Source organism: Nicotiana attenuata, chromosome 1 (assembly GCF_001879085.1).
Source record: "Nicotiana attenuata strain UT chromosome 1, NIATTr2, whole genome shotgun sequence".
NCBI classification, from domain to species: domain Eukaryota; kingdom Viridiplantae; phylum Streptophyta; class Magnoliopsida; order Solanales; family Solanaceae; genus Nicotiana; species Nicotiana attenuata.
Genome location: NC_031989.1, coordinates 19,904,734 through 19,976,822, shown reverse-complemented (window position 1 = coordinate 19,976,822; position 72,089 = coordinate 19,904,734). Strand labels below are relative to the sequence as shown.

Below are 72,089 nucleotides of genomic sequence, written 5' to 3'. Positions count from 1 at the left end.
AAGAATTAGGATAACCATCCCAATGGCCACCTTGACCACCACACATATTACAAATATTCCACCCATAAGATTGAGATTCACAATTTTGCCATAAGTGTGGTCCTCCACAATATGGACAAGGATCACCATAAAAAGAATAACCAATATTCGACAAATTATCATTCCAAGATGCCATATCAACAAAGATAATAAAATATTAAACTAAGTTAAAAATAAAAAATAAAAACATGAATAGGCAATAAGTAAAAATCCAATCTGGTAGAATAGTTAATTTCTAAGTCCCCGGCAACGGTGCCAAAAACTTGTTGCTCCCTAACGCACACGCAAGTATACGTGGTCGACAAGTAATATAGGATTATAAGTCCAGATATCGTACCCACAGGGACTTGTGATTAACTATCAACTAAATTAAACCAAACAATTAATCTATTCAAGAGATTCCTAAAGTATGAATATTTAACTAAAATTAATCTAGAGTAACAAATTAATAGATTAAAGAAAACAAGTTGGCGAATTATAGAGACGAATTCAATGTGAGTGAATATTCTAGAGCTATGGGTTGACTAACAATCCCGTTGAGTTTTCTACCTAAATTGTCTAATTAATTTATCTAGTTTATTGATTGACGGGGTTAATATTGCTCGTAGCCTTCTCCCGAAGTACAACTCGCCTATTCAAGCTAACCTAACCCCTATATTCCTATGGAATTAGGATTAACAAGAACGCATTTATAATTCCCGTATAATAACCAAGCAAGGTGATTAGGTATATTCCTATCCTAACCGCAAATTCGCTCCCCCTAAGAGTTAAGATCTTGCTCTACTCAATCTTATATGCAATCTAGAATTCCCTCTCCCGAGTTCAATCCTAGATTCGTAGATAGTATTCAATTGGTGATCAAGCAATCAAATAAATAAGCGCAAGATTGAATAAATAAACCAATATGATAAAATAATAAGAACAATTCAAGCTTCAAACTACAACGTTCATGTAGCACCCAACAACTCTAGAACAAATAAACTATGAAACTAGTTGCTCCCGAATCATTCCTACACATAAAAACACTTCAAATTAATATAAATCATAGCATTTAACATCCCAAATTGATGAAACAAAATTAAAATATGAGGCGATATACATAGAAATATATATGCTTAAGCTAAACATCATGCAACTTTAACCGCTGCAGCTATTCCAGTAACTTGAGGGGCAGCCATGGATGTGCCTAATTCAAGATTGTAATCAGTTGCCAATTCTATATTGGTACCAATTTCTGCTACTGCAATATTAGATGGGTAGGCGGCTATAATTAACACTCCTGGTGCTAATATGTCTGGCTTTGCCGCTCCCAGGTAGCTTCCTAAGGGGCTTCCAGCTGAGAATGCAGAAACAACTGGAGCAGGCTTTGAGTCCAAATATGTCTCCAGGAAACTAATGCTGGCCTTGGGTTCAGGAGTCTTTGTGACATAATTCAAAACCTGTTTCCCTTCCTCAGGGGTTATAACTGCTCCAGGATTTGGAAATTCAGTGGACCTTAATATTGCTAGATCATCGGTAATAAAGATGGCTGCTCCAACTCTAGCCTCTGCAACATAGTTCATTTGCTCTGTAACAACTTCTGCATCTCTGCTCCTCTGACAAATGATGATGATGATACGTCCAGCATCCGGTACTTGGGTTAATAATTGCTCTTGCTGGAAACAGGCTCCATCCCCTAATCTTTAAACCACTTCCCAGTGTCAGAGTTCCTGAAAACCAACGGTCAGTATAGCCTGATGCCATTGCAAATCCATGGTACCCTATTGTTTAAACTTCCCATATTAGGACCACTATTTCCTGCTGAAGCAGAAACTAGCACATCCTTCGTCATAGCACCGAAAGCAGCTGTTGCAATAGTATCTTCATATAAACGAATAGAGCGCAATCCGTAGGAAATGCATATCATGTCAACATCATCTGCAACTTCTTGGTCCATAGCCCCGATCAAATCAGAAGCAACGTTCCCTTCATCAAAGCTAAACTTATACACAACAAGTCTAGCTCGCGGTGCAACCCCTTTTGTTGTTCCTGGAGCATATCTGAAATATGAAGCTCCTTTGACGAAATTACCAGCAGGATAGAGGCAACATGGGTGCTGTTAGAACTCCACCAATTGAGCTCGACTTGAAAACAAGAGTGTTGTCATGAGGCAGCAAGAGTGTTGCAAAGATAGGTGCACGAGTAGCACCAAAGTCAAAAAGGGAAACGGGCAAGCTATGGCTAAGGCTTTGACGGAGACGAGGCAGCTTGGCAAGGGCTTGACAATGAGTTGCGGGCTAAGGGTGACACTTGATGATGGCATAGGCATCAAGGCATGAGGCAGTGATGCCAAGGCAAGGGCAAAACGGATAGGCAAAGGCAAGCAAATGTGCAACGGGAAGGCAGTGCGCGGGCAGATTTGTCATGGCAATGAGTTGTGGCAAACGGGCCAAGTTCGTGGGCGATGGCAAGGTAGTTTGTGGCACAATGCAGCTGGAATACAATGGCATTGGAGCTGGTCCAAGCCAAGGCACGAAATTGGGCAGCAACATTGGAATTGACCAAGTCAATGGCGGTTACCGGCACATGCTGTGCACATGGGCAGCAGTTGTGTTTGTCTAAAATGCTGGCAGGAGTTAGCTACGTTTTTGGAGGCCATGATCTCACTATCTTTAGCATGATTACATGATCCTAGTAGTTGGGGGTGTCAACTACACTAAAGTAAAGTAGTGGGCTTAGTGGGCAAGTGTTAATGCCTAAAATGGGGCAACTATTGTGTAAATGGGGCTGTTTCATATATTATAAATGGGCAGCACCCTTTCCTTTTGTGGCATAAGGAAAAAAATGTGTAAGAGTGCATGTTTTGAGTTAGGAAGGAGTCCTAAGTCCTGTTTTCAAGAGTGAAAACAACCTAAGGCTAAGAGTAGTCTTGTGAGGGTCAAGAGTGATCTTCATTTTTGTACACGGATGTACTTCAGTTGAGTTTCTTTGTATGCTCGAGTTAAATACAAAGTTGGGAAAAGAGTTTCATGTAATATTGTGTCTTTTGTTCATGTTTAAATTCTGTCCCTTCACTTATATTTTCGTTTCCTAAGTTCATTCTAAGCTTACTACGTTGAACACTGCCTAAATTTATCTAAAGTCCAAAGTTGCTGAAATTTTGGCCGATTGTTGGAGCAGGCGAAGTCAAGGCGAGTCTTGGTTGCCGCGCGGGCTATTTTAGAGTGACATAAAATGCGCCCGTGACAACTGGTATCAGAGCCAGGCAGGTTCGTGGCGGAGACACGACGTGCAGTGGCAGATTTTGTGGTCTTGTTCGAGAACATGGCCGGTGGTAACAATGAACTGCGGGAAAGGCTAACGAAACTGGAAGCATTGGTGGGAAATGTTCCTGAAGGTGAAGAACTTCAGTCTCTTGTGACAAGAATTGCATTTCTTGAGGCAGAAATGGCAAGGCTTAGTCGTGAGAACGCAAATCTGAAGGCCGAGACAGTGGTGCTGCGACGTGCTGTGGGCGAGGATGCTCCTCAACGTGGTGCTGAACGTCTCAAAGTGAGAATTCCTGAACCTAAGGCATTCGGAGGTGCAAGGAGTGCACGTGAATTGGAGAATTTTCTTTGGGATATGGAGCAGTACTTTCATGCTATTCGTGTGCAAGACGAAGAGGAGAAAGTAACCTTGACTAGCATGTATTTGAGTGATGATGCTAAGTTATGGTGGTGCACTCGTGTGGCTGAAGATGAAAGTCTTGGTAGGCCAAAGATTGGGTCGTGGGAGCGGCTTAAAAAGGAATTGAAGGATCAGTTCCTTCCTAGTAATACATCTTGGATTGCTAGGGATAAACTGAAAAAGTTGAAACACACCGGATCAGTTAGAGCTTATGTGAAAGAGTTCACATCTTTGATGCTTAGCATCAGCAACATGTCGGAAGAAGACAAGTTGCACAACTTCATGAGCGGGCTGCAACAGTGGGCACAACTTGAGTTGCGAAGGCAGAATATTCAAAACCTCGCAAGTGCTGTGGCTGCGGCGGATGCATTGGGCGATTTTCACATGAGTGAGGAGATTTCTGCTTCTAAGTCCAACGACGGAAAGAAGGACAAGGCAAAGGAGTGGAAGAAATGTGAAAGTGGCAATGCACATGAAGATAAGGGGAAGGGAAAGCAGGAAGCTGGAACTTCAAAGAGCAAGGAGAAGGGCAGCAAATTCAGTGGTTGTTTCCTTTGTGATGGACCACATCGAGCGAGGGACTGCCCGAACAAGGCAGTGTTAAATGCTATGACTGCCGCGGAGAAGAGGGCTGCATTGGAGGCGTTGAACAGTGACAAACAAGTTGTTGGTGTCAATGCAATTGTAGCTGATGAGAAAAGGGGCCAAGGGGCATTGCTTGTCAACCCCTTAGGGCTTATAAATTGAGTTGACCTCGACGAGGACGTCGAGTTTCAAAGGGTGTGGGTGGTTTGTTAGACCTCCGCCAATTGAGCTCGACTTGACAACAAGAGTGTTGTCATGAGGCAGCAAGAGTGTTGCAAAGATAGGTACACGAGTAGCACCAAAGTCAAAAAGGGAAACGGGCAAGCTATGGCTAAGGCTTTGACGGAGGCGAGGCAGCTTGGCAAGGGCTTGACAATGAGTTGCGGGCTAAGGGTGGCACTTGATGATGGCATAGGCATCAAGGCATGAGGCAGTGATGCCAAGGCAAGGCAAAAACGGATAGGCAAAGGCAAGCAAATGTGCAACAGGAAGGCAGCGCGCGGGCAGATTTGTCATGGCAATGAGTTGTGGCAAACGGGCCAAGTTCGTGGGCGATGGCAAGGTAATTTGTGGCACAATGCAGCTGGAATACAATGGCATTGGATCTGGTCTAAGCCAAGGCACGAAATTGGGCAGCAACATTGGAATTGACCAAGTCAATGGCGGTTACCGGCACATGCTGTGCACATGGGCAGCAGTTGTGTTTGTCTAAAATGCTGGCAGGAGTTAGATACATTTTTGGAGGCCATGATCTCACTATCTTTAGCATGATTTACATGATCCTAGTAGTTGGGGGTGTCAACTACACTAAAGTAAAGTAGTGGTCTGTGTGGGCAAGTGTTAAGGCCTAAAATGGGGCAACTATTGTGTAAATGGGGCTGATAACGTGAAGAGTGCATGTTTTCTGATTTAGGAAGAGTCCTAAGTCTTGTTTTCAAGAGTGGAAACACTAAGACTAAGAGTAGTCTTGTGAGGGTCAAGAGTGATCTTCATTTTTGTACACGGATGTACTTCAGTTGAGTTTCTTTGTATGCTCGAGTTAAATACAAAGTTGGGAAAGAGTTCCTGTAATCTTGTGTCTTTTGTTCATGTTTAAATTCTGTCCCTTCACTTATATTTTCGTTGCCTAAGTTCATTCTAAGCTTACTACGTTGAACGCTGCCTAAATTAATCGAAGTCCAAAGTTGCTGAAATTATGCCGAGTGTTGGAGCAGGCTGAAGTCACGACGAGTCTTGGCTGCCGCGCGGGCTGTTTTAGAGTGACATAAAACACGCCCGTGACAGGTGCCATGGCCAATAGTATCCCTTGCAGAATTCATGGAAATGTTCCAATCAGGATTTTCAGCCATTAGTCCCTTATTGATGTAATTGGCCCCAATTAGTTTTGTCACAACCCGAATTCCCTCCGTAAGATGTCGTGACGGCACCTAGTCTCTAAAACTAGGTAAGCTTAATAAATATGCGGAATAACTGAAATAATAACTTAAATAGCAAACATCAACAGCTATATAAATGAAAATTGCCGCTCAACATGTACAAATCCCAAAACCCGGTGAAATATAAGTCACAAGCTCTAGATACAGTGTGGAGTGCTCCTACACATCACTGTCTATCATAATGTAAAGAATTAAGAAAAGAACGGGATAGAAGGGAACTCCGAGGCCTGCGGACGCGGGCAGGTGTACCTTGAAGTGTAACAGCCCAGCCCGCTAGTGATATTGTCCACTCTGGGCCTAGGCCCTCACGGGTTTAAAACGAGTCAGGGTCTAGCCCTAAAGCGGACAATATCTCTATCGAGTTGGGCTGTTACAGATGGTATGAGAGCCACTCTTGTGTCAGCCTTGCCGATGGTGGGTCAAAATTCAACTGAGTTTAGGCAAATCCCGGTTAGGCGGGGCAAACCTCAGTGCTGAGTCTAGGCAAATCCCATGTGGTTGGGCAAACCTCAGCAAGGACGCTAAGTCCATAAGAGGGGGTGTATGTAACACCCTAGACTTTAGATAGAATCCCACATCGGCAAAACACAAGAGAGATGCTGGGTATATAAGTTAATAAGCCTTAGACCCTAGTGACGCGTTTAAAAACCCGTGAGGGCCTAGGCCCAGAGCGGACAATATCACTAGCGGGCTGGGCCGTTACAGATTGTATCAGCCACTCTTGTGTCAGTCTTGCCGACGGTGGGTCAGAGTTCAACTTAGTTTAGGCAATTCCCGCTTAGGCAGGGCAAACCTCAGTGCTGAGTCTAGGCAAATCCCATGCGGTGAGGCAAACCTCAGCGAGACGCTGAGTCTATAAGAGGGGGTATATGTAACACCCCAGGCTTTAGATAGAGTCCCACATCGGCAAAACACAAGAGGGATGCCCAAAGCGAATAATATCACTAGCGGGCTGGGCTGTTACAGATGGTATCAGAGCCACTCTTGTGTCAGCCTTGCCGATGGTGGGTCAGAGTTTAACTAAGTTTGGGTAAATCCCAGTTAGGCGGGGCAAAACTCAGTGCTGAACCTAGGCAAATCTCATGCGGTGGGGCAAACCTCAGTGAGGATGTTGAGTCCATAAGAGGGATCTTATGCGGTGGGGAAAACCTCAACGAGGACGTTGAGTCCGTAAGAGGGAGTGTATGTAACACCACAGACTTTAGACAGAATCCCACATCGGCAAAACACAAGAGGGATGCTGGCTATATAAGTTAACAAGCCTTAGACCCTAGTGACGCGTTTTAAACCCGTGAGGGCCTAGGCCCAAAGCGGACAATATCACTAGTGGGCTGGGATGTTACATGAAGTCTCAAGCAGCAGCACAACGCTCTAATATCGAGGCTGGTAGGATGCACCTGGATCTGTAAAAAAAATATGTGCAGAAGCATAGTATGAGTACACCACAACAGTACCAGTAAGTGCCAAGCCTAACCTCGTAGAGTAGTGACGAGGTCAGGTCAGGGCCCTATTGGGAATAATAGAAAAGGAGATATAATAATGTAATGAGATGACAGAGAAGTGTAACAATAGGAATTTATAGAAGATAACAACCCGGAATTTCAAGAAGACAACTACAACACGTAAGGAAACCAAAATCTTACAAGTTAAGCAACAACAACAACAACAACAACAACAACAACAATAACGATACAACAAATAGAGGTAAACAACAGGGGCACTCCCGAGGTACTGCCTTGTAGTCCCAAAAGTAAATATCTCACAACGACACGATAGAATCTCGTGCAAACAATAACACTCCGCACGGCAGAAACCTCGCGCCACAGTAGTACTCCGCACGACAGAAACCTCGTGCCACAATAACACTCCGCACGGCAGAAACCTCGTGCCACAATAACACTCCGCACGGCAGAAACCTCGTGCAACAATAACACTATGCATGATAGATACCTCGTGCCACAACCAATCAGTTATCTCAACAAAAATCATAAAAAAAACACATAACAAATGGAACAGTGAAATTACATCAAGGAATCCTACAGTTAAAGAGTGAATATGAAATCAAAGGAAGCAGGTAATTCAACTAAGCATATTGCACAAATTGCAAGTAAGAGATAAGACACATAGACATGTGACATTAGGCTAAGCATGATGAATACACGTACTAGAGTAACTCAATTAAGGGAATAAATAGGAACTATTTATCAAAAATTGGATGTTCAACATTTAGCCCGAGTACGCACTCGTTACCTCGCGTACACCGCCTTCACGTATTGGAATTTACCATAACAGTACCGCCTTCACGTATTGGAATTTACCATAACAGTACCGCCTTCACGTATTGGAATTTACCATAACAGTACCGCCTTCATCTGCGCAAATCGTTCGCTTCTGCAGACAGGCCTCCCCAAGCTCTTTTATGCACCTACAATACACTCAAGGCCATACCAAGTCTCGCTTCTACGCCACTCCAGCCATACCTGCGGCAACCCCCCCTCCCCCAAGGTGCGATCACACCAGTAGGCAAAACCAACATTGGGGCTGTAGTCAAAATAGTCTTGATCTTTTGAAAGCTCTCCTCACACTCCTCGGCCCACCTGAACGGAGCACCCTTCTGGGTAAATCTGGTCATAGGTGCTGCACCTGCTTCAATCTTCTTCGGATCTACCTTGATCCCCTCACTCGATACTACATGACCCAAAAATGCCACTGAATCTAGCCAAAATTCACACTTCGAAAATTTTGCATATAACTTCTTTTCTCTCAAGAACTGAAGCACAGTCCTAAGGTGCTGCTCATGATCCTCCCAGCTCCGGGAGTACACCAGAATGTCGTCAAAAAACACAATGACGAACGAGTCAAGATACGGCTGAAATACACTATTCATCAAGTGCATGAATGATGCTAGGGTGTTGGTCAGCCCAAAAGACATTACAAGGAACTCGTAATGACCATATCGAGTCCTGAAAGTAGTCTTCGAGATATCTGGCTCCCGAATCTTCAACTGATGATAACCTAAACGCAAGTCGATCTTAGAGAACAGTCTGCACCCTGAAGCTGATCAAATATGTCATCACTACGTGGCAATGGATACCTGTCCTTCACTGTAACCTTGTTCAACTGGCGATAATCAATACACATTCACATAGAACCATCCTTCTTCTTTACAAACAAGATAGGAGCACCCCAGGGCGACACACTGGGCCGAATCCTTTATGAAGCAACTCTTGCAACTGTTCCTTTATCTCTTTCAACTCTAGTGGGTCATACGATAGGGTGGAATAGAAATGGGCTGAGTGCCCGGTAACAAATCAATACCAAAGTCGTTATCTCTATCGGGCGGCATGCCTAGAAGATCCGCCGGAAATACGTCTAGATAATCCCTCACTACCAAAACTGACTCGACGGTAGGAGTATCAGCACTAGCATCCCTCACATATGCTAGATACGCATCACACCCCTTCTCAACCATCCGCTGAGCCTTTAGAAATGAGACAACCTTACTTGGAACATAATCTGAGGTACCTCTCCACTCTAGCCGCGGTAGACCTAGCATAGCCAATGTCACTATCTTGGCGTGACAATCAAGGATAGCATGATAGGGCGACAACTAGTCCATGCCCAAAATAACATTGAAATCCAACATATTGAGCAGTAATAAATCAACTCTAGTCTCAAAACCACTGATAACTACCAAACACGACCGATACACACGGTCAACAACAATAGAATCTCCCACGGTTGTAGACACATAGACAGGAGAACTCAAACAATCACGGGATACATCCAAATACGGAGCAAAATAGGATGACACATAAGAATTAGTGGAGTCTGGGTCAAATAAGACTGATGCATCTCTATGACATACCAGAACAATACCTGTGATGACAGAGTCGGATGAAACTGCCTCCATCCTAGTAGGAACGGCATAATATTTGACATGGCCTCCCCCTCTAGGGTGACCTCGACCTGCTTGACCTCCACCTCTAGCTGGTTGTGCATGTGGAGTGGTAGCTGGTGCTGTAAGTATAGCTTGAGGACCCGGTGGAGCACGCGGTGCCTGAGTGGTCTATAGAGGTGCACCGATCCTGAGTCTGGGGCAATCCCTCACCATATGACGAGTGTATCTACACTCAAAACAAGCTCTCAGAGGATGTGTCTGCGGTGGCTGGCTCGGGCCTAATTGACTGGACTGACACCTAAAAGCACCCCGTGCAGAAGGTGCACTAGACAATGGCGGCGCATAATAGGGAACCTGGGGCCTAGGAGTGGCCAGAGTACTGCTGGCGGCTGGAAGTGCTGAATGAACAGGCTGACTCTCATAGCCCCTACCCTAACGAGATGCAGTTGGGGCACGAGTACCACTATATGTTCCAGGCTCTCGAGACCTTTTGGCCTCCCTCTCCTCTCTCTCCTGAGTCAACATACCATCCAATCTCCTAGCGATCCCCACCACCTGCTGGTATGCGATGTCCATCTCCAACTCTCAGGCCATGCTAAATCTGATACTAGGGTGAGCCCCTCAATAAATCAGCGAACCCGCTCTCGAACAGTAGCAACCAAGGCTGGTGCATGCCTAGCCAAATCACTGAACCGAACCGCATACTCTGACATGGTCATAGAACCCTGTCGCAACTACTCAAACTCTGCGCGCCATGCATCTCTAGGACTCTGGGGGACATACTCCCTCAAGAACATATCTGAGAATTGATTCCAAGTGAGTGAAGCTGCCTCTGTGGGACTACCCAACTCGTATGCTCGCCACCACTGATAAGCCACTCCTCTAAGCTGGAACGTAGTGAAAGAAATCCGTCTAGATTACGCAACACCCATAGTACGGAGGATACGATGGCACTCCTCAAGAAAACCTTGGACATCCTTAAACTCCAAGCCACTGAAAGTAGGAGGGTGGTACTTCTTGTACCTCTCAAGCCTGAACTGCTCCTCTTCCGAAACTGCTGCCCTAACCTCGGGCTGAACTGGGGCTACCGGTTGCATTGGTATGACCTCTGGAACATGATCGACCTGGACCTGCTGCTCTAGGGTAGGGTCGGCGGGAGTCTATGCTCCTCCCCTGGCCTGAGATGTGGCAGGAGCAAGTGGTATCAATCCTGCCTAAGCCAAGGTGCCGAATATGCTCAGAAACTGGGCGGGAGACTCCTAGAAGGCTGGTGAAGTAACAGGCGTCTCAGGTGCCTGCCCTCCAACTGGAGCTACTGGTGGCTCCTCTTTAGCAACTCGTGCGGGTGCTCTGGATGCACCACGTGGACGTCCTCGGCCTCCAAATTGGCCCCGGTCTCTCGCGACATTAACAGGGGGCGCGGGTGTCTGGTCATCTTCTCCAGCTGTACGTGTCCTCACCATCTGTGGGAGAATAGAAAGACAAAAATTTAGACTCCGAAGTCAAAAATTTCGCACGATAAGGAATCAAAGAAGTGAAGCTTTACCTAACAGCTCCATAGCCTCCCGAAGATAAGTACATACGTCTCTGTACCGATCCGCGAGACTCTACTAAACCTACTTGTGACTCATAACACCTATGAACCTAGAGCTCCGATACCAACTTGTCACGACCCGAATTCCTCCGTAAGATGTCGTGACGGAACTTAGTCTCTAAGACTAGGTAAGCCTAACAAATATGCGTAATAACTACATAACTTAAATAGCAAACATCAACAGCTATATAAATGAAAACTGCCGCTCAACATGTACAAATCTAGGAACCCGGTGAAATATAAGTCACAAGCTCTAGATACAGTGTGGAACGCTCCTAACATCACTGTCTATCATAATGTAAAGAAATAAGAAAAGAACGGGATAGAAGGGGACTCCGAAGACTGCGGGCGCGGGCAGGTGTACCTTGAAGTCACCATGTAGCAGCACAACGCTCTAATATCGAGGCTAGTAGGATGCACCTGGATCTGCAAAAAAATATGTGCAGAAGCGTAGTATGAGTACACCACAACGGTACCCAGTAAGTGCCAATCCTAACCTCGGTAGAGTAGTGACGAGGTTAGGTCAGGGCCCTATTGGGAATAACAGAAAAAAAACAAGGCAGGAGATATAATAATGTAATGAGATGACAGAGAAGTGTAACAATGGGTATTCATAGAACATAACAACCCGAAATTTCAAGAAGACAACTAGAACACGTAAGGGAAAAAAATTAAGAAACAACAACAACAACGATACAACAAATAAAGGTAAACACCAGGGGCACTCCTGAGGTACCGCATCGTAGTCCCAAAATTAAATATCTCACAACGGCATGGCAGAAACCTCGTGTAAAAAGTAACACTCCGCACGGCAGAAACATCGTGCCACAGTAACACTCCGCATTATAGAAACCTCGTGCCACAATAACACTCAGCATGGCAGAAACATCGTGCCACAATAACACTCCGCACGGCAAAATCCTCTTGCCATAATAACACTCCGCATGGCAAAACCTCGTGCCACAATAACAGTACGCACAGTAAAAACCTCGTGCCACAACCAATCGGTTATCTCAACAAAAATCATGAAAAACCACATAACAAATGGAACAATGAAATTATAGCAAGGAATCCTACAGTTAAAGAGTGAATACGAAATCAAATGAAGCAGGTAATTCTACTAAGCATGTTGCACAAATTGCAAGTAAGAGATAATACACGTAGACATGTGATATTAGGCTAAACATGATGACTACACGTACTAGAGTAACTCAATTAAGGGAATAAAAAGGAACTATTTAGCAAAAACCGGATGTTCAACATTTAGCCCGAGTACGCACTTGCCACCTCGCGTACATCGCCTTCACGTATTATAATTTACCATAACAGTACTAAATCCTAAGGGGAATTTCCTCCACACAAGGTTAGATAAGTCGCTTACCTCAAACCTCGCTAAATCAATCAATAAGAAGGCCTTTCCCTCGATTTTCCAACTCCGATCGGCTCAAATCTAGCCAAAATAATCACACGCTATAAATATAAGTATAAGAAACTAATTTAAATAATGAAACTACAACTTTAGCAAAGAATTGAACAATCGCTTCAAAAAGTCGACCTGGGCCCACGTCTTGGAGCCCGACCAAAACTATAAAATCCGAACACCCATTCGATATCGGGTCCAACCATACAAGAATTACTCAAATACGACCTTAAATCACCTTTCAAATCCCCAAATTAAATTCTCCAAATCCCTAGTCTCAAATTCCCAAATTTCACCTTAAATACACCCAAACTAGGTGGAAAATTCAGTGGGGAAACAAGATTATTGATTAAAAATGAACACAACTGACTTACCTCAATAAACCCCCTCAAAAATCGCCTAATTCCGAGCTTGAAATGTTCAAAATGAAGAAAAATTGAGAACCCTTGAATTTAAATGTTATACCCAGCCTTTTCGCTTATGCGGTTCCTTTAGCCACTTATGCGGCACCGTTTTTGCGGTCAACCATCCGCATCTGCGGAAGTCACTAATGCCGACCAACCGCTTCTGCGGGTGCACATCTGCGCTAATCGTCCTCTTCTGCGGACCGGCCTCCCCAATCTCTCTTCAGCTTCTGCGCCACTCCAGATGCACATGCGGCCAACCCCCCGCAGGTGCGATCACACCAGAAAACTCCCAGCTTCAACAATTCACTAAGTCCAATTTTTGATCCGTTAACTATCTGGAATCAACCTGAGGCCCCCCCGGGACTTTAACCAAACATACCAAAAAGTCCTAAAATACGATACGAACTTAGTCGGGCCCTCAAATCACCTTAAACATTATCAAAAACATGAATCGCACCACAATTCAAGCCTATTGAAACTAAAGAAATTCCAACTTCTACAACCGATGCCGAAATCTATCAAATCATGTCCGATTGACTCCAAAATTTGTACACGTCACAAATGACACCACAGACCCACTCCAACTCCCGAAACTCCAATCCAAGCTCGGTAACCACCAAGTCCACTCTCGGTCAAACTTCCAAATTTCCAATTTTTGCCATTTCAAGCCTAATTCAACTACGAACCTCCAAATCACTATCCGGACACGCTCCTAAGTACAAAATCACCCAACAGAGCCAACGGAACCATCAAAACTCTATTCCGGAGTCATTTACACCTAAGTTCACACCCGGTCAACCTTTTCAACTTAAGCTCCAAACCTTGAGACTAAGTGTCTCAATTCATTTCGAACCCCCCCTCACCAGATCCGACACCAAGCACCCCGGCAAGTCACAAAACTACAAAATTAAATAGAGGGAGCAATAAACAGGGGATCGGGACTAATACTCTCAAAACGAATGGCTAGGTCGTTACATCCCCCCTCTTAAAAAAACGTTCGTCCTCGAACGAGTATAGAGACATACCTAAAGTGGTGAAAAGATGAGGATAACGTCTACGCATATCATGCTCGATCTGTCGCTTCCTCGACCGGATGACCCCTCCACTGAACCTTCACTGAAGTTATGCTCTTCGATCTCAACTTACGAATCCGCCTGTCCAAAATAGCCACTGGCTCCTCAACAAAAGATAGATCCTTGTCCAACTGGACTGAGCTGAAGTCTAACACATGAGACGGATCGCCGTGATACTTCCAGAGGATGGAAACATGGAACACTGGATGAATTGCAGAGAGACTACATGGTAGTGCAAGTCTGTAGGCCACCTCTCAAACCCTAGGACACTACTTTGGAATAGGATGAAATACCTTATCGTAAGAATAGAGAAACTTTGGAACAGGATGGCAGCTATTAAGTGAAGCCGGAGTAGCAATCTTGATGGAATCAATGGTAAAAGAATGCTAGTGATGATGTTAGCAAATATTTTTGGCATTAAAGACATGTCCAAATGATTTGGACAATGTAAGTATATCTCTCTACAACAGCTACTAAACTGAATAAATAAGCAAAATGAAACTAAGGTAACAAGAGAAGAGGTGGGAAACTAGTCATTTGCATTGTTATCAATGTAAATTTTATCTTCCTACTGCAGCTGAGCCTCCTTTTTATAATATAGAGGCTCAAAAAAACATTGGACATTTGCCATTATTTTTATTAGATAGTAATATAATTTGAGCGCATGGTGCAGTAGTTTTTTTCAATATAAAAATCCTGTCAAAGGGAACAATACCTTTGAGGTTTGAGCTAATAGTTGGTTTTATTGGTATAAATGTCACGTCCTTAGTATTTAATTAAGTACATGTGCGACACTTGACAACTCGCTCACGATCTTGCACAACTTGCTCATCTTCTTGCTATGCCAAGTCACCGTTACCGCACTCAAGATCGCTAAGGGAATGTTAGATAAGAAAGACAAGAGAAATTTGCCAAAATGAAGCTTTTTATTGTAGAGAACTCGGTTATTTTTGCTTGATGAATTATAAATGAATGGCCCCCTTTATATACTAGTCTCCTAGGGGCTAGTGATTAAATAATAATTATTACACAAGTCCCTTATTATTTACAAGTAAGACTCCTCTCTAGAACTCTCTACATAGCTAGAATCTTCCAAGGACTTTCCTAGAAAATCCATAGGGTTCTAGGACCTTCCTAGGGAAACCTCTGTATTTCTCTAAAACTTTCCTATTCTAGCCTCTTTCCTATGTAAGCTTTCCATTTAACAAAAATATACGCCAAACGGCACCTACGTGGCATGATGATGTGGCGGGTCATGACACTCTCCCCCACCCAATTTTGTGCCGCCCTCGGCATAAAGTATCGACACATGCGTGTGAACCTCATCTTGGTGTCACTGGAGATCTTTGTCCTTTAGCCATGATGCCTTATGGAGCGGTTATCCTTCCCATGTCACAGGGTACTGGTCAGCTTTCTTCTTGCCCCGTTTGTACTTTGGATGGCTAGCAATGATGGCCTCGATCCTCTGCCCATCGGATGCCTCTCCTTGCTCTTGGCCTGAATCTCCCCATGACTCAACCAAGTCTAGCAGCTTCTCAAGCATCGGGTACATGCTTCCACTTCCTATTTGGTTGTCCTCCGTGGTCACAGCTTTACTGGCAAACTTGACACCTTTGCTTGGTGCTTCGTCTAAGTCCAAGAGCACGCCATCACTTTGTAACTTGCCATCCTCTTCAACTATGTCCGCCCAACTTTTCTTGCTACCACCATGCTCCATTTGCATAGCGCCAAGATAGGCTTTGGAATCCATTACTTTCGGTGTAGATTCCAAGCGCATCCCCCCAATGCAGACGGTTGGTCCTGTATCACCCTTATATGCCTGAGCAAAGTTCCCGATCATTGCAAAAAGCTTCCCCAACCCTGGGCATTGACTTGCCCGATATGATCCTTTATATAATTAGCACCCTCCCTTAGGCATGCACTCACAACCATTTTCTGGCCCCTTGCCGTTTCTGTTGGACCCATGCCTGTTATGGGACGACCCCTTGCCATTGCCCTTGTATACCTTGGCTATGCCTTTCCCGTTGTCCTTGTCATGATCTCACCTAACTCTCTTGGCATTGCCTTCTTTGGACTTGGCAGGCCCCATCTTGAAGTCAACGAGCGACTCGGCTACCCTTATGGCCTCTTCCATGTTGGCTACTTGTGCCTTTTTAACTCCTGCTTTACCAAATTTTGCAACCCATCCATGAAGTAGAAGAGGGAATCTTCCTCAGACATACCATGATTTATAGCATTAAGGTAGTGAACTCGCGCACATACTCCCAAATTGTGGCCATATGTCGGAGCTCCCTTAGCTTCCGCCTAGCCTCGTACACCACATTCATCGGATAGAATTGCTTCTTTAACTCCTTCTTGAAGTGCTCCCACGTCTCAATCTTGCATAGCCCCTTCTCCATGTCAGTACACTTTCGACGCCACCATAATGTGGCAACCTCGGTCAAGCAGATTGAGGCGTTGCGTACCTTAGAAATTTTGCCATCCTCCTTGACTACCTCAAATACTTGTCCATCCTCCAAAGTAAGTCTGCCACCTCGCGTGCGTCCCGTGCACTGCCATACTGCCTTCTCTTAAGACCTTCACATTGGTCCCTTTTGCAAGTACCATGCCCTTGGTAATTCCGAACATGGTTCCCTACAAATCTTCCTTCTAGAAATCTCTTGTATTCTTTCTAACATTCCTTTAGTCATAACCTTTGCTCTGATACCACGTTGTCACGTCCTTAGTATTTAACTAAGTACACATGCAGTACTTGACAACTCACTCACGATCTTGCACAACTTGCTCACGTTCTTGCTATTCCAAGTCAACCTTACCACACCCAAGAGCGCAAAGGGAATGTCATATAAGAAAGACAAGAGACATTTGCCAAATGAAGCTTTTTATTGTATAAAACTTGATTATTTTTGCTTGAAGAATTATAAGTGAATGGCCCCCTTTATATACTAGTCTCCTAGGGGCTAGTGATTAAATAATAATTACTACACAAGTCCCTTATTATGTACAAGTAAGACCCCTCTCTAGAACTCTCTACATAGCTAGAATCTTCCAAGGACCTTCCTAGCAAATTCATAGGGTTCTAGGGTCTTCCTAGGGAAACCTCTATATTTCTATTGAACTTTCCTACAAGTTTAGCATCTTTCCTATGTAAGCTTTCCATATGGAAAAAATATACGTCAAGTTATACCTACGTGGCATGTCGATATGGAGGGTCATGATATAAATCACTGCAAATTGCAAACTAATTCTTCGTGATAGCAGGGTGAATTCGACCTCAAATTTTGGCTCTCCGAATCTCTTCTATGCACACCTAGGACACTGCTTCCAGAGCACGTGGTAGCAGATTAACTCTCTGATTCTTATGTGCACCTTTCTTGGATTTAATAATCATAGGTTATACTGATTTAATTGCAATGGCTAGCCCACGATCAAATACTGCACACACATCCAGTATATCAAATGATGCATAGACTTGGCAATTTGGAAATGAAGCATGTCGGGATCGAAATTACATGGTGCATGCAAAAGCTAACAATGCAAAGCTTGATGGACGATTAATCAAACGACAAATAAAAATATACATAACTAGGCATAATGATTTATTATGGCTTGGTTCATCGACCTAAAATAAAATTTTGAGAGAATAGTCTCCCCTAAACAAAACTTTTTAAAAGACTACATTGTGAATGTTGTTGTTGTTAGAAGCAGAGATCCTCAAGTTATAAATGTCAAAGACTTTTCCTCCAAGAAAAGGATAAGACATCCGAATGAGATTTATTCCTACAGGAGTTTTTTCCACTTAAATTCAGGATAAAATCCTAACAAAGCATACTTATATGGAAGTCAATAGTGTAGCAGATTGTTTGGCAAAGCATAGCAGTAGCATGGATGTTTTTTAAAAGCTTAACGATATGTCATTAAGGGATTTTTTCATATAGATACAAAATTAGGAAAATATTTATCCAGTTTAGCTAGGTTTTCCTATTTATAAAAAATAAGTAGAGTTATTTACAAAACATACATAAATCTAGTCAAAAGCTACGAACTATATACAACTTGTCTACAGTTTTGTTGTACAAAATTCAGTCAAAAGCTATAATTACATAAAGCTTATTTATAAGTTGTATTTAAATTATTCCTATCATGATTAACACCCCTTTTATTAGTAACTTCATTAGGACTGTGTTTCCCAGGACAGTTAAGTCGTGTAATAGTTACAATGTTCTTTTTCATTTTTCCTTTTTAGTTTCACATCCGGTGTTCCGTCCATCTAATACGGATTTGCGTCACGTAAGGTGTTACGACCCAAACGAAGGGTCGCGACAGGCACCCGGTGCCTTACTTAACCGAGTACCAACGTAACATATCTTTCTTATCGTACTATCATGAGTAAATGAGCAAGAAAGGCTGTCATGAGATAACCAGAATAAAACATAAGGGATACTCGATATAGGATGATCCAACGCGATATACAAACTTATATATGTGACATACGGGCCTATAAGGCCGACATGATTATTTGTACACTCAAACCATAGGCCGACAAGGCCATACAAGTATCCACATACATGACGTCTATCTACAAGCCTCTAAGAGTATATAAACGTCATAAAGGTTGGGACAGGGTCCCACCATACCAATCAATACATGTACAAACAACACTGACCAAATAGACAACTCCGAAGCAAGTGGAGTGCACCAACACCTTCCGGTGAGCTAATGGCCTACTAGGAGGATTGCCAACCTGTCTATCGGGATCTGCGGGCATGAAACACAACGTCCCCAGTCAAAAGAGACATTCGTACAAATAAAGTACCAAGTATATAAGGCAGGAAAGCATGAATAAGAATATCAATGTAAAGAGAGATAGAGAAGATACAACCTGTAACATGTGAGTGCCTATGAGGACTATTGACATGAAATGCATGAAACATTATATATATATATATATATATATATATATATATATATATATATATATATATATATATATATATATATATATTATCATATCGTATCGGCCACGGGGAGCTCGGTAAAACCCAATTGATCAATGGTTGCACAATAGGTATCGTACCCGGCCGACTATAGAGCGGCTCGATAGAGTAAAATAAATACATATATATAATGCATGTTACACTCATGCAATCTTGTTATGGGCATCATATCATCAATATGAACCCCAAATGGATTCAAGCATCATACATACTTTCTTAGAATAAATTTATAAGGAAAGAACAACATGTACATCCTTAGTTGCTAGGAATAGATCCGTTATGAAATAGCGTATGGTTTATGTTCATTTAACTACAAATCATGCCAAAATAAAGAATGAAGTGCATTAACTTACCTTTGCAATCTTCTCTCCAATCGTCAACCAAGCTCGATATGATCATCTTACGTCTACAATGAGTAAATCGTCTTCTTCGTCATCATATAAGCGTTTTAACTCTCAAATTTCGAAACCACTATTTAAAAAATGGACAACACCTTCCCTATTTGTACTACATCCCATAAGTTACTAAAAGTCACCAAACATCCCAAACAACAACAATATAATTCACAATAAGCTCTCTGATTACTTCAACAACTATTTTGAGCGGCAAGCTCGAATTACGATTAACAAAATATGGTTTGAATCCAATTCCTTTTCCACGAATCTGCCTATAACATTTGTAATATCATACTTATACTTTCCATATCATTTTTGGCGCAAAACATCATAAGAAAATCTTCAAAAATAGTCCACACGCCTAACCTTAACCTTTATCGTGAACCTCTTGTTTTTCATGTTTTATTCTTCAATCAACTTAATTGGTACATAGATAAGCTTAACAACAACAGCCATAACATAATCAAACTATTTCTAACAATAGCCACAACAACCCATATATATAGCCTCAACACATCCCACAAAAAAATAATACTTATTCCTTATGCCATGTCAATTACTATCTTGTAGATTTTCACTCAAACAACACATGATTAACCTTAAGCACAACCAAGAACACGATTTACTTGCCTTAGGCAATATATACAACTTGAATTTCCCAATTTGTGTAGCTCACAACAACCCTCAATCTCACCACAATACTATTGGAGTTGTACTCTTCTTGAATCAACTTTTGGTGTTCAAGTAGGTGTTTAAACACTTGTATTTTGCCTTGAAACTATAATATATATGAGGGAGGTACTGATTCTTAACTTAATCAACAAGAACAAAACGAAATCTGACGTTACATCACTTTGAAGAATCCTCCAAAATAGCCACAAGATGAAGAACTACGATCTAGCAAGCACCACGGGATTTCTAGCGTTGGATTAATGTTTTTATCTTTGGTTTTCACTCTAGAATCATGGAGACTGCTCTGAGAGTGTTTTGAAAGAGTATAGGGTCTGCTTAGGTTGAAAAATGACCCCAAATGAGCCTTGCCCCGATCTATGAAGGTTGGAGAATCGCTCACCTCCTAAGTGGGTCCTACTGGGAGCTGTTTGCGCTGTCTCGTGAAAATGTGAATATTTTTCTACTGTGATGTCGTATTGACGAACGATTTAATGAGTTAGAAACTAGACTCGTAGATATCTAATTTGGAATGTGGATCATCCCGTAGTTCCAAGTATATTGTGAGAAAACCTCAACTACACTTGACCTAATTTTCAGCACATTATGAATGTAACTTGCGATGACCTTTGCCAACTTTTGTTCCACAACTCGCTTGACTTTAAAACATAACACACGAATATCATACGACTAAAGTAACTCATAACATAAACTCCTTATCGTGTTAAGCACCCTAGTCTCACCCCCAAAGGTTCATATTATAACATTCCAAACTTGTCGACTTTCGACGAAACTTACTTTTTTTTAATTCGTTTAGCTTCTAAGCCTTCCAAATCTCTTGGTACTTGTTGTTCATGATCTTAAATATTTGTAACCTCCAACGTAACATGATTAACTTACTTTATGTACTTTCAAAGATGATCTCAGTTCTGAGCTTACATCAATTGACTTACAACGTACTCTGTCGTAGGAAAACATGGGGTGTAACATCATTCCCCCTTTGGAACATTCGTCCTCGAATGTTTTCTAAGGCGCCTATCATTCTCATAACCTATAGCTTTTATGAATACTTTAATATTGTCCTTTCCATTTAGGCAACTGTTCTGTGAATAAATCAAAAGGCTAGGGCATTTTCCCCTAGAGGCCTCTTTCTCACACCACGACTTGTGGTCGGAATTTTTCTAATATCGTAACTGTTGCTATCCTCTGTCATGCAACATGTACGACTCTAGACTTGTATGTGCGCCTATACGACTGTTCTCTCCTTTTTCCTCCAGCTTTTAGCCAATCTCTAGGCCTCACTTTCTGAACATATACAGAACTATAACAAACTATCCCTTTGGGCATCTATAGGTGTACTGAAGATTTTTGCTTGGTACTTTGTCGAACTTACGACTATTGTTATATCTTGTTTCATCGCCTCGGTTATCTATCCTTATGGCTTTACTGCAGCTAGGTAGGTCATATATATCATAGCTCTTACGTTGGTTTATTATTACTGAGTTCTACTACCCAACTCCAGGTTACTCTCGCTGCTTATCCTGTGCATATAAATCTAAGTCCTTTAATGCTTCATCATTACTGTTCATCTTAAGAATGACGGTCTAATCTTATCTCATACTTTGTAACTTTTATCCATCCATTATTGATTCACCTTAATGTTGATCTGTAATCTACCACTGATAACTTGAAACTTCTTACGTAATACATTGTCACTAAGGCTCACGTCTCATTGGGGAACATCTGAAGTTATTTGCCTGATCCACCTAGGGATGATACTATACATAATTAACCATATTTCACAGCATCCCAACATGATTCATCTTATAAGGGTATTCTAATACTATGCAATTCATGAAATCTCTTCTCTCTGAATCATTGCTCAATCGAAGGCCTAAACATTATACTTTTATCATTTATCACAATTACACCCTTACTTTACTACCAGGGCAGCATTCCAACTCTTCTAAATGCTCCTAGTTTTAAACTCCTTTGATTTTATTCATGCTATAATGAGCTTTCTATAACTTACGGAAACCATCACCTCTCTTGTTTTGATGGGCTTAATTCTGAGGCCTTACTATTCTTGTCACCTTCACACTCACCTTTTCTTATCCTTACTCCTATCTACCTAAAATCTTCTCGCTCTACCATACTATAGCTTGCGACCTACACATATCTATTTATACTACTCGCAATCTTCCTTTAAATTGCTAGCACCATAGATTTCCTTTCGTGCCTTCTCAGTTATCTTTAATTGTAAGCAATTACTTTTTGTAACGAACGGGTCGATCGTTTTAAAAATTTACGCCCCGATACCCTATTAACTGCATTCCCCGTGTTTGTTTCTGCTATTGTGAGTTGCCGGGAGGGTTTATTTGGAAATTCGGAGAGTTTTGGGACACTTAGTCCCTAAATGAGAGTTTAAGTTTTAGAATTTGGACCATAGTCGGAACAGTGTGAAGAGGGCCTCGGAATGGAATTCCGTTGGTTCCGTAGCTCCGTTGGGTGATTTCGGGTTTAGGAGCGTGTTCAGATTGTATTTTGGAGGTCCGTAGCTCATTTAGGCTTGAAGCCGAAAGTTGAATTTTTGAAGTTTCCGGTTCGATAGTGAGATTTTGATGTCGGGGTCGGAGTGGAATTCCGGAAGTTGGAGTAGCTCCGTAAGGTTGAATGTGACGTGTGTGCAAAATTTCAGGTTATTCGGACGAGGTTTGATAGATTTTTTTATCGAAAGCGTATTTTGAGAGTTATGAAGTTCTTAGGCTTGAATTCGATGCTAATTGGTTGATTTGATGTTGTTTGAGGTGTTTTGAAGATTTGTATAAGTTTTTTCAGTGGTATATAACTTATTCGTGCTTTTGGTTGAGGTCCCGGGGGCCTCGAGATGGTTTCGGAGGGTTAACAGAAGAGTTAGGAATTTGGTTTGTCAGCTGAAGCTTTTCCATTGCTGTCATAACCGCACCTGCGGCTAGGGGACCGCAGGTGCGGACTCGCAGAAGCGAGCATGGCCGCAGATGCGGCCACAAGCGAAGGCGGCAGAGATCGTAGAAGCGGAAGAGTTGCCGCACCTGCGGGACCGCAGATGCGAAATCTGGGCCGCAGGTGCGATGTTAGAAATTTTAGTGAAAACCGTAGAAGCGGTTCCTTCAACCGCAGAAACGGTAGCGCAGGAGTGGGTATTCAACCGCATGTGCGGATTTACTGGGCAGAAAATAAGAATTTCAAGGGTTTAGTTTCAAAAGTTGGAAAACTGATTTGGAGCTCGGGAGAGGGCGATTTTGGGAGATTTCTGAAGAGCAAGTCAGTGGGTAACAATTCTTTATCCATTTCTAGTTGTATTCCATTAATCTATTGTTAGTTTTATCGTTTAATTTCGGATTTGAGATGAAAATTGGGGGGAAATTTGAAGAAAGTTCTTAGACCTAAATTTCGAGTTTTGATTGGGAATTTGATGTTGGATTTGGATAATTTTGGTATGGTTAGACTCGTGAGAGTATGAGAATTTTGAAAATGTAAATTTTACCCAATTCCGAGACGTGGGCCCAGAGGGCGTTTTGGTCATTTTACCTAGTTTCGCGTATTAGCTTAGGATTTATGTGTAGAATCAGTTACTTGAAGTGTTATTTACATTATGCAATTGAATTGAATAGATTTGGGCCATTTGTAGTCGAGTACTCGTGGCAAGAACGTGGTTTCGGGTTGATTTTGAGCCGGTTCGAGGTAAGTGGCTTGTCTAACCTTGTGGGGGGGAACTCCCCCTTAGGATTTGGTTTGTTGATAATTGAAATGCCTTGTACGTGAGGTGACGAGTGCATACTTGTGCTAATTATTGAAAATGTGTTTTCTTTAAGTAACTATAAATGTGATTTCCTTTTTCCTGTTCATACCGTGTGTAATTTAAGCCTGCTATTAGCTTAGGGAAGCATGTCTAATTGTCTTAATTGCCTTATTTGCTCAAACTGCCTTATTTGGAGTATGTGTGGCATGCTAGGTTAGAAATACCTGTTTTTACCTTGGTATGGAATTAGAACTGAATTGAGTATTCTTCGTGTTGCTGCTGTGTGTTTACTTTGGGACTACGAGACGGTATCCCGGGAGATCCCCCCTGCTTGTTTACTTTGGGACTACAGATTCGTATTCCGGGAGATCCCCTACACCTGTATTGATTTGGACTGTAGTGCGGGATACCGAGAGATCCCCAGCACGTATATTGAGGATACTAAGAGATCCTTGGGATACCGAGAGATCCCCAGCATATATATTGAGGATACTAGGAGATCATCGGGATACTGAGAGATCCCTAGTACACATATTGAGGATACTAAGAGATCCTCGCGATACTTAGAGATCCCCCGGTTGTTATCTCTGCGTTGAGCTGTATTTATTTCCGTGATTTATATGTCTGTGTTAAAGTTGCTGTTGTTCTTTTATCCTGTGTTACTTTTAGTGTTGCACTTAAGTATATTGTCTTATTCTACACTATTATATCTTGTATTTCATTTAACCTCAGTAGGGCCCTAACCTTCCTCGTCACTACCCGATCGAGGTTAGGCTTGGCACTTACTGAGTACCGCTGTGGTGTACTCATGCCCTTCCTGCACATATTTTTCATGTGCAGATCCAGGTACTTCCACTCAGACTTATCACACTTGAGGCGAGGCATTTTGTAGAGACTCCGAGGTATATCTGCCGCGTCCGCAGATCGAAGAGTCCCTTATCTATTCTCAGTACTAGTATAGTCCTTTCTGTATTTTCCCTTGTTGGTAGACATTCTGGAGTTAGAGCTTATTATGTAATTTGTAGCTTGTGATTCATGGGGTTCCGGATTTTGGGAGTGTTAGATTGAGATTTTGTACTGTTATATGCCAGGCGGCATCTTAAACACTGTTTAACCTTGTTTATCTCGATTTTTAATTACTTTCTTCCGCAATTTTTTTCTTTTTCCGCATTTGTTAGGCTTACCTAGTCGTAGCGACTAGGTGCCGTCACGACGGTTCACGGAGGGTGAACTGGGGTCGTGACAAGTTGGTATCAGAGCTCTAGGTTCATAGGAGTCATGAATCACAAGCCGGTTTATTAGAGTCTCGCTGATCAGTACGGAGACATCTGTACTTATCTACGAGAGGTTATGTAACTGTTAGGAAAGTTCCATTTCATTTGATTTCCTTGTCGTGCGAGATTTTTGATATCACAATTCTAAACCTCTTTCTTCTATTCTCTCACAGATGGTGAGGACACGTGCTACCCGAGATGATTAGGCACTCGCGCCCCCTACTGGAGCCGTCAGAGGCCGGGGCCGGGGTAGAGGCCGAGGACGCGCTCGTGGTGCAGCCAGAGCACCCGTGCAAGCTACCACCGAGGTGCCACCAGCAGTTCCAGCCGGAGTCCAGACACCTGATACGTCTACTACTACTACACCAGCACTCCAGGAGACTCTGGCACAGTTTATGACTATGTACACCACTCTAGCTCAGGCAGGGTTGCTTCCCCTTGCTGCAGCTACATCCCAGGCCGGGGGAGGAGCACAGACTCCTGCCGCCCGCACTCCTGAGTAGCGAGTGCATGTTGATTAGGTCCCAGAGATTATTCCTGTACAGCCGGTAGCCCCAGCTCAGCCCGAGGAGAGGGCAGTAGCTTCCGAGGAGGAGCAGAAGAGGCTTGAGAGGTTCAAGAAGTATCAGCCTCCTACATTCAGCGGACTAGCCTCAGATGATGCTCTTGGATTTCTAGAGGAGTGCTACCGTATCCTCCGTACCATGGGTATATTAGGATCGAGTGTGGTTTCCTTCACTACCTTCCAACTTTGAGGTTCCGCCTATCAGTGGTGGCGTGCTTATGAGTTAGACAGTCCGGATGAGGCAGCTTCCCTGACTTGGGCTCAGTTTTCAGATATGTTCACGAGAGAGTATGTTCCCTAGAGTCTCAGGGACGCTTGGCATCCAGAGTTTGAGCGTTTGCGCCAGGGTACTATAACTGTCTCGGAGTATGCTGTCCGTTTCACCGACTTGGCTAGACATGCGCCAGCTTTAGTTTCTACTGTTCGCGAGAAGGTTCGCCGGTTCATTGAGGGGCTTATTCCCAGCATCAGGTCTAGCATGGCTCGTGAGTTAGAGATAGATATTTCTTATCAGCAGGTGGTGAGCATTGCTAGGAGGATTGAGGGTATGCATGCTAGGGGATAGAGAGGAGAGGGAGGCCAAGAGGTCTCGAGAGTCGGGTCATTATTCTGGTGCCCGTGCCCAGCTGCAGGTCGTCATGGTAGGGGTTATATGAGTCGCCCTGTTCATTCAGCTCTCCCAGTAGCCAGTGGTATTGTAGCTCCTCCTAGACCTTAGGAGCCTTATTATGCACCTCCAGTATCTAGTGCGCCTCCTGCACGGGGTGCTTCTAGTGGCTAGTCTAGTAGACTTGGCCCAAGCCAGTCACAGCCGCCACGTCCTCCCAGAGCTTGTTTTGAGTGTGGTGACACATGCTATGTGGTGAGGGATTGCCCTAAACTTGGGAGGGCTGCACCTCCACAGACTTCTCAGCCACAGCGCGCCCCACAGAGTTCTTAGGCTATGATCACAGCACCAATTGCTACCCCACCTGCTCAGCCAGCTAGAGGTGGAGGTCGGGGAGGTAGAGGTCTCCCTTGAGGGGGAGGCTAGGCCAGATACTACGCCCTTACTGCTCGTAGCGAGGTTGTCGCCTCCGATTCTGTCATCACAGGTACTATCTTGGTCTATCACAGAGATGCATCGGTCCTATCCGATCCAAGCTCCACTTATTCTTATGTGTCCTCTTATTTTGCCCTGCATTTGGGCGTATCTCGGGATTCTTTGAGTTCTCCTGTTTATGTTTCTACTCCTGTTGGAGATTCTCTTGTTGTGGACTGCGTTTATCGGTTGTGTTTGATTTCTCTTAGTGGTTTTGAGACCAGAGCCGATTTGTTATTGCTCAGCATGGTAGACTTTGATGTTATTCTGGGCATGGACTAGTTGTCGCCCCATTATGCTATTCTTGATTGTCAAGCAAAAATCGTGACGCTGGCTATGCCAGGTGTATCGCGAGTAGAGTGGAGGGGTACTTTCCAGTAGAGTTATTTCATTCCTTAAGGCTCAGCGTATGGTTGAGAAGGGGTGTGACGCGTATCTAGCTTATGTGAGAGATGTCAGTATTGATACCCCTACAGTTGATTCAGTCCTAGTAGTTCCAGCTGACCTTCCGGGCATGCCGCCCAATAGAGATATTGATTTTGGCATTGATTTGCTGTCGGGCACTCAACCCATTTCTATTCCTCCGTACCGTATGGCTCCTCCTGAGTTGAAGGAGCAGTTACAGGAATTGCTTGATAAGGGTTTTATTCGGCCCAGTGTATCACCTTGGGGTGCTCCTGTCTTATTTGTGAAAAAAAAGAATGGTTCTATGCGTATGTGTATTGATTATCGCCAGTTGAACAAGGCTACAGTGAAGAACCGTTATCCTTTGCCTCGTATTGATGACCTGTTTGATGAGTTACAGGGTGCTCGTGTGTTATCCAAGATTGACTTGCGTTCAGGCTATCATCGGTTGAAGATTCGCGAGCCAGATATCCCGAAGACTGCCTTCAGGACTCGGTATGGTCATTACCAGTTCCTTGTTATGTCATTTGGGCTGACCAATGCCCCAGCAGCCTTTATACATTTGATGCATAGTGTATTCCGACCATATCTTGACTCATTCGTCATTGTCTTTATTGGTGGCATTCTGGTATTCCCGGAGTCGGGAAGATCATGAGCAACACCTGAGGACAGTGCTTCAGACTTTGAGGGAGAAGAAATTATATGCTAAGTTCTCAAAATGTGAGTTCTGGTTGGATTCCGTGGCACTCTTGGGTCACGTGGTATCTAGTGAGGGGATAAAGGTGGATCCGAAGAAGGTGGAAGCAGTGCAGAGTTGGCCCAGACCATCCTCAGCTATAGAGATCCGCAGTTTTCTTGGCTTGGCGGGCTATTACCGTCGATTTGTTCAGGGGTTTTCATCTATAGCAGCACCTATGACCAGACTGACCCAGAAGGGTGCTCCGTTCCAGGTTGGACGTGAAGAGTGTGAGGAGAGCTTTCAGAAGCTCAAGACAACTTTGACTACAGCCCTAGTTTTGATATTGCCTACAGGTTCAGGGTTTTATATTGTCTATTGTGATGCCTCGAGGGTCGGCCTTGGAGTGGTATTGATGCAGGACGGTAGGGTGATTGCCTACGCGTCCAGATAGTTGAAGGTTCATGAGAAGAATTATGCTGTCCATGATCTCGAGTTAGCTGCTATCGTTCACGCCTTGAAGATCTGGCGTCATTATTTGTACAGTGTGCCTTGTGAGACTTATACCGATCACTGGAGTTTGCAACATCTGTTCAAGCAGAAGGACCTTAATTTGCATCAGAGGAGATGGCTAGAGCTGCTGAAGGACTATGATATCACTATTTTGTATTACCCGGGCAAGGCCAATGTGGTGGCCGATGCTTTGAGCCGTCGGGCAGAGAGTTTGGGGAGTTAGGCTTATTTACCAGCAGCAGAGAGGCCCATAGCGATGGATGTTCAGGCCTTAGCCAGCCAATTTGTGAGATTTGATCTTTCGGAGCCCAGTCGGGTTCTAGCTTGCGTGGTCTCTCGTCTTCTTGTTTGATGCGTATCCGGGAGCGTCAGTTTTGATGACCCTCATTTGCTTGTCCTCAAGGAACAAGGTTTTGCATGGCGATGCCAGAGATTGACTATTGGTTGATGATGGGGTATTGAGGATGCAGGGTCAAGTTTGTGTACCCAATGTTGATGGGCTTCGGGAGTTGATTCTAGTGGAGGCCCATAGTTCGGTATTCCATTCATCCGGGTGCCACGAAGATGTACCAGGATTTGAGACAGCACTATTGGTGGAGGCAGATGAAGAAAGATATAGTTGGGTTTGTAGCTCGGTGCCTTAATTTCAGTAGGTGAAGTATGAGCACCAGAGACCGGGTGGATTGCTTCAGCAGATAGAGATTCCCGGAGTAGAAGTGGGAGCGGATTCACCATGGACTTCGTAACTGGGGCTCCCATACTTGCCATTTGGGTTATTGTGGATCGGCTGACCAAGTCCGCGCATTTCATTCCTGTGTGTACCACCTATTCTTCGCAGCGGTTGGCGAGATTTATATCCGGGAGATTGTTCGTCTGCATGGTATTCCAGTTTCTATCATTTCAGATAGAGGTACTCAGTTCACATCACGGTTCTGGAGGGCCGTTCAGCAGGTGTTGGGTACTCGGGTGGAGTTGAGTATAACATTTCACCCTCAGACGGACGGACAGTCCGAGCGCACTATTCAGATTCTTGAGGATATGCTTCGTGCGTGTGTGATCGAGTTTGGAGGGTCTTGGGATCAGTTCTTGCCATTGGCGGAGTTTGCCTACAACAACAGTTATCAGTCCAGCATTCAAATGGCACCGTATGAGGCTTTGTATGGTAGGCAGTGTAGATCCCCGGTAGGTTGGTTTGAGCCGGGTGAGGCTAGATTATCAGGCACAGACTTGGTTCAGGATGCTTTGGAGAAAGTCAAGGTAATTCAGGATAGACTCCGCACAGCCCAGTCCAGACAGAAGAGTTATGCGGACCGGAAGGTTCGTGATGTTTCCTACATGGTTGGAGAGCGGGTCCTACTTCGGGTTTCGCCTATGAAGGTCGTTATGAGGTTTGGGAAGAAAGGGAAGTTGGGTCCGAGATTAATTGGCCCTTTTGAGATATTGATGCACGTCGGGGAGGTTGCTTATGAGCTTGCTTTACCTCCCAGCTTGGCAGGAGTTCATCCGGTATTTCATGTTTCGATGCTCCGGAGGTATCACGGTGATTCGCCGCACGTGTTGGATTTCAGTTCAGTCCAGTTGGACAAGGATCAATCTTATGTTGAGGAGCCAGTAGCGTTATTGGACAGGCAGATTCGAAAGCTGAGGTCAAAGAACATTGCATCAGTGAAGGTTCAGTGGCGGGGTCAGTCGGTCGAGGAGGCGACTTGGGAGACCGAGCAGGATATGCGCAGCCGTTACCCTCATCTTTTCACTGCTTCAGGTATGTCTCTATGCTCGTTCGAGGACGAACGAATGTTTAAGTGTGGGAGGAAGTAACGACTCGGTCGGTCGTTTTAAGAATTAACGCCCCGATCCCCAATTAACTGTATTCCCCGTGTTTGTTTCTGCTATTGTGAGTTGTTGGGAGGGTTTATTTGGAAATTCGGAGAGTTTTGGCACACTTAGTCCCTAAATGAGAGTTTAAGTTTTAGAATTTGGACCGTGGTCAGAATAGTGTAAAGATGGCCTCGAAATGGAATTCCGTTAGCTCCGTCGGGTGATTTCGGGTGTAGGAGCATGTTCGGATTGTGTCTTGGAGGTCCGTAGCTCATTTAGGCTTGAAATGCCGAAAGTTGAATTTTTGAAGTTTCCTATTCGATAGTGAGATTTTGATATCAGGGTCGGAATGCAATTCCGGAAGTTGGAGTAGCTCCGTAGGGTTGAATGTGACCTGTGTGCAAAATTTCAGGTTATTCGGACGAGGTTTGATAGAATTTTTGATCGAAAGCGTATTTTGAGAGTTTTGAAGTTCTTAGGCTTGAATTCGATGCTAATTGGTTGATTTGATGTTGCTTGAGGTGTTTTGAAGATTTGTATAAGTTTTTTCAGTGGTATATGACTTGTTCGTGCTTTTGGTTGAGGTCCCGGGGGCCTCGGGATGGTTTCGGAGGGTTAACGGAAGAGTTAGGAATTTGGTTTGTCAGCTGAAGCTTTTCCATTGCTGTCATAACCGCACCTGCGGCTAGGGGACCGCAGGTGCGGACTCGCAGAAGCGAGCATGGAGCCGCAGATGCGGCCACAAGCGAAGGCGACAGAGATCGTAGAAGCGGAAGAGTTGCCGCACCTGCGGGACCGCAGATGCGGAATCTAGGTCGCAGGTGCGGAGTTAGAAATTTTAGTGAAAACCGCAGAAGCGGTTCCTTCAACCGCAAAAGCGGTAGCGCAGGAGCGGGTATTCAACCGCAGGTGCGGATTTACTGGGCAGATAATAAGAAATTCGAGGGTTTAGTTTCAAAGTTGGAAAAATGATTTGGAGCTCGGGAGAGGGTGATTTTGGGAGATTTTTGAAGAGGAAGTCAGTGGGTAACAATTCCTTGTCCCTTTCTAGTTGTATTCCATTAATCTATTGTTAGTTTTATCGTTTAATTTCGGATTTGAGATGAAAATTGGGGGAAAATTTGAAGAAAGTTCTTAGACCTAAATTTCGAGTTTTGATTGGGAATTTGACGTTAGATTTGGATAATTTTGGTATGGTTAGACTCGTGAGAGTATGAGAATTTTGAAAATGTAAATTTTACCCGATTCCGAGACGTGGGCCCGGAGGGCGTTTTGGTCATTTTACCTAATTTCGCGTATTAGCTTAGGATTTATTTATAGAATCAGTTACCTGAAGTGTTATTTACATTATGCAATTGAATTGAATAAATTTGGGCCATTTGGAGTCGAGTATTCGTGGCAAAAACGTGGTTTCGGGTTGATTTTGAGCCGGTTCGAGGTAAGTGGCTTGTCTAACCTTGTGTGGGGAACTCCCCCTTAGGATTTGGTTCGTTGATAATTGAAATGCCTTGTACGTGAGGTGACGAGTGCGTACTTGTGCTAATTGTTGAAAATTCGTTTTCTTTAAGTAACTATAAATGTGATTTCCTTTTTCCTGTTCATACCGTGTGTAATTTAAGCCTGCTATTAGCTTAGGGAAGCATGTCTAATTATCTTAATTGCCTTATTTGCTCAAACTGCCTTATTTGGAGTATGTGTGGCATGCTAGGTTAGAAACACCTATTTTTACCTTGGTATGAAATTAGAACTGAATTGAGTATTCTTCGTGTTGTTGCTGTGTGTTTACTTTGGGACTACGGGACGGTATCCTAGGAGATCCCCCCTGCTTGTTTACTTTGGGACTACGGATTCGTATTCCGGGAGATCCCCTGCACCTGTATTGATTTGGACTGTAGTGCGGGATACCGAGAGATCCCCAGCACGTATATTGAGGATACTAAGAGATCCTTGGGATACCGAGAGATCCCCAGCATATATATTAAGGATACTAAGAGATCCTCAGATCCTTGGGATACTAAGAGATCCCCAGTACACATATTGAGGATACTATGAGATCCTCGGGATACTGAGAGATCCCTCGGTTGTTATCTCTGCGTTGAGCTGTATTTATTTCCGTGATTTCTATGTCTCTGTTAAAGTTGTTGTTGTTCTTTTATCCTGTGTTACTTTTACTGTTGCACTTAAGTATACTGTCTTATTCTACACTGTTATATCTTGTATTTCCTTCAACCTCAGTAGGGCCCTGACCTTCCTTGTCACTAACCGGCCGAGGTTAGGCTTGACACTTACTGAGTACCGATGTGGTGTACTCATGCCCTTCCTGCGCATGTTTTTCATGTGCAGATCCAGGTACTTCCACTCAGACTTATCACGCTTGAGGCGAGGCATTTTTTAGAGACTCCGAGGTATATCTGCCGCGTCCGCAGACCGAAGAGTCCCTTTCTATTCTCAGTACTAGTATAGCCCTTTCTGTATTTTCCTTTGTTGGTAGATATTCTGGAGTTAGAGCTTATTATGTAATCTTTTAGCTTGTGATTCATGGGGTTCCGGATTTTGGGAGTGTTAGATTGAGATTTTGTACTGTTATATGCCAGGCGGCATCTTAAACACTGTTTAACCTTGTTTATCTCGGTTTTTAATTACTTTCTTCCGCAATTTATTTCTTTTTCTGCATTTGTTAGGCTTACCTAGTCGTAGCGACTAGGTGCCGTCACGACGGTTCACGGAGGGCGAACTCGGGTCGTGACACTTTTCCTGGTCTTTCTGTCACTTTTTTCCATGAATACTTGGCTTATCTTAGTGCCCACACATATTAGAATTTCATGCAACCCATATGATCTCTAATATTACTTTTGATTTTACTTCCCGTTCATTAGTCACAGTAGGTGCCACTTTCTTATAGAGTGCATACCATGTTGTAGTGAGACTGTTGTTACAGGACTGTTTCTTCTTTAGGTCACTATGCTTAGGTTGAAGTCTTCTTCCTTATTTCCTCAGCTAGTCTTTCGTGGTAGTACTTAGGGGAGACCCTCTGACTCTTGTAAAGCTGTGAGCTTATTACATCGTATACCTGACGGAATCTTCCATCTTCTTACTTGCCTATAAATATCCTTAGTACATACCTCTGTGCCCTTATGCTCGTAAGGTTACTTCTGAACTGTAATTTTTAATGTCTCCTTAGTGGCACTCTCTTTTATTTTCGTAAACCTTAAATGGTACCTTTAACTACCCCAACTCCTATCTGCAAATTTTTCAAGGATTGCAATCTCGTATTTGCGAGACTGAATTCCCTATGCTAGGGTTCACTACGTTTATCTTGCATGATCTGTTGATTTATCTGTGACCTCTTATCTAGCCATAACTAGGCTCTTCCTGAATCAACTGTAGACTACTCGTTGGTCCATTCTCATATCCATATTCTACGTAACCCCTCTTGGGTTATTTTTTTTCCCGTAACTTACCTCTCGCACTGGATCCTTATGTATCAAGTGTCCATTCGCACTTATTTACCAATTAACATCCTTCCCGGGAACCCTTACTGCGTCTTACCAGCGTCATGCTTGCATATCGTTCAGGAGTCGTGACATATCTATAGGATCAGAGTAAATGCAATCTCATTCCTTTTTCCTTTATACCGCATTCTTCCATTACCATTCTATATTTACTTGAACCACTTAAATCCGATTTAATACCATATCACATCATCTTCCTCCCTTTAGGAGAGTACTAACATTTAATGCTATGAAGATTTACCTATAAATATTTTACCTCTTTATCTTTAGCGTCTTTTCACATCTTCACCAACTTTTACTCGCCTGTGGTAACCCTTTTGTATCAAGGATAGCTGAATTTCTTACGCACGAGGTGACACCTAGTGTAACTGGCACACTTAGACCCTTAAGCTTAACTCTAATCACAGTGCTTGTTCTAGGGAAGCGTCTTCCTGAATAACCTTTAAAGGTTATACTTCAGTTGTCACGACCCAAACTGAAGGGCCGCGATGGGCACCGGATGCCTTACTCAACCGAATACCGACATAACATATCTTTCTTATAGTACTGTCATGGGTAAATAAGCTGGAAAATCCGTCATGAGATAAACAGAATAAAACATAAGGGGATACTCGATATAGGACGACCCAACACGATATACAAACTTATACATGTGACATACGGGCGTATAAGAACGACATGATCATTTGTATACTCAAACCATAGGCCGACAATGCCATACAAGTATCCATATACATGACATCTGTCTACAAGCCTCTAAGAGTACATAAATGTTATCAAGGTCGGGACAGGGCTCCGCCATACCAATCAATACATGTCCAAATCATACTGACCAAATAGAAAACTCTCGAGCAAGTTGAGTGCACCAACACCTTCTGCTGAGCTGATAGCCTACTAGGAGGATTGTGAACCTGTCTATCCGGACCTGCGGGCATGAAATGCAGCGTCCCCAGGCAAAAGTGACGTCAGTATGAATAACGTAGCATATAAGGAAGGAAAGCATAAATAAGAATAGTAATGTAAAGAGAGATAGAGAAGATACAACTCGTAACATCTGAGTGTCTCTGAGGGATAGCGACATGAAATGCATGATACATATATATAATACATAAACTTTTAAAAACATACGCCTCTTTGGGTATATCATCATCATATCATACCCGGCCATAATAGTTCGGTAAAAACGTACACGGTCATCATAAGACCACGTGGAGCTCGATAAAACCCAACTGATCATTGGTTGCACAATAGGTTCGTACCCAGCCGACTATAGCGCGACTCGATAGAGTAAAATAGATACATATATATAATGCATGCTGCACTCTTGGAATCACATTATGAACATCATATCATCAATATGAACCTCAATAAGATTCAAGCATCATACATACTTTCTTAGAATAACTTTATATGAAAAGAACAACATGGGCATCCTTAGATGCTAGGAATAGATCTGCTATGAAATAGCGTATGGTTTACATTCATTTCACTTTGGATCATGCCAAAAGAAAGAAGAAAGTGCCTCAACATACCATTGCAATCTCTCTCCAATCGTCAACCGAGCTCGATATGATCTTTTAACGTCTACAATGAGTAAATTGTCTTCTTCCTCGCCATATAAGCATTGTATCTCTCATTTCGAAACCAATATTCTACAAGAAAACGGACAGCACCTCCCCTGTTTGGACTACATCCCATTAGTTACTCACTAAACAGCCTAAACAACAACAATATAATTCACAATAAGCTCTTTGATTACTTCAACAACCATTTTGAGCGGCAAGCTCGATTTACGATTAACAAAATATGGTTTGAATCCAATTTCTTTTCCACGAATCTGCCTAGACATCTGTAATATCATACTTATGCTTACCATATCATTTTAAGCCCAAAACATCATAAGAAAATCTTCAAAAGTAGTCCACACGCCTAACCTTAACTTTATCGTGAACCTCTTATTTTTTATGTTTTCTTCTTCAATCAACTTAATTGGCATATAGATAAGCTTAACAACAGTAGCCATAACATAATCAAACTATTTCTAAGAATTTCCAGCAACAACAAACTATATATATAGCTTCAACACAGCTTACAAAAAAACCGTACTGACCATGTCAATTACTATCTTGTAGATTTTCAATCAAACAACTCAAACAACACATGATTAACCTTAAGCACAACCAAGAACATGATTTACTTAGTAGATGCAACTTGAAATTCCCAGCTGGTGTTGCTCATTACAACCCTCAATCATACCACAACACTATAGGAGTTGTATTCTCTTCTTTAATCAACTTTTGGTGTTCAAGTTAGGGTGTAAACACTTGTTTTTCGCCTTGAAACTCTAATATACATATGAGGGAGAGACTGATTCTTACCTTAATCAACAATAACAAAACAAAATCTGAGGTTACATCACTTTGAAGAATCCTCCAAAACAGCCACAAGATGAAGGACTACGATCTAGCAAGCACCACGGGATTTTTAGCGTTGGATTCATGTTTTATCGTTGGTTTTCACTCTAGAATCACGGAGACTGCTTTGAGAGTGTTACAAGATGAAATCACATGGAGGTTTATGAAAATTTTCATATAGGATTAGTGGAATTAATATCTTAATTTCCGTACCCAGCGAAATAGCATCATACTATAAAATAGTGTAGAAGAACACACGAGCCTATTGATTTATTGAACTCACAGGAACTTTGCACTTGCTATATTGATTATCTTAATCTAAATTTTTCTACAAATAGTCAAAGAATCTTTATTCTCTTTCATCAACAAAAGAAAACATAAGATTTTCAAACCTTTTTACCTTTCCCGTAGCCACGCTCTTGACTTTCTTTCTATATGGATTATTTAATAAAACAAGACCCTCAATTTGTTGTTAATTTTTATTTTTAGGGGCAAAGACCCCAGATTCGTGTCTATTTCTCATTTTATATAAAGATGTAGGCATTATTCCATTTGAATCCTTTAGCTTTTCCAATACATTTGATGCCTATTATGAGGCTTGATTGTTAGAAAATTCACGCTTGCTTCGCTCACAGCAGCCAAGTGACGAAAAGACGACCTCTTTGGTGGTGACATTTTTTATAGGTACAAGTCATGCTCTTATATTTCAGGGAAAATATGTATTTTAACAGTAACATCAAAGAGCATGCTTTGCCGACATGTATCCGGCTATTTCAGACAGAATCCTCTTCCACAGATTAGAAACTTAGAAAATGCAAGAGCTTGTGCCAGTTGCAGAGTTTCACTACCAGACCTCTATTTCTGGAGATATTACAATAGGACTTCTTACTCTATGATTTCCCTTCTCTTCCACCCAGCTGATTGAACCAGATTCGACTATTTGTTCTGCGTTGTCTTTGTAACGAATGGTCAAAGTGTAGCTCTGCTTCTGATTTTTCTTCTTAAAAACCAATGTTTGTGGTGACACAGAAACATTTGAGTTCCTTGGTGATTTCACTTTCACTCTATACTTAGCTGCACCACTCCCAACATTTGTTACCGTCCTCCTGAATTTCTGCTCCAACCAAGTCAAGTCCCCTTGTGGGCTAAAGAATGCAATAAATGATGGGTAATTGATATCCGAGGATGTATTTGAGCAGTTGTGATTGGCTGATGATCTTGCAATTGTTTTGAACTGCTCTTCTGTGAAATTCAAAGAACAAAGAAGATTAACATAATCTTGCGGAGTGGCATCATATATGAGGCCTGGATCAAGAGCCCGGTTAGGATCAACATGCCCAGCTCCCATATCTAGTGGTGTAGCACGTTTGTTATCCTCAGAACTTTTTATGGGTTTTTGAGTATTATCCAAAGGGTTGGCAGTGGTCATCATGGCGGAACGAATAGCTGAAGGACTCCATTCAGGATGTGCACCTTTAACCATTGCAGCTATTCCAGCAATGTGCGGAGCAGCCATGGATGTGCCTGATTCAAGATAGTAATCAGTTGCCAATTCTACATTGGTACCAATTTTCTCAACTGCAATATTAGACGGGTAGGCGGCTAGAATTAACACTCCTGGTGCTAATATGTCTGGCTTTGCCACTCCCAGGTAGCTTCGAGAGGGGCCTCTAGCTGAGGATGCAGAAACAACTGGAGCAGGCTTTGAGTCTAAATACGTCTCCAGGAAACTAATGCTGGCCTTGGGTTCAGGAGTCTTTGTGACATAATTCATAACCTGTTTCCCTTCCTTAGGGGTTATAACAACTCCAGGATTTGGAAATTCAGTGGACCTTAATATTGCTGGATCTTCGGTAATCAAGATGGCTGCTCCAACTCTGGCCTCTGCAACATAGTTCATTTGGTCAGTAACTACTTCTGCATCTCCGCTCCTCTGACAAACGATGATGCTACGTCCAGCATCAGGTACTTGGGCTAATAATTCAGCTGAATCACAAGCAGACAATGTCTTGTTGTAAATTACAGGCCAATTGCTAATGATTGCTCTTGCTGGAAACAAGCTCCATCCCCTAATCGTTAGACCATTTCCCAGTGTCAGAGTCCCAGAAAACCACCTGTCAGTATGACCTGATGCTACTGTAAAGATCCATGGGACTCCATTGTTTAAACTTCCCATATTAGGACCACTATTTCCTGCTGAAGCAGAAACTAGCACACCCTTGATCATGGCACCGAAAGCAGCAATTGCAATAGTATCTTCATACAAAGGAATAAAGCGCCAGCCGTAGGAAATGCATATCATGTCAACACCATCTGCCACAGCTTGGTCCATAGCTGCAATCAAATCAGAAGCGACGTTCCCTTCATCAAAGCTAAACTTATACACAGCAAGTCTAGCTCGCGGTGCAACCCCTTTTGCTGTTCCAGGAGCATATCCGAAATATGAAGCTCCTTTGACAAAGTTACCAGCAGCAATAGAGGCAACATGAGTGCCATGACCAACAGTATCCCTTGCAGAATTCATGGAAATGTTCCAATCAGGATTTTCGGCCATTAGTCCCTTATTGAAGTAATTGGCCCCAATGAGCTTCCTGTTGCACATTGAAGTATTAAACTCCACGCCTGGCCGACAAATTCCCTTCCATTTTTTAGGGATTTCGGGCATCCCGTCATCTCTGAAACTTGCAGACTCCGGCCAGACACCAGAGTCAAGAACACCAATGATCACATCCTGGCCAAAACCAGAAGCTGGCCATAGACCAGAGGAGGGGTTGAGCTTAAGAAACTCAGAGGTATGTGTAGTATGAGCTTCAAGAGACCTATCTTTATAAGCTGAAATGAAACCTTTGGACTTCTTGAGAGCTTCTAGCTCATCTTTAGACAAAACAGCGCTGAAGCCATGAAAGACATTGTCATAAGAATAGAGAAGCTTTGGAACAGGATGGCGGCTATTAAGTGAAGCAGGAGTTGCGATCTTAATGGAATCAATGGTGGAAGAATGCCAGTGATGGTGATTAGCAAAGGAGAAGAATACCTTTGAGGTTTGAGCCATTGGCCTAGGCGGGTTTTGTTAGTATAAATTACTGCAAATTGCAAATATATAACAGCACATTCATCAACAGCTTCTCAGCTTTTAGCTTATTAAACGGACATATTGCATACTTTAATCATTCCTTTTTTTTTAAAAAAAAGAAACTATTCTTCTTCCTCTTTTTGATAGGCTGTTTTGTTTATTCTAATTTTCCCCTTTCTTTGAATATGCATGGTTATAAAGGTTTTTGGCGCTACTATGGGGATGGCATAACAAAGACCTTTGGGAAGACCACTTGATTAAAATACCAATTAATGACATTTTTGAAGATCTGAGGTGAATTCGGTCTTATTTTGTATTTGGAGCCCTAGAGCAATGGTAAAGTTGTCTCTCTGTAGATCACGGGTTTGAGTCGTGGAGGTAGCCAATAATGCTTGCATTAGGGTAGTCGTTTATATCACACCTCTTAGGTGCGGCCCCTCCCTCGACAGTTGACTCGTGTAATCGCTACAGTGTTCTTAATATAATTATCAACAAAAGGCCAGGTTAGTTTGTGACAGAAATAGATTAAAAATAAAACTAGCTATGAATGGCGAACTTGTCCATTTCTATGTTACAAAATACTTTTTTTTTGGGAAAAATAAGAAACAAGAAAAGTTCATATAACGTTTGAAGTCATAGGGGAAGTATGTATTACGAGATGAAATCTCATGGAGGTATATAATTCATTTTCATATAGTATAAGTCAAATTAATATTTTAAATTCCGTAATCAGCGAAATAGATAAAATAGTGTAGAGGCGTAATACCGATGGTAATAAATCCGAAAAATATTCCAGCATAATATATATACTGGAGTTCCAGTATAATATATTGGTCCAACATAATATGCTGGAAATTCATACACATGTGCTCCAATCTCCGGTTTATTATGCTGGAACTTTCCGTGTGTTGGAGTTCTAGCATAATATGCTGGAAGTTCATACACAGGTGCCCTAATCTCCAGTATATTATACTGGAACTTTCCGTGTTGCAGCAAAATAGTGACTATTTTTCAATGACTTTACAAACGCTGGTTATTTTTCAATTACCAGTCCGGAAACTGACTAGCCCGTGCTATTTTCACTATATTGTCTTATATGGACCAGAAAATAGTCCGACTTTTTCTTCTCCTTTGATAAGTAACAAAATACTGAAACTCTCACGTTTATTCAACTGTTGGGACAAACTGAGACATGACCATAAATAAGAATCTTGTAGTGTAGGAAATTTATGAATTTGACTAGCTTCACCTTTTGCGAATTATAGCATGATATACATTAGCACCTACAGAGAATCAAATTGAACATACAATTGGCATTGTCAAACAAGAATACTTCTTTAGCAACTGGGCCTAAGAAAGCTTCCGCAGAAATATTGACAATATGGCATTGAATCTCCTCTCGAATTCCACCTACTCCGTATCCTAACCCTCTCAAATGGAAGCTCAGTTAAGGCGCCAAAGAAGCTAGGTAGATGACAGAAGATGCAATATACATGTGTAGGTCAATTAAGCGTTCGGAAGCTTGTACTCGAGCATCTCCCTTACATTTAACCGAATGGATGGCCCCATTGACGAACATACATGTGCACTCTTCCAGTAAACTCCTTTTGCACCTGATGGTTTGTTTGCTTCTATTGATTTCTGTTATTGAAAAAAATGCAGTTGAATGAATTTTATACATATCAATGGCACATTTCAACCACTCTGGAACAAGAAGTAGAAGGTAAGCATAAAACATACCACTGCAGCGATGAAGTTTATGATAAGATCTTCTTCCGAGAAATTTGCTTTTCCAAATGGTAAGTGAACTATTCCAGTTTTATCTGCTCGGTATTCTACTTTACCCTTTTTGAATTCTTCGATAGCCTGGAAGAAATTAATCATTTTACATGCTTGAAAAATGGTGCAATAAGCAAATCATCAGCCTACTCGCTACTCACATTGTTTTGCATTTCGTAACTCGGAATGACTTCAGCTAGCATATATGAACTTTTCCATTTTTCATTTTATATAAAGATCTAGGCATTATTCCATTTTACAAAGAGAAAGTTGGGACATAAAAATACAGTATTCTGATTAACTTTTTCCACAAGCAGAAAATACTGACACTTCACCTGAGGTATATTTGTAGTGACAGTACCAGCTTTTGGGTTCGGCATGAGTCCCCTAGGTCCCAGAATCCTACCTAAGCTAGCTACCTGTCGCAAATGATAGAGAATGTATTTAATATGAATCCACAAAAAAATAATGCAAAATGAGCCGCAGATATGTTCAGGAGTAAATTTTTAAAAAAAATGTTTCGAGACAAATGTAACTTAAAGAGATGCAACTTTTCACATCAGCTGTCCGGCAGCCTTAAAATGGAAAGAGGGGCTGGGGAGCCTCTATGATTGATTGCTCAGCTTAAGCTAGGGTCACTATGGCCCTCCATCCTGCAGCATTACTAGATCTAAGACAGAACAAGAGGGACCATAAATCATTCAAGCATACTGTGTGAAAAATGTTCGCATGAAGCATAAAGAAGTCGAGTACAATGTAAAAATATGAAATTTTAAAATTAACTTTTTAAAGAAAGAAGGTTTGCTCAGAAAACATGTGCTCTGATAACCAACCAGATTTTGAGTTTGATGAATTTTATGAGCACCAACTTAGCAAAAGGTATGAAAAAAAGGTACACCGAAGGATAGAGAAAGACTGCAAGTATCAGAAGCTTCTATGAAAAGTTAACAAAATTATGTTTCATTCAACCAAAACAACTTAACAGAGAAGTTTTCAGAAGAAAAGGAAACAACAGCTGAGAGCTTTTCACCAAGCCATATGAGTTGGTTCAGGACAGTCACTCTTAGACTGTAGTGGACACTTCAATATTAAATTCTTAAAACCAAGAGACAAGCGTTTGTAGGCTGGTTTTCGAAGAAAGTATAAAGATGAAAAGAGAGATCAAATTGAACACAAAAGGCAAGTCACACCGTTATCTCAGCAAAGACTAGAGAAACACCTTAGGCATCATATCTGGTGTCGCAATCAATTTGTCAAAATCCATAAATCCTCCCTTTATCTGTTCTATCAAATCCTCTCCACCCACTAAATCAGCTCCTGCATTTTTTGCTTCATCGAACTTTTCACCTGTAGAATTTTGGCTGCAACACAATTAGCATACAAAATAGAGACTACAATTCCAAAGAAATATTTCAAGAGCAGAACAGTCTATAACTACCATTTGACCACATCCCAAATGCAAAAAGAGCCTAGCATAGTGCATTCAGTAGGTAGGGTTTAAAACTAGACAAAACAATCACACTGCAAAAGGAAGACCACACGTGATCATCTTTTTTTTAGAATACCTCATTGGAGTCTTTTGTTTCATTTATTTTTACCATGTCTCTCTCTATGATGATCTCGTAGTATCTTGAGGCAGGTGCCTCCTTTTCCAAATAGAGAGGATTTCTACACAGGGTAAGTGACGTAACACAAAATTTCACTGCACTCAAGAGGTGGAAACTACTAAACTGGTTTGCAATTTGAGGAAAGAGCAAAGCTTCAAGATCAAAGAGAGAAGCATGAAAGATAATAGCTTCATCAAGATATCATTGGTCAAAAATATTGTATTACACTTCTTTAAGTAAATAAAGCATGGCCAAACTAAAATCAATGTTTCATTTCAAGCGGATCAAGATTAGTACATTAGGTAATGCATCATATGCAGCTTGAAGCTTCACAAATGAAAACTGTTCATCAGGTGCGCCTTTGAGCACTACTTTTACAGATTGAAACAATCTACAAATTGAAAGAGGAGTGTACAACTATTTGCTGGAGAAAAGAAGTAGTTTCAATGAAAAAGAGAAGACGGATACGATTACTGAGTTGAACAGTTTCACATTGCCTAGGAAAAAGGACAGGAAGAATGGAATAAGAACGTAAAAGTACATTGGAAGATTGTCTTTGATAGTCTAGAGAAGAACCAGAGTTGACGTTTCCTATGGGCAGTGATAGAAGGATAAAGTTCAGACATATGAGAACATATTCACAGTGCAGTATATTCCCTTAAAGATGAGAGATGATGCCAATGACGGCAGGCAATAAATTATAATTCAGATGCCAACTTTTCCTTCTAGCTTTCAAAAAGTATGCCTTGCTTTCGGGGCATTAGTGACACAATCTTTAAAACTGAAGATCAATCTATTGGCTTACTATCATGATAGATTCACACAAAATATATCTTAAGGAAGTACCTTGGGTAAGAACAGCCACTTTAACAGTTTGACCTGTTCCCTTGGGCAAATTAACCTGAAATAAAGAAGTCGCCACAATTGGAGATACTAATCATACCACTAAACACGCGATAGAAACTTTGAAGTATGTATGATGATGAATGAAAACTTACAGTTGCCCTAAGCTGCTGATCATTGTATTTTGGGTCAATATTGAGACGGAAATGGGCTTCAGCTGTTTCAGTAAACTTTGTGCTAGCTGTTGTTTTGAGCAGTTCTATAGCTGTTTTCAAGTCATACTCTTTCTTGATTTCTCTTAATTTTTGAATCTCCAAGAACCTCTTAGACCGTGTCTAATTATCATGACAAAAAAAGAAAGAAAAAAGCAACCAGTTTATGAGAAATAGATGGAGCAATGGGTAAATAAGAGAGAGGGAGAAACAGAGAATTTTGATGCTTAAGGTTACAACCAAGGAAAAGCATATCAGAAATGTAGTTTGAAAATCAATAGAGATGATCTTCCACAACTAGCATCTGAAAAGTGCAAGGTTCTTCACCTGTAGAGCGGCATCCACTACTGGTCGAAAGAAAGAAGTAAATGCAGAAACATGTAAGACATTCAACCTCCAGACTGCATATTTACTTGAGATGTCTTATATTCTAGGACAAGGATCACATGAGAAAGTTTAAATGCTTATTTTAATTCTGCAACTCATAGCCTAGCACTTGCTGCATCAAAAATTTGATTGTTTGTTGTTGGTGATTGATCTTTTCCATCATGATTCCACTTTCTAAAAGAAGATTCTTTTACCACACTTTATTAGTATTACACCAAAAGTAACTTATGATGAAATTGTCCTCCGATACAAACAGGAAAGCATGGGTCATGGAAAAACTTGCTTTATATATTGCCAGTAAGCATACAAAAAACTAGCTTCCTTTGAAATGATACATAGCGTAAGACTGCAAAACTGTGACGTGAAATATAGTCTTCCCTAACCATTATTTCTTTTCCCTTGCTATAAAATTGTAATCTACGTATTATTTAATTCCACTTCATAATCCCGGTATTATATTATGATTTTTCTCGTTTGAGTGAGCTTGTGCATTGCCGATTAATCCACTGGGATGCTACCTACTACTCAGTCCACCAAGGCTTAGGCAGATGCGAAGAAATCACCTACTACATTATAATGAATTACTAAATTAGATAACCATTGCACCAGACAAACCTGTGGGGTTTAAATCACTATTGACCAATTTTACATTAAGCAAAGAAACTCAGACAAGTTCAGCCAAAAAAAATGAACCAAGAAATGCCAAAACATGTCACTTTGACAGTAATATCATCACAAAGATCAACAAATACAAAACTTCAGCAAAACCCATATACCATACAAACAAACAAGGACCAATCTTTCATCTAACATTCATAAAATTAACAAGAAATGGAGAGTTTCTACATACTCTATCCCTCTTCATGAGCAAAGAAAGTCATTTTTATGGCAATATCATCACAAGAATCAACAAAATACAAAAATTAAGCAAACCCCACACATAACACGAAGAAATAAACCTTTCATATCTAAAATCCATAAAATCACAAGAAAAATACAGTTGCTCAACATACTCTATCCCTATACAGGAGCAAGGAAGTCGCTTCTACTGTAATTATTTTTCTGATGACCGAGAAACCAAAAAAAAAAAAAACATGACGGGCCACCCTCTACCCTTCTGCACTTAAATACTAGAGTTAGTTTGCTTGGCACAGGGCTCAAACCTGTGACCTAAATTTCCCAACCTTTGCCAATTGAGCTAACCCCTGGGGGAAGTCATTTTTAAAGTAATACCATCACAAGAATCAACAAAATACAAAAATTAAGCAAAATCCACATATAACACGAAAAGAAACAATCTTTCACATCTAAATCCATAAAATCAACAAGAAAAAGATTAGTAGCTCAACATACTCTATCCCTCTTCATGGGCAAAAGAAGTCACTTTCATAGTAATATCATCACAAGAATCAACAAAATACAAAAATTAAGCAAAACCCACATATAACAACGTAAGAAAACAATCTTTAATATGTGAAATCAACAAGAAAAAGATGAGTTGGTCAACATACTCTATCCCTCTTCAAAGGCAAAGCAGCTTTGCCTTTCTTAGGCTTGGAGGTTGGAATTGCAACAGCAACAGCGGCTTCTCCACCTTCTTCGCCAACAGCCTCATCAACCTCAGCTTCAGCAGCCATAGCAGCAGCAACAACAATAGGTCCATTGGACTTCCTTTCTTTGTAATGGAGGATTAGTGGATGTAGAGAAAAGGACTTGTGGGGTGTGAAAAGGAGAGGCTTTGGTTTGAAAAGCAGAGAATTGGGGTTGAGTTCTTGTGAGAGAAGTGACGATAGAGTGAGAGTAGAGGGTGTAGCTGTAGAAGCCATTGTTGAACGAGAGAGACCTCAGTGTGTTGAAGGGATTGTAATTGTGGTGAAAAATCAATATATATGCATATCCATTTGGTGTATGTTGATAATGAGATAAGAGAGTGTCTCTAGTAAGGTATATTAAATATTTACCATTTTGGCCCAACAAAGTTTGAGAAGGTGTTATTTGAACCCTGTTAGATTTTGAATTATTGTCATATAAGCCCTTTATTGATGCAAGTTTCTTGGGGGAGGATAAAAACAGGTCACTCGTTACGTGGTAGGGTTGTTTGATTTGCCAACATGATATGGAGGTATTATAAATTCATAATACTATTAGGTGTCGTTTGGTTGCAATACGATTTATACCGGTACAAGTTATGCCGGTATAAGTTATATTGGGATAAGTTATGCTGGGATTAGTTATGTTGGGATTGTTGTTTATTCATTGTTTGGTATGTTGTATTAAGAATGACAATTGCATATTTTCTAAGAAGAAGGTATAAGTTATACCGGTGTTAATTACCCCACCTTCTATAAGGTATAAATTATCCCAGTGTTAAAATTAACACCAGGATAACTTATACCTGGTTTGCTAACCAAACAGAATATTAAGGTGGTATTAAATTTTTATACCACCCTTATACCTTCTTATACCTCATACCAAATGACCCCTTAAGGATTATTTGGTTCACACGTTGGTTATGGTAAAAATTGCATGGGGTAGCCACTTTTTAAAGTGGTATTTACTTTTTATCCAGCATTTTTTCATGCTGAGCAAAAGTAGCCACTAATCTACTAAAATTAATATGAAAAGATAGTGTTACCCTTTCTTCCATCTCTTCTCCAGCTCGGCAGGAGGGTTCAACAAGTCGACATAAATACTCTGCAGTCAAGCGCTTATAGATTCCCCAAGCTTGGATTGGAAAAGGAGATGTTACGAATTGACACATCAACACGCTATGCTACCATAATATTTAATAAAAGATTAAGAAGGCATATTAAGAACGACATATTTTTTCCTGGTGGATATTTGACCAAATCTTGAATTTTTAGTGTATATAATTTGCTTTATAATATTCTGAATTAGATATCAAAGGAAGCTATTTTACACTCAAGTCACAGTGTAGTCCTGAACTTAGAGTTACAAGTTCAAAAGTTAAGGACATGTAGTCCTAAACTTAGAGTTACAAGCTCAAAAACTAAGGACAAGTAGTCCTTAACTTAGACTTACAATCTCATAAATTAAGGACAGCTAGTCTTGAACTTACAGTAACAAGCTCATAATTTAAGGACACTTGGTCCTGAACTTCGAGTTCCAAGTTCAAAAGTTAAGGACACTTGGTCCTGAACTTAGAATTACAATTTCAAAAGTTAAGAACACTTGGTCCTGAACTTAGACTAACAAGCTCAAAAGTTAAGGACAATAGATCCTGAACTTACAGTTACAAGTTCAAAAGTTAAGGACAATAGGTCCTGAAGTCCTAAACTTAGACTAACAAGCTCAAAAGCTAGGGACAATAGGTTCTGAACTTAGGCTAAGAAGCCCAAAAGTTAAGGACAATAGGTCCTGAACTTAGACTAACAAGCTCAAAAGTTAAGGACAATAGGTCTTGAACTTAGACTAACAAGCTCAAAAGTTAAGGACACTTGGTCCTGAACTTACAGTTACAAGTTCAAAAGTTAAGGACACTTGGTCTTGAACTTAGACTAACAAGCTAAAAAGTTAAGGACACTTGGTCCTGAACTTACAGTTACAAGTTCAAAAGTTAAGGACACTTGTTCTTGAACTTAGACTAACAAGCTCAAAAGTTAAGGATAATAGGTCCTGAACTTAGATTTACAAGTTCAAAAGTTAAGGACAAGTAATCCATAACTTAGAGTTACAAGCACAGAACTTAAGGACATTTGGTCCTGAATTTTGAGTTCCAAGTTCAAAAGTTAAGGACATGTAGTCCTGAAGTCCTGAACTTAGGGTGTGTTTGGTATGGAGGAAAATATTTTCCGGAAAATGTTTTTCAATTTTCCCATGTTTGGTTAGCTTAAATATTTTGGAAAACATTTTCCTTATCAACTCATTTTCCTCCAATTGGAGGAAAATATTTTCCTTATCAAGAGAAGGGAAAATATTTTGCAAAACTCCTTCTCAACATTCTCCACCCTCACCAACCCACCCCCCTCTCCAATAAAAGCCTTTTTTTTTTTTTAAATTTCACTTTTTTTGTTACCACCCACCCTATTACCCCATCATCCCTCACCCCACCCACACCCCCTCCGCAAAATAAAAAATTTACTTTCTGTTTTTCGTTTTCTGCACCACCCACCCTCACTCTCCCCCTACACCCAGCCAACCCCCCCCCCGTCCCCGAAGTAAAAAATAAAGTTTTTTTACTTTTTTTTTATAATTCAAATTTCTGCTTTTTTCATTTTCTGCATCCCCCCTCCCGAAAAAAATATTTTTTAAATATATTTTTCAGTTTTAGTTTTTTTTTATCGGTTTAAAGGTTCAAAATTTTACAAGTACCAAAGTTATGAGTTCAGAGGTTTATGTGTTTGGAAGTTTACGGGTTTAGAAATTATAAAGTTTACGGGTTCGAAATTTCGCGGTTTCGAAAGTTTAGTTGTTCGAAAGTTTATGAAATTTGTGGATTCAGAAGGTTGTTGGTTTGAAAGTTTATGGCTATATGTTTATTATATCTAAATTATTTATGAATACTCTTGAGAAGTATTTTCCTTAATTTGCGTACCAAACACCGGAAAATGAATAAGATTACTACTTGTTTTTCAAAAAAAATATTTTCTTGAAAAATTATTTCCACGGAAAACATTTTCCGTTATACCAAACACACCCTTAGAGTTGCAAGTTCAAAAGTTAAGAACACTTGGTCCTGAACTTTTATGAGCAGAAGGGTATTTTCGTCCGGGCAGGTAATGTTTATTAAAGCAGTGGCTAAAGACTAAAGACATTTTAAACAGTGGCTTAAAAATAAATACATGTGTTATTAGTGACTAACCGTGCACTTCCCCCTTGGTTATGCGAAGATGGTAGTGTAAGGCCTCATTTGTTTGCACTTAATGAAGATCTGAATCTTAATTATTCAGATCCCAGACATTAAGTGCCTTTGTTTTTAAAGTCTGAATCTTAATTATTCAAATCTTAATTATTAAGTGTGTTTATTTTTTTTACTTCACAACCACTTAATGAGTCTGAATAGGTCTGTATGATTAAGATCTATAACAGAGACTTAATTTCATTAAGATGCTATAATTTATATTCATTATTAATTGCCGCCACCACCTACCATTATCAACTACCACCATGCCGCCACCACCACCATACTCAACCACCACCACCACCACCCACCACCACCACCACCGCCATCCTCAATCCTAGCCGCCGCCATTATCGATTATCACCACCCACCCCCCTCACCACCATCATTCTCAAGCACAATCAACACTCATCCACCTCAACTAACTACCCTATCACCATCAACAACCACAACCAATACTACTTATCATTATAACCTACTACCACCACTCACTACCTTCCTCAATTACAATTACCACCACCACCCGCAATTATTAACTATCACTACCCACCACCACCATCCTCAATCATAATCGCCACCACTACAAATCACCAAAAGCTACTACCCTAAACAACCACCATCAACCAAAACTACTACCAACCACCGCCTCTAGTCGGCATTCGCCTATTAGCCATCACCACCAATAACTATCTTATTTTAAAGAACTATATATTTTATTAGTAGAAAATTAGATTAATTAGTATTAAATTTGAATTTATGTTTTTTAATTTTCGAATAAAGATAAATTTTATACATTCAGATGTTAAAAATCAAATAGTCTTTAGTATTCAGATCTTAATACACATCTTAATAACAACGAGGATATGAATTGTTTACCTAAAAAGGAAATTTTTGTTGATAAATAGTTTAATTATTGTATTTCTAAATGCTAACATATATATTTTTATTCTATATCATATTTTCACATAGAATAGTACAATTTTTTGTATCTGAATGACAATATCATTTAATACTGCCAACTAAAAATAGTATAAGTTATGATGCGGATATTTTTCTTATGTAGCCTATCATACATATATTGTTTTATACGGAATTTTATGTTGAAAATAATTATTATTATACCGTCAACCGGAGGATCCTTAGTTAGATAATTAATCCCTATACATTAGTACTATTCTGTAGGACATCTTTACTGTTACGCGGGGCCTTGCTCAGATTTCTTCAAAGGGCGACGTAAGGTTAAGAAACCAATATCTGTGCGGTTACTATCCATCAACTAGGGTTCCCGCCGTACGCTAGACGAGACTGACAGTGTCGCACAAAAAAATCAATGTCAAGAGCCATTGAGAGAATAGAAAAGAGAATGAGAATGAAAGAAAACTTGATTGCATTAATGAAAGCTATTACAGAAACGCAACACAGCGTCAATGGGGAGATACACCAATACAGAGAATTGTTTGCTTGCTTGAAAGTTTGACTGCTTGATCCCCCCTAATAATACTTAAAAAAATAAATCAAAGTTACAAGACTTGATATAACTAAGATAGAGAGACACAATGAAAATATAGGAAGTAAAACTACTATATATTTACAATAAAAAGGGCTTAGATTCCTACAAGGTAGAAGCTGGTCCATTTGCAGAAACCTTGTCTTTAGCATCAAAGCCTGCACGCGCGGTGCTGTTAGCATCTGCCTGCGGCTAGGCGCTAGCGAGGGCAATCGATGGGGCGACATAGGCACAGGCGCTCTTGTCACTTGGCGCGCCCAAGACCGCGGGGCCGTCCATGGTGCTAGGCGTTAGGAGGCTTTCCAAGATGCGATGGGGCGCGTCCAAGGGTCATGGGGCATGGCTGGAAAATCGCCCATGGCATTCTCCCCCACCTGAGTTGGCAACGTCCTCAACGCCTTACTTGCAAGATAATCATCGATCAAGCTCTTGTAGGCTTTGAGGTTTGTTCCCCTCTCCCAAGTATTCTCCTCTGTATCACAATCCTGTCATTTCACCAAGAACTCTTGGTGATCTTTCCTTGAATCATGAACCACTCGATCATCGATAATAGCTTCTGCACTCTTTTTCCCGGTTGAATTAGGACCTCGAATATTGGGTATTGTGAGTTGGCTCCGCGAAGGATCATCCATATTTTCCCGAAAAGGTTTCAGAAGGCTAACATGAAAGACTGGATGAATCTTCCACCAGGATGGGGTATCCACCTGGGTATGCAACGTTTCCAATGCGCTTCTCAATGGATAAAGTTCCAATGGACTTTTACAATAGGCGAGGGTCATGGACCCTTGCAAACAAGTATCACTTTGGAAATTTGACCATCACTTTGTCTCCTACTTGGTATTCAACAAAGCGACAATTTTGATCAGGATGCTTTTTCATCCGCTTTTGGGCTTTGACAAGATAATTCCGCACTATCTCCAAATTTAGATTCCATTCCTTTGAGAAGCTAGCAGTTCGAGGAGATTTTGACATGTTTGGGGAATTCACAGTGTGTGGGAGTAGCGGTTGGTGTCCGGTAACAGTTTCAAAAGCGCTTCTGTTTGTACTAGAGCTCTTTTGTGAATTGAAACACAGTTGAGCAGCATCCAAAAGCTTCACCCAATTCTTATGCGATTCGATAACAAAATGGCGAAGGTATTTGTTTCACCCTATTTTGCACTAGTCAAAATAAGATTCAGCTTGTGGTTTCCCTGTTGTTGATAAAAGAGAGTCTCCACCTAATATTAATGATATACTAGGGTACTTATTTAAATACTAAAGTCATATTCTATATTAGTCGACTAACTAGTGAGATTATGGGTAAGGGTTCTTATTCTTCCAATGGGAAGGTGTTAGGCACCCCTTAAAATTTACCTGAGGTAGCTCCATAGGACTTAGACTAAATTTAAAGGATTAGTTGTTTATATTGTGCTTAACTTGTGTTTAAAGAGGTACGACTTAATATATATTAGTAAATAATATTTACAAAGAGGGTGCATAGTTTTAAAAGGATATGAGTTAATAGAGGAATCTTAGAAAATAATGCGGGCATATATATGCTTGAAAGAGCTTTTAAGAAAGTGCATATGTTCGTATTTATAAAAATATGTGAAAAGAAGATCTAAGTTATAAAACACTTTGTCTTTTAAGAATGAATGTTCATATTACTCTAATAAGGTAAAGATATTATAAAAGAGCCTAAAATATACCTTGGCTTCTGAATCTTATACTTGAGGAAATTGTTTGAAAATCTTTGTTTGAACGGCAGCACCTTGGTTTTCCGAAAATGGATCGATTTTCTTTTAGAAAGTCAATCTTGCGATTCAATTCTGGTTTTTCTTTTGAAAGAGGGACTGTCGTCTCTTGCTAAGCTATTTTTTGGGCTTCAAAATCATCAGGAAGAGTTAGAAAAACATAGCAGATTAAGGATATAAATAGTTTAGGATTAGCGAATAGAGGATTAGATACTGACTAACACTTCTTTTAATCCTAGGTTCTTTAAAGCTTGCCTAAGTTGTTTACATGATTTAAGATGTAAAGTAAAGCATTCAATCCAATATGATAATTGTTGTATACATGTGTGAGATAAAACAACAAGAACGCAACAAAAGTAATGAGGCAGTAAATCTAAGATAGTGAGGCAGTAGGGACTCTGGTTTTGGGCATCAAAGAGGCAGGCCCAGCAATAGCAAGAACAGGCAACACCTGACTTCGAACTTCCAAAATACAGCGATGCTAGAATTGGGCCTGAGTTCCTTAAGAACTCAGCAGGCCCAACAGTTGTACATATTCAAAAAGAGAAGAGAAATTCATTAGACACAACATTCTGTACATTCAATCATGCATGAAATACACAAGTAAATGACTTGAACAAAATATAACAAATTAACAATACTTAAATATTATGAGAGGTTATACTAATGTGGCGGTTATGTATGATAAATAATTTACATTGAAAACCTTTCCTTGTCATTAAACACTAAACCCAAAGAGAGTAATGAGTGTTAATAAATTAAAGGCTAAGGGCAGAGTTCCACTCAAGGTCGAAGCCTCTTTTTTGAATCCCTCGACACTTCAAAGTTCCCAAAGGTCACAAGGCCTAGGGCAATGCTTGTGCCGGGGAGAGTAGCCCAACCAAGAGTTAAACTCTACTCCCAAATACCCGTAACCACTAACGACTCATTTTTTCCTATACGTTTGAGTGCCAATGAGGATCTTTCAATGTAAATAGATTATCATAGCAATACCACACCACAAAAGTGTATACCTCTCTCAGGAGGGCCAAATAGAACACTATAAGTCTACAAGACAACTAATCTGTATTATCACAACCATATTCCTAAACTAGATGGGTGGTCAACAGGACACACATAGAGGCAATGGTACTAACATGCTACGTTAAAGGACCAAACACTTGAGATCAAGCACCTTAAGGATAGATAAAGAGCACACAGTTCAGATCTGCAACAATTTATGAATATAGATGCCTTTGACCTGGCAGACTAGTCACAAATTGGCTTAACTCAAATATTGTCACTAGCACACATAGGTTGACAATACTACTTGAAACTTTTGAAAGTATCAACAAAGGTTCAGACAAACAATCATAGTTAGAATCTCTGCAGATGTTGTTAGAGATACCAGAATATGATTGTCGCGCCCCATTTTCTCGCGAAAGCGGGTTTCGACGTGTGACAACCATTTTAAAGGAGGTATTAAAGGAGAAGAGTCGTCATCTAACAATTTTTTTTAGGTGCGTTAGGGCACCTATTTGCAAATAACTCTATTTTACCTAATATGTGTCACCAAATATCGGATAAGGGCTCAAATTACCTCAAAGAGAAGGTGTTAGGCACTCTTCGAGGTCCACAACTGTGGGTCCCGACCGAACCTTAGACTATGTGAATTATGTAATTAGGCTAGGTGATCGATAAACAAAAGAAAATATAGAAGTCGAAGAGTCTTATTATAACACATGGGAATTAGTACAAATCCTAATGATTGCAAGGGTACAAATACACTGGTCTATATTAAACGACTAAGTGTGAATAACAAGTATATAAAGAATGGTGGGGGGGGGGGTTTCCTAAGTGTTTTAGCCTAAAGGATCATCCCGTGCAACATAAATAATACTTCACAACTCCCTTTTGTAGGGGTTTCTCATATTATTCAGCAGGAACAGACTATCATCTCCTGCTACCCGATTACTATGTTGAAGTTGTTTACTTAAAAGCATTCTAATTCATTTCTAAGTCGTACTCTATGCGTGCTCTACCTGTCCCATGCCTATGGTCCAGGAGGCTTTGGACCTCTATTTGGATGGTTCTAAACTTACTTAGGTTGCCCAAAAATGATAAAACTAATCGCGCATCCAAAACAAATAGGACTGCACATAATCAACACCAAAAGCTCAGATTCAGCTCCTCATATAGACACGTATGCACGCTATCATTTAGGTGGACAAGTTATAGCTTATACTAGCGAGGTTTAAATTATTTAAACAGACAGCTATAGGCAGGCAGGTTTGGAGTTAAGGTATATTAAATTGTTCAAGACCTATAGACAGGATTTCTACGTGATTCTAATTTCCAGTATTGTGTAAGAGCAGCATTCAGGCGAATTTAAAACATTGCAAATCCTATAGGCATGATATCTAAGTGACTCTGATTTTCAGTAATATTTGGGCATTGCAGTAATTTATGGACTATCTTATAGGCATATTGAATGTTGCAAATCCTACAGACATGATGTCTAAGCGCGTTGCGTAAAAAGTTTGTGAAAGCAATCATAATTCTGAATTACTAATGCTCGTTTTATAGGCACGCTTCTTAGATAGGCGACAATGTAATGAAAGCAATAAGAATAATCGATTAAAGTATTGAAATCCTATAGCCATGATGTCTAGATGAGAAGCGTACTAAAGTTATTGAAGCAATTTGACTAATTGATTATTTGAAGTCCTATAAACATGGTATCTGGATTAGTGAGGCATGTGCTATTGTATCCTATAGGCATGTTGTCTAAGTGTGCAAAGTAGTGGAAACAAGTATAGCAAATACTTGAACTAAATGATGTGTGTGCGCGTGACTCCTATAGGCATGCTTTCTACACATGAAATTAAAGCATGTAAAGAAAATAGCAAATAGACCACATAGATTCTATATGCATGCTTTCTGCCCATTTACGTGAGAATTAGAGTACCCTACCCTTTTTTTTTTTACTAATTTCGCCATCTATTGTGTTTGTAAATTATTACAGGCCCAAATTAATGGATACAAGTGCAAATATTACATACCGAAAGACTACAGGCCTAATAAACAGAGCAGGCCCAAAAGAGAAATAACCCTGTAACACTTGGGCCTTCAGCAAGCTCACTTTTCACACGAATAATAGACCCAAATCAACGCACACCTCAAGCGTGAGAGTGTATCAATTGCACAACTCGGGGCCACACACGAACTCATACTAGGCTTAGAGGGAGGAACCATACATGGCAACCAATTGACAACTCTAAAGTCTATTAATAGTGACACCTCATAGGGACACGATTACATAAACATATTATCTTTTTTTTTGAAGCTAGGGGAACAAGATTGGTCAAGAAAGAGGGCTTGAACATGCCAACTTGGTGGACAAATTTAACATAGCAAGTTTGACATAGAAAACTAACACCATATTGAGCAATCATTCAACAAAGGAAAGTGTACAACATGCTAAACACAGTCACACATTAAGTGGGCTTAAGAAGCAGGTCTAATGAGTCAACAGGATAAACATACACATGCTAAGTTTCCAGAAATTAAGTTTAGCACAAGATATTAACTAGAATTAGTAAAAAAAGACTTTAAACAAGTGAGCCTTATTCAAAATAATTATTGTTAGAGGGATAGCAATTTCACATAAGATTTCTAATGTGGGAGCCTAACATGATCACAAGAAGTATAGCATGGTCTATAACAGACCACAACAGTGCCTAAACTCATTAGAATATATATCACTTAAGAGGAATAGGATAGGCGAGCATAACCACTCATACAACTTACTTAGACATGAGAGAAGCTAACATAGAAATTTGCCATAGAAGCAATTCTAAAGGCATAAGATTAACAAATCAAACATGCATTAGAACTTATATGGCATGGAAACATGCCTTAGCTAATCAATACAACCTCAGAGATTTATCATGTTGGGAAAGAATAACTCAACGAGGTCTGGAACACAGACATAGAAACACAAGACAAGGTAGGGAACACATTAGTTTAGTAGCACTTAAGAAGACTGGAATCCATTCCCATAATGAAAGCATATTACATGTACTGAAGCCTACTTAATTCAACTAATAAAGAACATGGAACTGCAGGGCATTGTTATGATGATATAATTGCAGTAAGGAATACACTAACACAGTATCAGGGATCCATGAATAGCAAGGAAAACTGAATCATGCTTACAAAAAATTTAAACAACATTGGCACATAGGACACACATGTCATAGACAAAAAGAAAGGGAAATAGTTAAAATTGTAAGAGCAAGGACACTAACCAGTAGCAAAGTTAAACGAGTAAAAGAGTGAGCAGTAGCAGAAATTGAAAGAGAACCCCAAATCCCCGATGCTTCAGAGTTCACAATAGCCTCGAGAAGGGCTCCGAGCAGTACTTGTACCAGAGGAGGTCATTTTAACAGTATTATGGACTTGGCTTTCAGCCGGCCAAGAATTCAACGATTTCAGAACATAATCGAGTGTATCAGAATAAGTGAACGAGTGAAAGAAGAGAATAGTGAGAGTAATAGCAATTATGAAGTCCGTCCAAAGGGGAAATCGGGGAGGGGTTTATATAGTAGCCAAAATCAAACATCCAAACAAGGAAACCTAATAAATCAAACACAAATAAGGAAAGAGGATCATGCATAATCGATTGAGAACCAAATTAGGAGAAAAATTAGGCAAACCCTAATTTTGCCTGAAATCACAAATTGGCCGAAGAATCTTGTCAAATCGGACCGGTATGATCTTGTTATGGACGTATAAGGACAAAATATCGTCCAAATCTTGGAGAATAAAGCTGATCTTCTTTGATTCAAAGACTGATATTTGCCAAAAGTGAGGCAAATACTAAGTAATACCATAATCTTGTAAGTAGCGATGAGGTAACGCGTAAAAGATAAGAGAATCACAGAAAGAATCCATGATTTGATCGGATTTAGAACAGATTTGAGTGAGGCGGCTAGGGTTTAGGTTTGAGAGATGAGAGAATAGAGAGGATTCAAGGACGACCGTCTCAGGAAAATGGGCTAGGGTTTCCGGGCTAGGTTAATTAAAAAAGGGATATGGCATATGGATCGTTGATCTTCCCAGATCAACGGCTGGGATTTAATGAGAGCCGGATCAGGTTAGTGGACGGGTATAGGGTAGTGGGTCGTTGGTATTGGGCCAGGGAAGTTGAGCTAGAGACGTGTGGGTGTTTGGGCCTTGATTTTGGTCCGAAATTGACCCAAAATTGGGCTATAATTTAAATACATGAAATTTATCAAAAATAAATTATAAAAAATGATTTAATAAATAATAAAGATGTTATTTATGCAGTAAAATACTTATAAATAATAGCTTTATATTAAAAAAATATAATAAATGATATTTCGATATAGACAATATAATGAATACAATTATGTGTAGAATATAGGTTATTATTGCAAAATCGCGTAAATAGCTCAAAAATACAAATATAATTATTTAAAATAGAGTAAAATATTCTGAACCTTATATATGAATGAAAATTATAAATTTGGACGATTAAGTCATCACAAAATAATTTAAAGGGTAATTAATAAATAATCAAGTAATTAAAATACAAGGAAATCAATTTTAAAGCTCTAAAAATTGCGAAAAATTATAGAAAATACTTGTATAAATCTTGTAAATTAAATAATGATGCGATATGACATTTTTAAAATATATATACTATTTGGAAAAATATGAGGGCAAAATTAGTTATCAACAACTGCCCTCTTTACTTGGGAATGATGAAAGAGTTGTCCGGTAAACAAAATGATGACCAATTTTGGCCGAATTGAGTGGGGAAGATGTGATTTGAAAAAATGGGGGCCGAACCCTGTTTGCTGAGTTGCCTACATATTCCTGGTTGTTACGAAAATCAGGCCTTGTGTAGTTCTGGATCCAACGGCGAATGAAACCGATGGAGTTGTTATAAGAGTGGTTGTATGTTTCAAAAGGTCTTTTGGGTAGGATATTATCGTAAGTAACAGATGAATTTAGGTGGATTCATGAATGCAAATTTGAACGTTACGAGTGTATGAGGTGGATATTTGAGCGGTCATGGAAAAAGGTAATCAATTACCGACTGTCAGTTACGTTTAAAGTAGTCAAAGGATGTGAAAGTTGTGAACGAAAACCGGAGTGCAGATTGCTCCTATTTATAGAACGGTTACCTCCCGGGTTACCTGCAAAACTTAAAACACGGTGCATGCGAATATATATAGGTTATTGCAAAAACATAAACATGATGCAAGTTCCCTTTGGACCATGAAGGTCGTCTTCATACGATGAGGATGATGTCCTTGGACCATGACGTCCTTGGCCATGAAGTGGTGATAAGGGATTCACAGGCCATGAAATGGTGTCGTCGGGCCATAAGGATGGTGCCTCCGGACTATGACGCCTTTGAATAATGATGTGCAGTTTCGAGAGATCCTCAGGCTATGGAATGATGTCTTCAAGCCATGAGGATGGTGCCTTCGAACTATGACGCCTTCGAACAATGTGAAGATGTTTCAGCCCATGAGATGCAAAGATATGATCGTTTGATAGAGGAAACATGTGATGCTTAGTTATATGCGAGGATGAGATAAGATAAGGCTTAGTCTTGTATAAGATGAGGGCAGTGCTTAGACATATTCGAAGAAAGGAGATAGTGCTTAGCCTTATGCTGTGTAGCGGAGACAGTGTTTAGCCTCAAAAGAAGGCAGTGTTTTAGCCTATACAAGGAGTGGGAACAAGGAAAGGAGACAGTGCTTAGTCTCTGGCAACGAAAGACAATACTTAGCCTTATGCAATGATGAGGGCAGTGTATAGCCCTATGCAAAGAGTGGGAACAAGGAAAGGAGATAGTGCTTAGTCTCTGGCAAGGAAAGGAAATGCTTAGCCTTATGCAAAGGTGAGGGCAGTGTTTAGCCCCATGCAAAGAGTGGAGACAATGCTTAGTCTCATGCAAGGAATGGAGATAGTGTTTAGCCTCAAGCAAAGAAAGGCAATGCTTAGCCTTACGCAATGATGGGGGCAATGTTTAGCCCTATGCAAAGAGTGGGAACAAGGAAAGGAGACAATGCTTAGTCTCATGCAAAGAAAGACAGTACTTACCCTTATTCAAGGAATGGAGACAGTGCTTAGTCTCATGCAAAGAAACACAGTACTTAGCCTTATGCAAAGAATGGAGATAATGCTTAGTCTCATTCAAAGAAAGGCAGTTCTTAGCCTTACACAAGGAATGTAGACAGTGCTTAGTCTTATGCAAAGAAGGAAATCTTTATCCTTGTGCGATGATGAGGGCAATGCTTAGCCCTATGCAAGAAAAGCAATGAATAACTGCGAGAGAGTAAAGTATTTCTTAGCTTGATGTGTTTGCGTTTGGCAACTTTGTCATTATGAAGATAGTGATTTTGCTGTGTGTATCTATTTGTGAATGTTCCTGTTATGTTCATTGCGCCTGCATTGAAAGAAAAATTGTGAGGTTCGCGGGGAGACGGTTGGTTGGTGCTCTTGACTCCTTGCTTCGCCTTTACTCCTGTCTTGTGGTCCTGCTTGAGTCACCCTGGGTAACATCTGGCTGCCATAGACACAAAGTTTCCGAAAAATATGCATGCATTTGACAAATTATTTGTAGAAATATAGTTGTTTGAAATATATTATAATGCGTGAGATCAAATAATTTAGATGAACTGGTGACTGTGACGCATTTAGAGACATTGCAGCCTCCTTGCTTTAAGATTTTGAGGGTCCTCCTCAAAATTCTGCCCCAGCTTAAATGCATACTTCTGACAACACATTCCTTGGCTGTCCCAAACGTGATGAAATCAGACAAACTTGAGATCTTGCCCTAGTTTCTGATTATGGGGGAAATGATGATTTTATTAGGATGTGACCGAACCCACAAGGCTGCCTACGTATCCCCTCTTAAACGGGAATTAGGTCAAGCGTAGTTCAGTTATATCAAATAGAAAATGCAAACAATCTTAAATATAGTATCTCTTGACTGCGTCTGAATTGATAGGTTTCGGCCAAATCTCTCCGCCCATTTCTACAAGTATAAGTGCTCATCCTATTAATACCCGATGAACCATGTAAGGACCTTGCCAGTTGGGTGAGAACATCCCCTTGGCTTCATCCTGGTGCGGGAAGATTCGCTTTAGCACCAATTGCCCCAGTGTGAATTGCCTTGACCTGACCTTTTTGTTGAAAGCTCTTACCAATCTGTTCTGGTAGAGTTGACCATGACATACCGCATTCATTCTTTTCCCATCAATGAGAGCTAGTTTTCATATCGGCTTTGTACCCATTCCGCATCGCTGAGCTTAGCTTCTTGCATGATTCTTAAAGAAGGAATTTCCACTTCGGCGGGAATAACGACTTCAGTACCATAAATCAGTAAGTAGGGAGTTGCCCCAGTTGATGTGCGAACTGTGGTAAGATATCGAAGTAAAGCAAATGGCAGCTTCTTGTGCCATTGTTTGTAATTGTCCACCATTTTCCTCAATATCTTCTTGATGTTCTTGTTGGCGGCTTCTACGACTCCATTCATTTATGGCATGTATGTTATGGAGTTCCTATGCTTGATCTTGAATGTTTCACACATGGCTTTCATCAAATCGCTATTGAGATTGGTGGCATTATCAGTAATGATTGACTCCGATACTCTAAATCGACAAATAATGCGGTCCCGAACAAAATCCGCTACAACCTTCTTAGTTACAGATTTGTAAGATGCAACTTCGACCCATTTGGTGAAGTATTCTATGGCCACTAGAATGAACCTATGCCCGTTTAAAGCAGCGGGTCTGATTGGGCCGATACATCTATATCCTGTACGGAGAAAGGCCAGGGTGAACTTGTTGCATTGAGTTCATTGGGTGGCACTCGTATCATGTCAGCATGTATCTGGAATTGGTGACACTTTTGAACATTCTTGATGCAACTGTTTCCATAGTCTGCAGAAATACCCTGCTCTTAGTATCTTCTTGGCTAAGATGAAACCATTCATGTGCGGTCCGCAGGTTCGGCATGTATTTCCTCGAGCAATCTGGATGCCTCCTTGGCATCGACATACCGTAGTAATCCTAGGTCAGGAGTCCTTCTATACAGAATTCCTCCACTTTGAAAGAAATAGTTGGCTAATCTTCGAAGTGTGCGCTTCTGGGTATGGGTAGCAGTCTCTGGGTATCCTCCCTTTTCTAGGTACTTCTTGATATCGCGGAACCACAGATTTCCGTCAATCTCTTCTTAACATGAGCACAATAAGCCGACTGCTTATAAATCCCTATTGGATAGGATGAATGAAATTCTTGTATGGATGTTGTATCATGTAAGACAAAGTGGCTAACGCATCTACGAACTCATTCTGAATCCTTGTAACATGTTTGAACTCTATCTTTGTGAACCTCTTGATCAACTCTTGTACATAGTGCAAATATGGCAATATTTTAGTGTTCTTCGTAGCCCATTCCCCTAGAACCTGGTGCACCAAAAGATCCGAATCTCCGATTACCAGCAGCTCCTGAACATTCATGTCGATGGCCAACCTGAGTCCCAAGATGCAGACCTCATACTCCGCCATATTGTTGGTGCATGGAAACCTGAGTTTTGCGGATACCGGATAGTTTTGACTGATTTCTAATACTAAACCAGATCCGATACCTACTTCCTTGAAGTTTGTTGCTCCGTCGAAGAACATCCTCCAACCATCATATGCCTCGGTGATATCTTCTGCTACAAATGACACCTCCTCATCGGGAAAATATGTTTTCAATGGTTCGTACTCTCCGTCTATGGGATATTCTACCAGATGATCCGCCAATGCTTGCCCTTGACCGCCTTCTGAGTTACATAGACGATGTCGAACTCACTCAACAATATTTGCCACTTTGCTAACTTACCCATAGGCATGGGTTTCTGAAAGATGTATTTTAGCGGATCCATCCTTGATATGAGATATGTAGTGTATGCACAGGATAATGCCTCAACTTCTGAGCTATCCATGTCAAAGCACAGCAGGTGCATTTCAAAAAAGAGTAACGGGCTTCATAAGTAGGGCTGGGCATAATTTGGTAAATACCGAATTACCGTACCGAAACCGAAAATTTTGGTATTTGGTATACGGTATTTTGGTATTTGGTTTTATGTTTTAAAAAAATTGGTATTAGGTATGGTATTTGGTATTTTAAGATAAAATACCAAAATACCGATACCGTACCGAAATATATATTATATTACACAAAACACATATTATCAATTATAACATAAATATAAAAAATCTAAAATCTTACTTTCCTTTATTCTCAAAGTTTATCAATTGACTCTAAACAAGTAACAAGACATTTATAATGATCAAATATTCTTTTATGTACAATTTTTCTTTATTTGGGTCGATATTTGGTAGTTTTGGACAAAACTTTTGTCAACAAACATTTTCAGTTTTGTATTTTTGAGTACTTTAATTAAGAATATTAGAATGTATGGCTCTATGCATTAGTTAGTATTCAAATCGAATAAATCGAAGTTACCGAACCGAATAAATCGAAACCGAAAGGGGAAAAACCAAACCATACCGGATTTAATTAGGTACGGTATTGGTATAGGATTTTAAGAAGCCGAATACCGAAAATACCGAACCGAAATGTCTAAATACCGTGCCGTACCAACCGACGAACACCCCTATTCATAAGGCATGACTTTCTTGCTCAGATAATATATGGCCTGCTCCTTTCTTCCAGTTTCATCATGTTGTCCCAAAATGCAACCAAAAGCCCCATCTAATACGGAAAAATAAAGTAGCAGAGGTCTTTTTGGTCTGGTGGGACCAGAACAGGCAGTTTAGATAAATACTCCTTTGTTTTGTCGAAGGCTTTCTAGCATTCTTCAGTCCAGCTTGTTGCAACATCTTTCCTTAGCATTCTGAAGATTGGCTCACATATCACGGTTGATTGTGCTATGAAGCGGCTGATGTAATTGAGGCGCTCTAAAAAACTCATCACATCTTTCTTATTCTTTGGAGGTAGCAAGTCTTGGATAGCTTTGACTTTCGATGGGTCTAACTCAGTCCCTCGACGACTGATGATTAATCCTAACAGCTTTCCAGCAAGGACTCCGAAGGCACATTTTGCAGGATTCAACTTCAAATTGTATTTTCGAAGCCGGTCGAAAAATTTCTTTAAGTATGTTATGTGATCCTAACTCTTTTTAGATTTGATGATAACATCATCCATGTACACCTCTATTTCCTTGTGTATCATGTCGTGGAAGATGGTTGTCATGGCTCTCATGTAGGTGGATCCAACATTCTTCAGACTAAACGGCATCATTTTGTAATAATATATATCCCCCATGGTGTAATGAAGGTTGTCTTTTCGGCATCTTCTTCATCCATCCATATCTGATGGTATCCTGCGAAGCAATCCACAAAGGATTGGAGCTTATGCTTAGCACAGTTATCAATAAGTATGTGTATGTTGGGCAATGGGAAGTCATCTTTGGGACTTGCTCTGTTCATATCTTGATAATCGACACATACTCTAACTTTCCTATCTTTCTTCGGAACTGGCACAATGTTGGCCAACCAAGTCAGGTATTCGACTACTCGGAGAACCTTGGCTTTGATTTGCTTGGTGACCTTTTCTTTTATCTTCAAACTCATATCCGGTTTGAACTTTCTAAGCTTCTGCTTTACTAGTGGACATATGGGATTAATGGGTAGCTTGTGAGCCTTTATGGATGTGCTCAAACCAGTCATATCGTCGTAGGACCATGCAAAGATATCTTCATACTCTTTTAGGAATCTGATATACTCTTCCTTCTCTGACGGTGATAGATGAATGCTTATACGTGTTTCCTTGACCATTTCGGAATCCCCTAAGTTAACGGCCTCAGTTTCCTCCAAATTAGACTTTGGTTTGTTTTCAAAGTTTTCTACTTTTTTGACAATTTCCTCAGGTATTATATCATCTTCCAGATCCTCTGAATCACTATCCTCATGTTGTGTTGTCTCATTACATGTCACAGTCGTATGTTCATCGGGATAGGTAATAATAATGCTGAAAATAAAATGTAAAAAAATAATAATAAATACAAAAAGCAGTAATGCATTAATAAAATCTTAAAACGTCAACAAGTGTGTCTCGATGGCTCGAGCAATTATTTTAAAACAAAATACTGAAAAATGTCTCAAATGCTCAAAACTATTTTTTAGAGTAATACATGCTAATTTGCCAGGCTATCCAGGAACTCGACGGGCCCGGGATGGTGTAGCGGTCCAATTCTTGAGAACAACTCCTTTCTCCACGGTCTGAATGGTCAGGTCTTCCTCCTCCTCCTCCTCCTCCTCTTCCTCAACTATTGCACTGCAGTCCATGTCTTCTTCATTCAGAAATAGCTTCCTCATGCCAGCTACAACTTCATCTTCCTCTGATCTCCATATTATGTCAGCTTGATGGAATGTCTGGTGCAGAGGTGGTATCAGTTGTTCCAGTGGATAATAAGGACCATGCCATGGTGGTGACGAATTCTAGTATTCCTTCCATGTGTATTCATATCGGAGTACAAAAGTCGTGCCATGACGCTGTGGTTGTACGGGTTTGGTGATCCCTTGAACATTTTTTCCGCGATCCTTGCTGGGTTCATACCCCATCCATAACAGTATGCTTTCTATCTTGTTTCTCCACCATCGGTCCTTTTCAATTGCGTTGACTCGTTCAATGCGATGGTATGTTTCTCCACCCAACTTCTTTATGTTTTTGATGACTAAAACGGTCTGATTGATGTAGATGGGGTTACTTCCATCTCCATGAATGATCACCTCTTGATGATTTCACTAAAACTTCACAGCCTGATGCAGGGTTGAAGCCACTGCACCGGCGGCATGTATTCATGGTCGCCCCAATAATAGGTTGTAAGTAGCAGATATATCTAGCACTTGGAACTCAAGATCAAACCAAGTCGGGCCCATCTGTAGACTGAGGTTGATTTCTCCAATGGTGGATCTCTGAGATCCATCAAACGCCTTCACATTCATGCTTCCCATCCGTATCTCGTGCAGGCCTTTACCCAGTCTCTTCAGAGTAGTCAATGGGCATATGTTGAGACTTGAAACCCCATCTATCAAGACCTTGGCAATGAACTTATCCTCAAATTGCACCGTGATGTGTAGTGCCCTGTTGTGACTCAGTCTTTCTGGTGGTAATTCATATTCATGAAAGGTGATTTTGTGGCTCTCCAATACCGGTCCGACCATGTTAGCCAACTCCCCACTAGTGATGTTGGTGGGTACATAAGCTTCACTCAACACCTTCATCAAAGCATTCCTGTGTGTATCTGAGTTTTGCAGTGGTAATAAGATAGATATCTGAGCAGGAGTTTTGTTCAAGTGGTCAACAACAAAGTACTCTCTTGCTTGTACCTTTCTCCAAAGATCATCAGTGCCACTCTCGACAACATGCGGCTTAGGTGTGCTTCCTTGCTTGTTCTTCCCATGTTCTCAAGTGTGCAAACTCTGCCAGTTCTAGTCATATCTTATGCCGTATCTGTTTCCTCTGTTTTTGCTTTTCCTTTTCTTCTTGCTTCCGCAACATAGTCCCATGGGATGGCATCCGACTTGCAAGATGGTGTGGGAGCTACCATTACAGTGAAGGTTGTAGTTACCTCGACTTCAAACGGCAACCTGAGTCTGTACCACAACTGGTGTGAGGGTGACTAGGGATGTTTTAGGAGCATCCCCACCTCGAATGAGTCCGATAGACCCCTCCTGATCCTATTCTTCGTCAGTCTCTATCACATTTACTCCCTCACCTCTGTGATCCAGGAGAGGATTGTTATGAACATTTGGTGCAACTTTCTTTACCTGTATGACCTTGGCGTCGATCAGCATCTGAATCTTGTCTTTCAATGTGTGGCACTCATCAATAGTATGAACTCATGCCTGAATGATAGGCACATGTTTTGTTGGGGTTGATCCACTGGGAGGAATTCTCCATAACAACGGCAGGAGCGGGAGTAACATGACCAACGGCCTTTAGTCTCTCGTACAGTTGGTTTATGGGCTCAGTAATAGGGTGTATTATTTAGGCGGTCTACGGTTGAAATTTGGTCATAGTTCCTGGTAGTTTTGGCGGGCGAGTGGTGGTGAATGGTAATAAGGGGGTTGAGTATTATAGGTATGGTAGGTGGCAGTAGGCTGTTGGTGTCTGGGGGTGAGGGTTGGTATGTGGGTGGAGGTGTTTGGTATGTGAGAGGAGACTTAGGACCCTGGGCTACCATCACGACACCTACTTCCTTCTTCTTTGAAATTCCCCCTGATTGCAAAGCTTTATTCGTGGCCTGCAGTGCCTCAAAATTGTCCACCAACCCATTCTTAATTCCACCTTCTATTATTTCTCCTAGCTTGATGAGGTCGGAAAATTTGTGATTTTCAATAACCATTAACCTTTCGAAATACTGCAGGCCTTGAGCCATGACAAAGAACTTGTTCATTTTTTCTTCTTCAAGTGCTGGCCTTACTTTTGTGGCTTTTGATCTCCAACGAGTAGCATACTCACGATTTTTTGTCGGCTTCTTCTTGAGGTTTTGAATGTAGAAAATGTCTGGCACATTTTCTGTGTTGAACCTGAATCTATCCATGAAGTCTGATGTCATACTCACCCAACTAACCCACTTCTTTGGGTTTTGACATATACCAAGACAAAGCATCTCTTGTGAGGATTCACATGAATAGTTTCATGCAAATTTGTTCATTCTTTCCTACTCCTACAAGCTTGTCACAATACGCTCTCAGATGCACTTTCGGGTCACCAGTTCTATCGAATATTTTGAACTTGGGAGGTTTGTAACCCTCAGGCAATTCCACATCCGGCTGAATACACAAGTCCTCATAGTTTAGACCTTCAATGCCTTTACCACCTTCAACACTCTAAACTCTACTAGTGAGCTTCTTGAGTTCCTCCGCCATATTCTTAATGAGCAGTAATTTCTTAGTCGATTCGGATATGTATAGGATTTGCTGCGGGGTATGGGGTAAATTTTCCACATATATCGGATTACTTTAATGAACTCCGGGAACTTGGGTATAAGGGTGGTCATTGGTCAAGTTTTAGGGATCAGGAGTAGGTTGTGGTGCATTCTGGGGAGTGTGATAAGTAGTAGTTTGTGGGTATTGAGTTGGATGGTGGTGGTGTTGTTGAGGGGTTGGTACTGGTGGCGGGTTAAGGTTCTGGGGAGGTGCGGGATTCTGGTGTGGTGCAGGAGGATTTGGTGGTGGGTTTTGGTTTTGTGTGCTTTGTGGTGATGATTGGTTCTGGGTAGTCGGATTTTGCTGGTTAATGTCGAGGACATTGAGAGTGAGGGAGAGGTTGTCCAAGTTTTGGACCTGCTCAAGCTCGCCTTTTAGTTTCAGGATTTTCTGTTCCAGACGTAAGACCAACTCATCTTATGCCGGAGTACTTCGTCCATCTGAAGTTTCAACATTTTCCACCACGGTAGCATTGTCTTTCCTGATACCACTCAAATCATCCATTTTCCCTTTTCCTTTGCTTTTGCCTTTAGGATCGCTTGGTGGAAGAGGAGGTGGAGGACCTCTAGATCTGGTGTGATATGCTTACGATGCCTGTATGCACGAACCAACCTTTGGGAATGGGAATAATCAAAAGAGAAGAAAAAGCAAAAGGTAATCAAGTTAGTAAGGAATATTAAAAGAGTGTTTGCAACATATTACACAAAGTCATGCAATGATTCGCGTCCTAATTTTGGGGACCTCGTTGTGCCTGAGGTAGGCCTAAGTGACACATAGACTTGGAGAAAATCGATGCCAACAATTTCGTCATTTCGTTAATGCAAAAAATGAGTCAAATTGTTACTAAATCGATAATAATAATAAAGTTACTAATGGCATTTAGCCTTATTAAAATCGAAATCTAATGCTAAGCTAGAAAGAAGTAAAGAACATTATTTCCTAGTCTACTTAGTCCCTGAAGGACCTTCTCCGTGCTTGGCCTTTTTGACCCCATCAATCAGGTTCCCTAGATCGCGCATATCCAGCAGTAAGTAAGCTTTTGCTAGATGCCCTCCTTCACTGCCATCAGTGCCTTGACAATCTGAGAGTCTCTTTCTCATCTTTCCCTCAAGCTCCCTCAATCCTTGTTCCAAGTCCAATCTCTCTATTGACTTAGTGGAAAATCCTTCCATTCCTTTATCGCCTCCATGTTCACTTTGTGCTGTTCCAAATGTTTAGCTTCAGACTCGAAAACCCTTTTGCGTAGCCTTCTATACTTAACATGTGCCTCAGCAGCGTCATCTATGATCATGTCCTTCATATTGACTCCTGGCTTGACGTCTCCCGCTACATCGTCCTCCAACCATGATAGATAGTAGTTGTATACGGTCAAAATCAGGTAGCCCGATTTCGGAGTCCTTAATTGGGCTATGATTCTGAGTTTGAGAAACTCGAAATGGAAGTCGGATCCGGTCGAGGGGCACATACCTCGAGGAAGCTGATCGAGGGCCTGGCATGACTCGCATCGAGGGCGGCACAATCTCGAGGTCAATCAAGAAAGAGCGGAAATTTCTCAAGAACACGTGGACCAGGGTATAAATTAAAAGATAAGATTTGTACGAGATGGTACAGGTTCGTACTAGGCTGTTATACACCTGTACCAATAGAATTCTTTACTACAATTAGGAATGTACTATATTGGGGCCTCCTCCTCCTATATAAAGGGGACCCCAATCATTTTGTAAAAGAATCGGATATTATTCTCTGCAATAGAACATTCAACTCTGTCTTTCTTGTTTAACATGCTCAATAATTATTCTTCATATTTATTGTCTTTACTTTATTGTTCATACTTTATTGTTCTAAGCTGACCTCGAGGTCCCTGGAATACCCAAGCTCGAGGCCCCTATTGCTCCAGCAACATTGATTTGGTTCAACTTTTCTACTTGTTTAAGCTTAATACTACTTGTAGAATCACTAGTATTATAATATATCACATATCTTTAAAACCACAAATTATCTTTAATTGTTACTTACTTTTTTCGAGGTAAATAGTTTGGCGCCCACCGTGGGGCTAAAGATAATAGTGATTATTTTAGTGCTAGTTTTCTGATAACACACGTTATTCTTCACACTTTTTCTTGTCAATGATTTTTTTTATTTCAGGCCAAAATATGTCTAGCACACAAAATGCACCTGCTCATGACAGTGAGGGACTCGGAGAAAACAACGGTATAGGGCTTGGTGTACCACCCGTAAACCATGAGGGAGTGCCAAACGCGGAGCTAGTTGATATCAGTTCACACAAAGCTCTAAACACGGATGCAGGCACAGACCCCGTAAGGAATGCACACAGGGAAGCCCGAGCCGAAGGACAGGAAACACGAGGACTGGAAGAAGGAGGAGTCAGCCTCCAAGTGATATTCGAGATGTTCCAAGCTCAGCAAGTCGCCATTGCTCAACTCCAAAGTCAGAACAGAACTCCTAACACCAGCAAACCAGTGGACTCCCGACAAACGGAGCTTGCGCCTGAAAGGCCTGATGAAAGTGGCTTGGGGACTGATCCCGCTATTATGAAAATGCTCGAAGAACTGACCAAAAGAATCGAGTCCGGAGAAAAGAAAATTGAAGAAAATGAAAAAAAGGTGGAGACATACAATTCAAGAGTTGACCAGATACCAGGAGCGCCTCCGATTTTGAAAGGGCTAGACTCGAAAAAGTTCATACAAAAACCCTTCCCCCAAGTGCAGCTCCAATGCCCATTCCCAAGAAGTTTTGCATGCCCGATATACCGAAATATAATGGAACAACTGACCCTAATGAACACATGACTTCATACACCTGTGGAATCAAAGGAAACGACTTGAATGATGACGAAATCGAGTCAGTATTATTGAAAAAGTTTGGGGAAACATTATCAAAGGGAGCTATGATCTGGTATCACAACTTGGCTCCTAACTCCATTGACTCATTTGCTATGTTGGCGGATGCCTTCGTGAAAGCACACGCCGGGGCCATAAAGGATGCCACAAGAAAATCGAATGTCTTCAAAATAAAACAAAGGGACGACGAGATGCTGAGGGAGTTCGTGTCCCGGTTTCAGATGGAAAGGATGGAATTACCACCGGTCTCCGACGACTGGGCGATACAGGCCTTTATGCAAGGTTTGAATGAAAGAAGTTCGTTAGCATCTCAACAGCTAAGCAGAACTTGATCGAATATCCAGCTGTAACATAGTTAGATGTGCACAATCGGTATCAGTCAAAGACTAGGGTCGAGGACGACCAGTTAGGAGCCCCCTCGGGCTCGGTTCACCCAAACAGATTTGCAGCCAAGCCCCCGAGGGACACAGACCGGGGATCAAGATTCAACAAGGAAAGATATCAACCGTACATCAAAGATAAAATGAACGTTTCAAGGCGTAATGCACCTCGGAATGATCAAAGAGTAGATCAAGGACAAAGCTCCCAGGGACGTATAAGCGAGACTGGGTCCGACAGGCGCTCGGGGCCAGTGGAGGCACCCAGATTATCGGAATACAACTTCAGTGTCGACACCTCAAGTATCATCTTAGCTATTGGCAAAATGAAAGATACTAGATGGCCCAAGCCCATACAGACCAATCCATCTCAGAGAAACCCCAACTTAATGTGTAGGTATCATGGTACTCACGAGCATAAGACCGAGGATTGCAGACAACTTAGAGAGGAGGTAGCCCGACTATTCAACGAAGGGCACCTTCGTGAATTTCTCAACCGAGCCAAAAACCATTTTCGAGAAAGAGATGCAAACAGGAATAATGAACCCGAAGAACCTCAACATGTCATTCACATGATCATCGGTGGAGCCGACGTCCCACAGGGACCTACATTCAAACGTACTAAAGTGTCCATCACAAAGGAAAAACGGACTCGGAGCTATGTGCCCGAGGACTCTCTATCATTCTACCACAAGGAAGCAGAAGACGTATCCCAGCCTCATAACAACGCCCTGGTAATCTCTATCCTTTTGGATAAAATTCAGGTTACGTGTTTTAGTGGATCCAGGTAGCTCGGGGAACATAATCAGATCGAGGGTCGTGAAATAACTCGGCCTGCAAAATCGAATTATACCTGCATCCCGGGTGCTGAATGGCTTCAACATGGCAAGTGAAACAATAAGGGGAGAAATTATCTTGCCTGTAAACGTAGCCGGGACCATACAAGACACTAGGTTCCATGTCATCGAAGGTGACATGAGGTATAACGCACTCCTCGGGAGGCTGTGGATACACAATATGAGGGCAGTGCCTTCGACTCTCCATCAGATGATGAAGTTCCCAACAGAGGAAGGAGTGAAAACAGTCTGCGGAGAACAGCATGCTGCAAAAGAGATGTTTGCAATCGAGGAAGTGGTGCCGATACCGAAACCCTTGACCTCGAAGACATCGAACTCCAAAGGTAAGCAGGTGGCTAAGCAGTAGTCATAGCTCCGAGCCTCGACGGAAGTGGAATGACAGGTAACCGAAGGCGAAGAAAAGAATCCCCCAGATCCTCGAACCTTCATTGTTCCCGAAAAGCCCGATGTTGCCAAGCCAACCGCTCAAGATAAAGGTACACCTGGGAACGAGATTAATCCCCGCTCTCAGAAAAAAACTCATTTAGTTTCTTACTGATAATATAGATCACATTGCTTCACCTCGTTTAAATATGACAGGGATTCCGCTTGGAGGATAAACAGGTAAAATAATAAAAGCTTATATTGATGATATGACCGGTCAAGTCCCTGTGCGCAGAGGACCACTTTGATTCATTTGCAGGAAATAATCAATATGTCAGGGCAATACAGAGAAGCGTTCCCTTGTAGTTGGCGCGGCTTAGTTTCCCGGCCTTCGT

General features: G+C 41.1%; 2 protein-coding genes and 1 pseudogene across 2 annotated transcripts; all 3 read right to left on the bottom strand.

Moving 5' to 3' along the window:
* The window catches only part of LOC109233669, a 15,325-nt pseudogene extending 5,003 nt beyond the window's left edge, over positions 1–10,322 (bottom strand).
* Positions 36,826–39,348, bottom strand: LOC109212230 (subtilisin-like protease SBT1.9). Its single transcript, XM_019375885.1, has one exon. It carries the CDS (start codon positions 39,253–39,255, stop codon positions 37,048–37,050), a length of 2,208 nt encoding a protein of 735 aa, XP_019231430.1. The 5' UTR covers positions 39,256–39,348; the 3' UTR covers positions 36,826–37,047.
* LOC109212152 (50S ribosomal protein L1, chloroplastic) lies at positions 40,424–45,986 on the bottom strand. The gene is made up of 7 exons (XM_019375801.1): positions 45,616–45,986; positions 43,661–43,840; positions 43,509–43,563; positions 42,275–42,402; positions 41,391–41,474; positions 41,017–41,142; positions 40,424–40,917 (listed from the first exon to the last, which is right to left on the bottom strand). The coding sequence occupies exons 1-7, from the start codon at positions 45,928–45,930 to the stop codon at positions 40,783–40,785; spliced, it is 1,023 nt and encodes a 340-aa protein (XP_019231346.1). The 5' UTR covers positions 45,931–45,986; the 3' UTR covers positions 40,424–40,782.

Coding starts and splice junctions, on each gene's coding strand:
- LOC109212230 (XM_019375885.1), bottom strand. CDS start 39,255: ATGGCTCAAACCTCAAAGGTATTCTTCTCCTTTGCTAATCACCATCAC.
- LOC109212152 (XM_019375801.1), bottom strand. CDS start 45,930: ATGGCTTCTACAGCTACACCCTCTACTCTCACTCTATCGTCACTTCTC. Junction 41,143..41,390: donor TCACTACAAATATACCTCAG/GTGAAGTGTCAG, acceptor AATTTCTTCCAG/GCTATCGAAGAATTCAAAAA. Junction 40,918..41,016: donor TAAACTTCATCGCTGCAGTG/GTATGTTTTATG, acceptor TTTCAATAACAG/AAATCAATAGAAGCAAACAA.